Below are 72,089 nucleotides of genomic sequence, written 5' to 3' on the forward strand. Positions count from 1 at the left end.
GTCTAACATGGTATGGACATGTAAAACGGATGCAAGAAAACAGATATCCAAAGGCTATCCTGGAATGGATACCTCCTAGAAGAAGGAGAAGAGGAAGACCTAGGAACAGTAGTAGTAGAAGAAGTAGTAGTGGCATATGATGCAAGAAAGCAAAGGTATGAGCTTATGCAGCATCAGCAAAAAAAAAAAAAAAAAAAATCACACCATTCCCTCCAAATGCCTGTCCAGTTCCTCCTTAAATTTATTCAACCTATCAACTTCCACAACGACAGATGGAAGTTTGTTCCAGCAATTAACCACCCGCTGGCTAAAGGCAAATTTCCGCACATCTGTTCTACATCTGTCCTTTCGTAATTTGAATTTATGCCCCCTTAGGTTCGTAAACTGAACAAGTGGAAGGATCCCATCAGAATTCAGCGTGCTCAACCCATTCAAGGCCTTATATACCTCAATCAGATCACCGCGCAGATGCCTAGTCTCCAGCCACTGCAATTTGCAGAACTTAAGCCTCTCTTGGTAAGGTGTAAGGTATATTGTTGTCATGCGGCAGCAGGGGTTTCCCCCATCTCCGCGTTGCTTTCTTTGTGGGTGTACCAGTTTCCTGGGAATGCCAGAGGTTTAAAAGTGTGTGGGTATTGTACCTGTGTAATGTCGTGTACCGTTGTTCATCTGGTCATTTAGCCGCTGGACCCCTGTTGGAGCCCAGCGTTGCCCCACCTTCGCTCCGTGGAGGCAGACCAGTAAACACCAGTAGACTAAGATTTACTCTGGCAGGTCTTGCCGCTTAATTTCCTGAGATTTCGGCAGCTAGGACTTAAAAAAAAAAAAAAAAAAAAAAACCTATGTACACATACACATATATAATATAAGAACATACACATATATGCACATATACACAACAGTGATACATAACGCATCCATGCAACCGGAATTACTTTGGATGTTTGCATACAGCACGTGTGCATGCATTCATGTTGCCGCATGACAACATGCATTCATATGGCAGGAGTAGGGCAGTGCGGAGGATAATTAGGCCGAGACTGGGCGAAGATTATTTTTGGGATAGATTAAATTTAGTGTGTAGGGCGCTCGCGTCGTGTATAGATAGAGTGGAGGAGGAGCGGAAGGTTGGGGGGAAAAGGCAGAAGTATGGGGGACACAGAAGAGATTCCCCCAGGTTGTCAGTGAGGCATGCCCATGCTTCACCAGAAAGAAAGGTGGGGTAGCAGGGGGGCGAGGCGACTGATCATCTCGTCCTCCTGCCAGGAAGGGGTATTAAAGGAGAGCCGGGCTAGTGCCTGGCTCAGGCCGCCAGAACAGCTGCTATTCGTCCTTCATTCAGATTTTTTGTCTATCTTCATGGTTGCTTGGTAGGTCCTCTTTGGTGTTATGCACATTTTGGCTTCTAGCCATTATGTGGCTAATGTGCATTCAGGTCCCGTCTTCTTCTGTACAAGGCTTCAGCGAACTTTGAGAAGGCAATATATTCCTGCCTTCCGTCCAGTAGGTGTTGTTCTCTATTTCTGGGCAAAAAAGTGATCCAGGTGATGAGCTGACAGCGGAGGTCATCATAAAGCTGGCATTCATGCATGAGGTGGTGCCAGCTCTCCAGCTCTCCACAGCAGCAAGTAGGGTCATCTGTAATGCCCAGGGCTGTAAGTTTAGCCTTAAAGGCACCATGTCCTGTTAGCAGGAAGGTCGCGTGGAGTCCCGGCGTGAACCATGCTGGAGCCATTGGATAGAGTTTTCCAACGTTGGGGAAGAATCGTTTGGTGACTTCTCCCTTCGGGGAATTCTCCCATCTGGTTTGCCAGGTTTGCATGAGATGATTTGTAAGTCTCTTTTTCTCAGTCAAACGGTTTGTGGTAGGATCTGCGTCGAAGCCGGCGAAGGTGCAGGCTCTTCCCTTGGAGAGTTCATATAATACTCCACATTTAGCTACTTCGAGGTCTAAAGGTAGGGTTCCTGCCAGCACCTGCAGCGCGTGGGTGCTAACTGTTCTGCAGGCCCGGGTTATAGCGAGCAGCATGGCTCTATGGATAGAGTCGAGGATTCTGCGATTTACAGCCATGGTGACTTTGGGGTACCATGCTCCGGAAGCATAGGTAGCTATCGGCAGGAAGGCGGCTTTGTAAAACAACTTGAGGGTCTTCTTTTTCAATTCCCAGTCCCTTTTTGCGACTCTGGTAACAAGGGCTGTATAGCCCCGTATCTTGTTACGGATGTATTTCAAGTGTCCCTGGAAGGAGAGAGTGGGGTCCAGTATCACTCCCAGGTATCTAAGTTCCATGGACAGTCGTAATGTGATACCCTCAATCTTAATCTGTGGGGGTCTCCTGTAATCTAGGGAACCCTTGAGGAGAATGGAGTCCGTTTTGGTTGCAGAGATCCTAAGGAAGTGGATATTGGTCCACTCTTGTAGGATTTTAAGGGCATGATTTGCCTTTCTTTCCAGCTGGATTCTGCTGTTTCCCTCTATCATCAGGATGAGGTCGTCTGCAAAGGCTTGTGAAGACGCCTCTCCAATATTTGTATTTAGGAATTCATCCAAGACGATGTTCCATAACGTAGGTCCTAAAAGGGAGCCTTGTGGACAGCCTCTGTAGATTTTTCTGGTGAGTATTTTATATGGAGCATTCACCATGATGAGTCTACTGGAGAGGTAGCTTTCGATTACTCGATAGAGGTTGCCCATCATCCCACTCTCCCGGAGCCGGGCCAGGACGCTTGGCCACCAAACGGTGTCGAACGCCCCAGCAAAGTCGATAGAGATAGCCAGGAAATATTTGTTTTCTGTGGCAGCTGCACGTGCAAGGACGTTCTTCAGGGCATGTACAGTCGACGTTCCCGGTCTAAATCCGTGCTGGTATGGGGACATTAGGTTTGCCTGTAGGTAGTGAGCCTGGATTCTGGTTAACAGGAGTCGTACCAAGAGTTTACTGCAGACTGTTAGTAGGGCTATTTGTCTGTAGGAAGTTGGTTGGTCTGGTGGTTTTGTCGGGTTTTTAATTATGAGTTTAATATTTGCTTTTTTCCAGTCCTTCGGATAGGTCCCAGTTTGGAGACATAGATTGAAGAGGTTCAGTAGCATGTCAGGGGCTATCTCCACCACCTTCCTGATGATTTCCGGCTCCAAGAGGTCCGGACCCAGACATTTCTTACTTTTAATAAGGTGCGCAGCCGCTAGTAATTCCTCTATTGTGAAATCCGGTTCCCTGTCTTCTGTTCGGGTCGTCATTCTCTGTGCACATCTTGATTTGTTGGGGTGTCTGTGGGTATACATGAGGGTGGAAGGTTGCGTCCAAAAATATTGTTAACAGATGCCTCCCAAGAATTGGTAGCATCTCCCTGTGGTGTTATGGTGGTTGAAATTACCTCACCCCTAGGGAGTTTATTAGTGGTTACTTTGTAGACCACCCCCCAGGGGTCAGTGTTGCCAGTGGTTGCGACCAGATTTTCCCACTAGAGTGGTTTACTTCTGCGTATGAGCGAGGTGTACTGGTTTCTGGCCTCTTTGTAGATTTTACGCAGTGCATCCACATCAGGGGCAGGCCAGGAGCATCTGGCTCTCTGGAATGCTTTTCGTTTGTCCTGGACTTCCCTTCGGAGCCTCTGGAGCTCCGGACTCCACCATGGTACAGCGCCTGAGGCAGGTTTTCTTCGTTTTATGGCAGCATTCGCTGCTTTAGTAATAATCGCTGTGACTGTTTTTTGGAGTTGGTCAGGGTCTTGGTTTGTTTGAATTGCAGCTTGCTGTGTATCTTTTTCTGCTATTAGGGTATCTCTGAATTGGTTCCAGTTTGCAGTGTTCAATGCATATCTCTGCAGCATTTTTCTCTCAGGATATTGTCTCTGATGGTCTCTGTTAAGTTGGAAGGTCAGGGACCCTGGACGTTGTCCAGGCAACCTGAACCGTCCAGTCTGTTATATTGCCACAATGTTCCTAGTGGCTAGGGAGACATCGATGGTTGATTCCCATCGTAGGTTGCAGTAAGTCAGTAGTTGATTAGGTTGGTTTAGCACTGTTATCGTTGATGTTGCTAGGAATTCCTCCAGGCGCTGCCCGTTCCTTGTCCCCTGCCTGTCCGGGGTATGGCTGTACCAAGCTGGTGACCTGCAGTTCACGTCCGCTCCTATTATTAGTTTCTGGTCAGGGAGGATATTTGTTGCATGTTCTAGGTACCTTGTAGCCATCGTTATGTCCTCTCCAGGGCGGCAATAAAGGGCTACGACGTAAAAGGCTCCCAGTGCTGAGATAAGATGTGCACAGACTGCCCAGGCCGTGCAGAGGTGAGTGATCCTGGTAACTGTTATATCTGGGTTTCTGACCACAATAGCGGCCCAGGGGATTTCATTTTCAGGCTGTATGATCTTGTATTGTAGGGAGTATCCCCTTACTTGATTGGCGGCTGCGTATGGTTCTTGGAGTATGATGATATCTATATTTTCGTCGTCGGCTTTCATCCTGACCTGGTCGGCAACTGCCCTGGTTCTATGAGCGTTTATCTGGAAGAATTTGATCACTTTAGTGTTGAATTGTTTATGGTGTGGTGCCATAATCTGTTCTGGATTGGGTCAAGCTCTTGTATTTTTGGTATATGGGACACATGCTGTCTCTGAGGGAATGGGAGGCATCCATTTTCTGACTTTTGCAGTTAGCACAAACGGCGTCTGTGCTCTTATTTGGGCAGTCGGTGAAGTTGTGACCCTTGCCAGCGCAGTGGCCGCAGGTTCGCACAGCCTGGGAGCATGTGTGCGATGTGTGTCCGAAGTTTCAGCAGTTGTAGCATTTGATGATAGCCACATGTTCGCGGAATCGATGGCCACCCCAATATATATAAACTCTAATCTGATTTATAAGTATTTGCCAAGCTACCGGGCTCAGTTCTACAGACCAGTTGACTGTGCTTGAGGACTTGGCCTTGATGGTGTGCTTGGGTATCACATGATCATTTAGATTTTGATCTGGCAAATGTTTGGACAGATTTCTATAAAACAATTCTCTTGCGACCTCCTCGGGTTTGATATCCTTATCAAGGTCGTATATAAGGATGGAGGGCCCTTCCTTCTTGGGGGTTCAGCTCTGAGCCCCAGGGTTGCGATCTTGGGGTTGGCTATTATTTCATTTATTTCCTCTGTGGTCTCGGTTTCGATGACCACGCCTGGATTCCTTGTCTTTCGTACCGATTTTATTTTTGTGGTCCTTAGGTCATCGGAGAGTTTATCAATTATTGCCTGCTTAATGCCTTCACTAGAATGTTTGTCCACTTTATTAAGGGGTCTCAACACTACAATGTTAGGTCGCCGAGTGGTGGATTTCTCCTTGGCTTGTATTGGATGGGTGGCTGTGTGGTCACAGTGAGCCGGTGTCCTCAGCGCATCTGCATAGGAGGGAGTGCGCTGTGGCATATTTTTTGCTCCTCCTTCCTTATAAGCCTGCAGTTTAGCTTCTAAGTATGTTTGGAATAAAACGGACTCCATTTTATTCCATAAAGTAGCAATTTGGCCTCTGAGACCTGCTGAGATTCTGTTGCTCTGGTCCCTAAATAGGTCTTCTAGGGCTGTCTTGAGAGTGCGTGCTTGATCCAAGGGGGATCCCTCTGGGAGTGCAGGGTCCAGGGGGGAATCCTTCGGCTTGGTTTCAACTTGTTTTCCTGGTTGTAGGGAGCCAGGATCATCATGAGCGTCCTTTGGTTGATTCTGGCTTCTAGTTGCTCTGTCCGAGTTAGAGACTATTTGATTTTGATTTTTTCTTTTAGCCAAAGGTGTCGGTTTAACTTCTTCAGTATGAAATTGGTGTTCAGGGGTAACTTGTTCACAGTCAGAGTCACAATCTTTTTCGCGTGGTTCTCCCACCATGTTTGTATCCATTTCGGATTTTCGAAGTTATCCGGATTAGTGAGGTCTAGACGCCTTATTTTGTTTGAGGGCTCTGAGAGCTGTTGGAGGATATAAACCACTAGTCCGTGGGTATATTTGTTGCCGTGTGATCTGCAGGCGAAGATTTGGGCTCTCCCCCACTGGCAGTATGGGGGGGGAACAGCCTGGTATATAAGTGGCCCTAGGAAAACGGGGTTAATTTCTCTGGGGGTTTTTCTTGGCGCCGATAACATTGGTGACATCAGTTTTTGCACTACATGTATATTTGCTAAGATCCATTCTGTTCACGGTATGTCTATTTCAGAGGGGGGGGGAGAAGACACAAAATACATGTTTCACTAGCACAGTAACGGTAATTCAGCACAGATGATGGAACGCTCTTGCAGCTCGGGTTTGGCACAAGTTGGGGCACCTCCCCAGTCAAATGCAGGGTATTTACGTGGCCGCCGATTTATATTGGCGCCTCTCTATATCATTGCTGCCAGCCACATGGTGACCACTGCGGTCTCGCAAACAAAGGATACAGATGAAAACACAAATAGCCTGCTAAATTCCCAGTTGTAATTTAAAAATTTCTTACCATGAGAGTCCACTAGTTGACTTCTTTAGGTGAGAACACTTTTTATGGCAATAACTATAATTAAAACGCATATTTAAGCACATTTTTCTTTAGCGTTGATTAGCACGTCCGACTAGTAAGGCAGCCCTCTGGCGGATCAGCCTCTCTTGGTAAGAGGATCCCTTCATTCCCCTCACCAATCTTGTTGCCCTTCTCTGTACACGCTCAAGTAAATCTACATCCTTCCTAAAATGAGGCCGCCAGACCTGTACGCAGTACTCAAGGCGTGGCCTGACCATTGCCTTATACAGAGGGACAATCACCTCCTTTTCCCTGCTAGCAAAATTCCTATATATCATTGACAAAACCACATGACCTGCCCTGGCAGCCTGTCTGCATTGCTCAGAGAACTTTATATCTGACTGCACAATTACTCCCAGGTCTTTTTCATTTTCTACCACCTTAAGTGTAGTACCACACAGTTGGTACGTTTCTCTGGGGTTACTTCTACCCATATGCAGTACTTTGCATTTGTCAAGGTTAAATTTCAGTTGCCACTTCTTAGCCCATCTGCCCAAATTATCTAGATCCTGTTGCAGTAGCAGACTGCCATTACTGTCATTAACAACCTGCCAACCTTTGTATCATCTGCAAACTTCGACATTAAGCCTGATATACCTTCATCAATATCATTGATAAATATACAAAACAACAGTGGACCTAACACCGAACCCTGTGGGACTCCACTAATAACATTAGTCCAAGAAGAGCAGCACCCATTGATTACCACCCTCTGTCTTCTCGCACTTAACCATCCTTTTATCCATTGTAGCAACTTACCCTTAATACCATTCTGCTCCAATTTGTACAATAGTGTTCCATGCACAACAGTGTCAAAAGCTTTCCTGAAATCCAAATATATGATATCAAAATTATTTTTTGCATCCAGTTCCTTTCTAACCACGTCATAATATCCTATCAAATTTGTCAGACAAGACTTTCCCTTAACAAACCCATGCTGTGTCTGAATTATTGCTGAAGTCTTGTCTAGATGATCCTGCAATGCATCTTTAACCAGCGACTCTATTATTTTACCAGGAACTGGAGGACATGGATGGATGGAGTACGGGAGTGCATGACAGCCAGAGGCTTAACCGACCAAGACACCTTGAACCGCACTTTATGGCGGGAAAAAATTCCTAACACGAAATAACTTGTAGGCTGAGGAAACCCATTGTAAATGGAAACACTCCTCTTGAAGAAGAAGAAGTTTTTGTTCTATTAAGGCTATATTTTGCTTCAACAGTCTGGATTATCCTTAATCCAGATGACTTCTCCTTCCAATTAATCCGGATTAACGAGAGTTTACTATGTATGTATATATAAAGAATCACTTCATTCTTTATATATGTTAATCCCAGGGGCTCACATCTGGTGAGTATGGGCTGGCACGCCCAGGATCCTGAGCTGAATATCATCATTCTTCTTTTTCTTGGTGATTCCCTTTTACTTCTCTCTCTCTTGGGGTAACTCAGAAAAAATTTTTTTTGGCTGGTGTAGCATAAGCCTTGGGCTTCCTTCCACTGTATGGCTGATAATAATAATAAGGAATGAAGTGAGAACGAACGTTTATGCCACCTCCATTTATTGAATTTGTTTCATATCCAGGTGGCACTGCAAAATATTGTACAAATGAAAAAACATTTAAATAAAACTTTCGAGAGGAATATGTATTGCGTTTGAATGTTGAGCTCTTTATCTATTTTATGGTATGTTTGACAGTATCAAGAAAATGTTTTAAGAGGCTTTTGTGTTTCGTATGTAAGTATTTTTCATTTTTCTTTAAGTTATTTTTACATATTAAGTAAAATTTAGAATAAAACTTTCTGAGAATTATTTTACGATTAGCATTAGCATTTTAGCATTAGTAGAGACATATGATGCAAGAAAGCAAGCTTATGCAGCATCAGCCAAAAAAAAAAAAAAAAACTTCATCGCTCCGTTCGTTCGAAATACCTGTCTAGCTGAGCCTTAAATTTATTTAGACTATCAACTTCCACAACAAGGGATGGAAGTCTATTCCACCAACCAACTACCCTATGGCTAAAGTTAAATTTCCAAATATCTATCCTATATCTGTCTTTCCTCAATTTGAATTTATGCCCTCTCAGGTGATTATTCTGAGCAAGAGGAAGAATCCCATCAGCATTGAGCATGTTCAAACCATTCAAGGCTTTATACACCTCAATCAGTTCACCTCGCTGGTGCCTAGTCTCCAGACGCTGTAATTTGCATAATTTGCAAAACTTAAGCCTTTCTTCGTAAGAGAACCCTTTGTTCCATTCACTAATCTTGTTGCCCTTCTCTGTACTCATTCCAGCTGCTCTACATCCTTCTTGAAATGAGGCCTCCAGACCTGTATACAGTACTCAACGTGTGGCCTGACCATTGCCTTATACAAGAGAATAATCACCTCCCTATCCCTGCTAGAAAAATTCCTGTATATCATTGATAAGACACCATGAGTTACTCTTGCAGCCTGTCTGCACTGCTCAGAGAACTTCATATCTGCCTGCACAATTACCCCCAGGTCCTTTTCATTCTCTACCACTGTCAGTGTAGTACCACAGAGTTGATACGTTGCTCTGGGGTTGCTGTTTCCCATATGTAGTAGTTTAAATTTGTCAATGTTAAACTTCATTTGCTACCTCTCAACCCATCTGCTCAACCTTTCCGGATCCTGTTGCAGCAGCATAGCGTCAGTAGTGTCCTTAAAAACCCTGCCAACCTTTGTATTGTCTGCAAACTTGGACATTAAGCTTGATATACCATCATCAATATTATTTATAAATACAGAAAACAATGGATCCAACGCTGAACCCTGAGGGACTCCACTAATAACATTAGTCCACGATGAGCAGTGTCCATTGATTACCACTCTGTCTTCTCCCTCTCAACCACCCCTTTATCCATAGCAGCAATTTGCTTCCAATGCCTCACTGCTCCAATTTGTGCAACAGTCTTCCATGTGCAACAGTATCAAAAGTCTTTCTAAGATCCAAATATATAATATCAAAGTTATTCCCTGCATCCAATTCTTTTGTGACTGCATCATAGTATCTAATCAAATTGGTCAGGCAAGACAAGACAAGGCTTCAGTTATAGCTCCCACACAGCATGGTTCCTTAACAAAACCATGCTGTCCGAGCTATAACTGAAGTCTTGTCTAGATGATCCTGCAGTGCTTCTTTAACTAGTGTCTCCATTCATTTTCCTGGAACAGAAGTTAAACTCACAGGTCTACAATTACTTGTGTCAGCCTTTGATCCTCCTTTGTGAATTGGGGTCACATTTGCACATCTCCAGTCTATGGGTACCTCCCCTGAGTCCAAGGAAGCTCTCATAATTATGGCTAAGGGTTTGCTTACTTCCTTTGCTGCCTCCTTTAATATAACTGGATAGATCCCATCCACCCCAGGTGCCTTTCTTGTGTTTATCTTCAACGATTTCTCCTCCACTTTACTCTCAGTTATTACAAGATTATCTAGCTTACTGCCAGAGTTCAATACACCTCTGGCATTCCCCTCGCTGAGTAACTTCTCAAGTGTGAATGCTGATGCAAAATATTCATTTAGTTTGTTAGCTATCGGAGCAGGATCATCAACAGTAGAACCATCAATATCAAGTGGACCAATCTGATTCATCCTCTTCCTTCTAGAGTTTATTTAAGTAAAGAACTCTTTGCTGTTTTTCTTTGCATCCTTTGCCAAAGGTTTCTCGTAATCTGCCTAACCTCCTTTGTAACTTGGTTACAGATCAAATTATATCTATCATAGGCTTCTGTGTCACGTGTTAATTTATATGTATCCCATGCATTTTTCTTCTCTGCCACATGTCTCATTAGTTCATCTGACATCCATTTAGGCCTAAACCTTGAACAATATTTCTTAGTTGGTATGTAAAGCCTAATAGCTTCCAAGATTAATTCTTTGAATGCTTCCCATTTTGAATTTGCTGTTGGTAACATCATCAGTTGGTCCCACCGTATAGAATTTAAACTGTCTCAGACCACCGTAGTCGCCTTTACGAAAGCAAAAACCCTTCTCTTTACCCCTGATGGTAGTTACCTCTTTGAGTAAATCCCACTTCAGCACACTGTGATCACTGCCCCCTAGTGGTTCCTTTATCTGCACATTCTTAATGCATGAAGAATCGCTACTGATAATCAGATCAAGAGTATTACTCCCTCTAGTTGCCTCCCGAACATGCTGCTGTAGAAAACAATCATCCAATAAATCCACAAAAGCCTTGCTAGTGTGTGGGTGACCAACCCACAAATTCCAGTCAATATCTGGGAAATTAAAATCCCCCATTATAAGACTCTCTGATTTACTGGCCCACTCTATTTCCCTGTACAGTTTCTTATTATACTGATCAGAGTCATTAGGCCTATAACACACTTCTACTCTCAATTTTGATCTCCCAATGCTTATGTCACACCAAACTGACTCGACACTGCACTGTCCAGCAATGTCGGCTGGCTTCACTTCCTTGGATTTTATGTGTTTCTTAACTAATAGCATAACCCCTCCTCCCTTTCTATCGTTTCTGTAGACGTACTCCTGGAATTTGGGGAGTACTTTTTGTACTCCCCAAATTCCAGTTCTGCATTCCTTATATCTGTGTGACACCATGTCTCTGATATCCCAACAATATCCACCTTTGATGCTTTGAGCAATAACTCAAATTTATTTACCAAACTTCTAGCATTGTTGTACACGCAAGTATACATGCACCTGTTCCTATTCTTAGCTACCCTAACACAACCCAAGTTTACTTGTACCGCAATGACTCCCAGCAGTCTCTGAAATATCCTGCATCTTTTTTTCCAGGCTACTGCTCATTCCAATAGAAGCAGTGCAAGCATCAATTTCACCTGTGCCAGTGGCTACTATTAATCTATTAGTCCTTGTATCCCCCCCCAAGCTAGCAGTTTTCCGACCCACATAACACTGCCTCGATAACATCAGCAAATATTCTTGCACCCTTTCTATTTAAGTGTATCCCATCCCTGTAGAAGTAGTCTCTCCTGTTAACAAGTACAGACCAGGCTGAAAAAAATTCTACCCCTTGAGCCTTGCACATTCCCTCCAGGGCCGAATTGATCGAGAAGGCTCTCATCATATACTCTCTCCTATCGTGTCTGGGCAGAATTGAAGACACTTTCAAATTCAACCCTAATTCACGGCTTTTTTTCAACAGTGACCTGTACTTGTTAAGTAATTCTGCCAGTCTCCTACTCTTAATATCATTAGTGCCAACATGTACAATTATATCACCTTTTGTGCCCTTAAAAGATGATATCCGCTTAAAAGATGATTACCAGACGCAGGTAAGCTAGCTCCTTCACAGAGTGACCACATATTTAGTGAGATCTCGTTTGTGAATCTACTTTTTTCCACCTTTTAACCGTCATTTTTTTATTAAATTGTTGGTCATTAAATTGTTGGCCCGAAACACAGACACTTCGTTAATTTTCTTCAAGATATTGAATCCGAGTACACAGATATTCCTTATCATAGCCAAATTTGGTGGCTTAGCTTAGGAAAAGTTCTTCGGCGAGTATGGGATCTTAAAGATGACATCGTTCTTTTTTTTAAACCTGAAAAATATTATAGATTTTCCCGAATTAACTGATAATAACTGGATTTGTGCTTTTGCATTTACCCTGGACATCGTGACACACTTAAATACTTTCAACACTGTGTTACAAGGGAAAAATTTATATGCCCATGATATGGTAAAAAGTTTGAATGGATTTCAATTAAAACTCCAGTTGTTCCTTCGACATTTATTGATTAACAAGGTAGACCACTTTCCAACCACGAAGTTGCTGAAGATTCCAGAAAATAAATTTGAAAAATATTGTGAAATTATCAACGCTTTGAATGACGACTTTTCACAAAGATATGGCGACTTCCGAAAAATTGAGCCAAGTTTGGCAATAGTGCACGACCCATTTTCAATAGAAATTGATAGTGCACCGAGTGAACTACAGCTTCAGATTATAGATCTGCAGTGTGATACCGATTTAAGGGAATTGCACCGTCGTGAGGAAATCTGTAAATTTTACAATACTCTTAATTCGGACAAATTCGATGAACTTAAAGATTTTGCCCGAAAAATGTTGGGTATTTTTGGATCAACCTATGTATGTGAACAAACATTTTCCGTCATGAATCTAAATAAAAATTCTTTACAATCGAACATCACTGATGAACATTTTACAAGCAGTTTTAAGAATCTCAACTACAAAATTAACACCCGAAATTAAAAAAAATGTTAAAAGATGTAAAACAGTTCCATTCATCTCATTAAATTCTTGGTTGTTAGAGAATAATTTTTTTATGTTATATTTCTTCTTCATGATAACAAATAATATATATCTAAAAATAGTATTTTATGTGCGACCCGCCTTATTTTTGAATTCCTGTTGTGGCCCTTCAGCCCAAAGGTTTGCCCAGGGCTGACCCAGACGATCATTTCGAAGCTATGCAGCTTTATCATCAGTGGGCGGGCAGGTACCCAGGTAATACAACAAGCCGTCACAGTTGCAAAGTTATATCCATAATATGAGAGATGCCAAAAGGGTGTGGTGGTAATGTATTTTGAAAATGAAATGCACAGGGCATAATCTTTATGGGTTTTGATAATTAACTATATAGTATCGGTGTAAATACGCCATAGTTAACCCATAAACTTGAACTGTAACTGCAGTTTTCTCTAGATGATCCTGCAGTGCTTCTTTGACCAGTGTCTCCATTAATTTCCCTAGAACAGAAAAACTAATAGGTCGGTAATTACTTTTGTCACCCTTTGATCCTCCTTTGTGAATTGGGGTCACATTTGCACATCTCCAGTCCATGGGTACCTCTCCTGAGTCCAAGGAAGCTCTGTTAATTATGGCTAAGGGTTTACTTACTTTCTTTGCTGCCTCCTTTAATATAACTGGCCCATCCACCACAGGTGCCTTATGTTTATCTTCAACAATTTTTCCTCCACATTATTCTCAGTTATTACAAAATCATCTAGCTCACTGCCAGAGTTTAATTCACCTCTGGAATATTCCCCTCCCTGAATAACTCCTCGTGTGAATGTAGATGCGAAATACTCATCCAGTTTTTCAGTTAACTGAGCAGGATCAACGCTTGAACCATCCATATCAAGTGGACCAATCTGATTCATCCCCTTCCTTCCAGAGTCTACATATGTAAAGAAGTCTTTGCTGTTTTTCTTTGTATTCTTTGTCAAAGATTTCTTGTAATCTGCCTTTGCTTGCCTAACTTCTTTTGTGAGTTGATTACAGACTAACTTATATCTACCCTAGGTGTCTGTCAATTGATTATTTATATGCATTCCATTCATTTTTATTTTCTGCCCGAGTCTCATTGGTTCATCTGACATCCATTTAGGCCTAAACCTTGAACAGTATTTCTTAATCGGTATGAAAAGCTAGTATCTTCCAAGATTAATTTTGGAAGATACTACATTTAGAATTTGCTGTTGCTAACATCATCAGTTGGTCCCACTGTATACAATTTAAAAACTGTCTGAGACCATTATAGTCACTTTTACGAAAGCAAAACCCTTCTGTTTACCCTGATGTTAGTACATCTTTAAGTAAATCCCACAGCAGTACACTGATCACTGCCACCAGGTGGTTCCTTTATCTGCAGATTCTTAATGCAGTAATAATCACTGTTGATAATCAGTTCAAGAGTATTACTCTCTCCAGTTACCTCTTGAACATGCTGTTGTAGGAAACAGTCATCCAAGTAATCCACAAAAGTCTAGTCAATATCAGAAGTTTAAATCCCTCATTTTAAGACTTTTAGATTTACTTGCATACGCACTTCTCTGTAGTTGTTTGTTGTATTCATCAGTTATTAGGCCTATAACACACTTCTTCCTTAATTTTTTTCTTTCCCAGTGCTTATGCCACACCAAACTGACTCAACATTACACTGTCCACCCATGTCAACTGGATTCACTGCCTTAGATTTTTTTTTCTTAAGTAACAGCATAACCCATCCTATTCTGTCTGTACATATTGTAATCCCCAAATTCATATTCTGTATTCCTTATATCTCTATGACACCACGTCTCTAATGTTCCAACAATATCCACCTTAGATGTATTGACTAGCACTTCAAATTCATCAAATTTTGCATTATTGCAACATACATAAATAGTGGTTGTCCCTGTATACATGTAATTTCCATAAAATTTTGAAATATATAGTTTTTACTGCATTTTGCTAAATACAGTGGACCCCTGCTTTTCAGTGGGTTCACTAAATCAAATCACTGTACGATGTACAGGCAGTTCTCGCTTTGAGTTCCCGGGTTTACGAGTTTTTTTTTTTTTTCTTCAAGTATCAACAAAATGAAAATATGAACATTAATTTCAAAAAATGAATGTGAAGCATTCATAAATACCGCATTTCAAACCACACGCATAGTTATACAATACAGTGTACCCCGCTTTATAATATTAATCCATTACCATCGTATCACGAAAATATCGTAATGTGAACCCAATAACACATTGTTTTTTTAAAAGGTCGTTTTTATAGTGTAAATTGTATTAGTTAAATCATTAAATGCACTACACTTTCATCGTTATCATATGTTATAAGAACCAATTTTGAATGACTTGTGATATTTTTCTAAAGCACATTTCTGGAAGTTACCACCATAACATAATAAAAACAATTTGCGCTTAGCGGTTTATTGGGCTTTTCTGTTACTGCCAGCAATTATAAACGGGTAGTAAAGTCAGATGTTATTGCATTTGTGAAAATACCGATACTTGGAATTACAGGAGATTTTACTTTATTATAGTGAAATGTGTTTGCCCTTTACTTGAAATCTTTAATCCTTTTAAAATATATAAATAAATTTTCAGAATCTTCTCTTCATTCCTTTTTTTTTTTTTAAGCTTCATAAACTTGTTACTCTGCGCAAATTGTGTTATTTACAATTTGTGCATTCTGTTAAAAAATGCTTACATGCTATTGAAATTTGAAAAGAAAAGAGAATATCCTGGAAATAAACGCCTCTTGAAGCATTTTTGAAGAAGACGACTCCTTGGGCAACAAACCAACCAGTGCTGAGCCAATAATGAGTGATCAACGAGTGTGCATTTAGTTGATGAGGAAGAATAAACATTCTTTAACATTTTTGTAAGTCATAAATATTTTCTCTATTATTATAATTTGCTTGATTTTACAGGCTACGTTTTCATTTCTTTGGATAAATCAATCATTGTTTAAACAAGCTAATTAGCTAACTAATTTCATTGTTGATTACGTAACCCCTATTTTTATCATTGTCTATGGCAAATAAATTCCCACTTTACGAGTTTTCTCTTTACGAGTGCACGCTAGGAACGAATTAACTCATAAGGTCGAGAACTACCTGTACTCTCCATAATAAAATACCTTTCACTGTACGATATGTAGTAAGTGTGAGACATTGTGATCACGTTTGCGAATTCAGTTTTAATTTATTTTAATTATATTAAACGAAGCTTAAAAAATAGGAATGAAGAGAAGATTCTGAAAATTTGTTTTTTATGATTTCAATGAACTGGAAACACATTTCACCATAATAATGTAAAAACCCACAGAATTCCAGTATTGGTATTATTGCAAATGCAGTAAGATCGAGTTTATTACCCATTTATAATAGATAGGCAGGATTGCACTAACAGAAAAGCCCAATAAACCAGAAATTGCAAAATGTTTTTGTTTTATGGTAGTGATGTCCAGAAATGCACTTTAGAAAAATATCATGTGTTCAAATTGATTCTTATAACATAACCAAACATAGCAATAAATGGTGAAAGTTTAGTGCATTTTAATGATTTGAATTGGTTTTTTTGAAATTTGACTATAAAGTTGCTGATTCTACTAACCAGTGATCACTGGCTTCTACTTATTTCACTTTAAGATGGCTTATGACTGTCTCTGATTGGACCATGTGGTCCTTTCTCTCAGCTAAGAGCAGCATTTGCCAAACATGTTGGGTATGTGTTTTGTTTTTGTATCGTTTAGTTGAAGTGATTTTTTTGTTGTGCTTATTTTCCATAAATTTACTGTGTTAAATTCTTGAACATACAAAATTGTGTAAACTGATATGGCCCCTAAAGAGCACATTAAGAAGAAAGTTTCAATTAAAATTAAACAAGAAATAGTGGAAAAACGTGATGATGGTGCTAAAATTAGTTCATTGGTGCATGAATGTGGTTTTTCCCAGTCAACCATTTCTACCATATTGAAACAAAAAGAAAACATAAAAGTTAGTGATGAATCTAACACAGTCCAAAAAAGACAGTACTGATAGTAGAAATGGGAAGGCTTTTGTTGCTGTGGATAAAAGAAAAACAAATGAAAGGTGATACAGTTCCTGGACAATACACTGCAAATGTTCAAAGCAGATTTTTGAGGACTTACAGGCTAAAACACCTTCAGCTAGTGATACGCAATTTGGAGACTTTAAAGCCAGCAAAGATTGGTTTGACCATTTTAGAAAAAGGTCCAATATTAAAAGTGTCATAAGGCATGGAGAGCCTTTCAGCGCTGATCAGGAAGCAGCTGAAAAGTTTGCGGTGGAGTTTCAAGAGCTCGTTGAGAAGGAGGGTTACCCTCCTCAGCAAGTCTTTAATACAGATGAAATGGGCACTTAAGCCAATGTTGGTTTACCACTCAAAAACTCGAGTGTTTAAACAACAAACTGTCATCAAAGGCAGGTTGGGTGTCTTTTGGTGGTGTAAAAGGCCTACGTGACAAGACACCCCTTCAATGAATGGGTATTTGAAGTGTTTTTTTTTATCCTTCTGTCAAAAGTTACTTACAAAAGAAAACTTCCTTTAAAGGCACCGTTAATTTTGGTTATTGTTCCAGGCCATGATCTGGAACTTGCCTGAACTCTGGAGCAATTTGACTTTGTTACTGTCAAATTTCTCCCACCCAATACCACCTTTCTGCTTCAGCCGATGGATCAGCAAGAGATTGCTAACTTTAAAAAAATTTATACGAAGAAGAAGATGCGTGCCAAGTGCTTTGAAGAGACTTCAGGAGAGAGCCATCACCTTAATGGAATTCTGGAAGACCAGGTTTAATATCTTAGACCGTGTAAAAATTGTCAAATCTTGGAATGAAGGTTCAGCTCGATGCCTCAATGCAGCCTAGAAGAACTTGTGGCCTTAAATCATCCATGATTTTGAATGATTTGAAGCTGAAGGTGTTCTAGAGCAGGAAATTATCACTCTTGGTGAGTCCTTGGCTCTTGAGATTAATGCAGAGGATGTGGAGGAGTTAAATGAGGACCATGAAAGGGAGTTGGCTACAGAGGAACTCCAGGAATTAGAGCATATGTGCAGACAGTGGAGATGAAGAACCTGAGGAGGATAACCACATAGCAACAACTCAAGAAATTAAGGACATGTTTGCTGCGTGGGACATTGTGAAGAAGACAGTAAGAAAAATTCCAGATTGATGACTTGCAAATTTGAAGATCAGGTGTTAAGTTATTTCGAGAATCTTCAGAGAAAGCACCAAAAGCAAACCACTTTAGACAGTTTTTATACAATAAGTAGCAAAAGGCAGCAATCAGAAAGAACACCAGATCCTGAAGGTTGTCCTGATATCTTGATGGTAAAAGATTCTCTTTCAACTCCATCACCACAGCACCATTGAAACAGTTTTTCCAGTGTAAGTTAAATGAAAATTACCATTCTTGTTTTTTAATGTTTATAATTATCATTATAAACATTTTGGGAGAAGGGGAATAAGTAAAAATGTAGCACCATCAGCATTTTTTTTATCTTTTTTCTTTTTTTTTAAATTTGTATCATGTTTAATATTTATTCTGGTGTATAAGATGCACCACAATTTTAGGATGACTGGAAAATATGTTGTTCAGTATTCTATATAAAACTAATAAATTCCATTATAAAAATCACCTTTTAGAGAGATAAATAGCTTAGTTACATAGCAAAAATTTCAAATTCTGAGGACTTGGAACAAATTACCAAAAATGTGTGTTATTGGGTTCGCATTATGATATGATGGTGTCTCTGGAATGAATTGCTATCATAAAGCGGGAGTCCACTGTAACTGTTTGTAGAAAGTTATTTTTGTATGTTAAAAAAAAAAGGTTTTTGTAATAAAACTTGGCAAGAATTATTGTAGTGGTGTGTGATATTAACATTTCTTGATCTTGAATCACTAAGAAATTCTGTGTTAGGAATGGATGAATAACATAATTGAACGTGTGGTTCCTTTAAAATAGATTATTTGAAGTTTCTTCACTTCATATGTTTTTTAAATAGATTATAAATATTCTTTTATCTAATTACATAATTTGTTTTTTTAGAAAGTTTACTTCAATTACATTTTAATATAATTTAAATATTTTTTTGTATAATAAGTTAAACTAAAATTATGAAATTAGATGAAAGTGATTTTGAGATATCAGAGTTCTTTTGTGCAGGTTATTGCAAATGTCAATAATAACATTAATTAAAATGTTATGATAATTAATATATCAATAACTGATAACATTTTGAATAATAATAATGCATATGGGATACTGACTGGGAAGTTGAGAATTCGCATTTGGTCCCTGAAACAAGAATTGTGCCTGAAGCACAAATAATTAGTATTAGTATTAGTAATGGCCGCATGGTGCAAGAAAGCCTATGGCTTATGCTGCACCAGCCAAAAAAAAAAAAAAAAAAAAAATATCCGAACAAAACTATGATAAAAAAAAAATAATAAATAAATAAAATCAATAGATAATAATAATTAAAAAAAAAAAAAGGAAATTAAACCTATCATCCTATGCGCTTCTCTTACCCGAAGGTACTATCCAGATGACCTTTGAATTTCCCCAAACTGTCTGCCTCTACCACCCATGAAGGCAACTTATTCCAGTAATTTATAACTTGCTGGCTAAAATAAAACTTCCTGCAGTCCAATCTAAACATTTCCCCCCGTAACTTGAATTTATGTCCCCTAGTTCTAGCATCATTTATAATCTTGAAAATTTCGTCCTCATTCATTTTACTGATGCCTCTCATAGCCTTAAACACCTCAATCAAATCTCCTCTAAGGTGTCTAGTTTCCAAACTCTGCAACCCACATATTCGAAGTCTTTCTTCATAAGGACACCCTTTTGCCGATCTCACCAGGCGAGTTACCCGTCTTTGCACCCTTTCAAGAAGCTCGATGTCTTTCTTTAGGTGCGGTCTCCATACTTGAACACAGTATTCCAAGTGTGGTCTAACATAAGCCTTATATAATGGGATTATCACGTCCCTATCTCTACTTGCAAAAGTTTTATAGATCATCGATAAGACACCATGGGCCTTCCTTGCAACCTGTTTACAATGCTCAGAGAATTTCATGTCTGACCGTATCGTAACACCCAAGTCCCTTTCCTCCAGTACTGGGTTTAGTTGAACTCCACCAAGTGAATAAGTTATTTTGCAATTACTGTTTCCCAGGTGTAATACCTTACACTTTGTTGGATTAAAGCATAGCTGCCATTTTTCTGGCCATTCGTGAAGTCTATCTAGGTCTCTCTGAAGAAGCTCAGCTTGACAGTGATCATTAACTACTCTACCAATTTTAACATCATCTGCAAATTTAGACATCACGCCCTCTATCCCTTCATCAATGTCGTTTATGAAAATTAAAAACAACAGTGGTCCTAATACTGATCCTTGGGGAATCCCACTTCTTACATCAACCCAATCTGAGGAATAGCCATTTATCACAACCCTCTGCCTCCTGCCCTGAAGCCATCCGTCTATCCATCTAAGGATTTTCCCAGTGATTCCAACCTGTTCCGGCTTATAAAGCAACCGCTCATGTGGGACCGAGTCAAAAGCTTTGCTGAAATCTAAATAAACAATGTCGAAATTATTCCCTAAATCCAGCTCGTGAGTGACCCTTTCGAAATAGCGAACCAGATTTGTGAAACATGATTTTCCCTTTACAAAACCAAGCTGAGAATCCTTGAGAATTTCAATTCGTTCCAAATGATCCTGAATTCCACCCTTGATCATTGCCTCCATGATTTTCCCTACTACTGAAGTCAGACTGACAGGTCGATAATTTCCAACTTCACTTTTAGAGCCACCCTTTTGTATGGGAGATACATTGGCACTTTTCCAATCCAAGGGAATCTCTCCAGAGTCTAGTGATTCTCGCATTATTAGTCTCAATGGTTCAATGCACTCGCTTGCTGCCTCCCTTAAGATTATAGGGTATATTCCATCAACTCCAGGAGCCTTACTGGTCTGTAGGCCCGAAAGTTTTTTCATTAAATAATCTTGCGAAATTTCAATATCATTAATTACATATGTTTTAACTTTGCTCCCACAATTTCCCATTGCCACAAAAGGTTTTTCATTTGTAAATATCGATGCAAAATAACTGTTGAGTTCATCTGCAACGGCAGCTGGTGTATTTAATACTATCCCCTTTCCCTTACGTAAAGGTCCGATCTGGTTTGTCCTGCTCTTCTTGGCATTTATATATGTGAAGAATTCTTTATCCCCCCTCTTTGCTCTGTTTGCTAGCGATTTCTCATAAACTGCCTTTGCCTGTCGAACCTTTTCTGTGGCTCTATTACACATCACCTTGTAGCTGTTATAGGCTTCAGTACTTTTTATTGCTCTGTAACTTTTCCATGCTACCTTTTTCTGCTCAAGTTCAAAGTACTGCAAAAACCTTGGGAGGTGCAATATGGCCACAGAAGCCGATGCGCCAACAACTACCAAATCAAATCAATCAAATCTGCTCAAGTAATGTGGCAACTTCACTATTCATCCAACTTGGAACCCTACTCGTGGAGTATTTTTTTATTTTTTTTTTTTTTTTTATGAAAACCCCAAACACGAAAGGTATCAAAACCTATAGTACTTAGTACCGTGCATGGGTTGAAGGAGAAGTATGGGGGAAGGGGGATGCCGGAAACTTTGCTCTAGAGACTAAACATGGGTTTCACCACTTCAAGCCTCCAATAAGCAAAGTGGTGGTATTTCACCGGTTGATGAAAGTCATCTACCACGCATTCAAGGCATCTGTGATAAATGTTTTAAAAGCGTACCACAGTTCAAATGTATTCATTTTCTGCACGATATTTACCCAGTTAATAGAGGCCATGTACTTAAGGCGTTTTAATTTCCTTTTCTGAAATTAAAACCCATTCCTTTGCCTTTTACTTCTGCTACCTCAATCGTCATCATCCACCGTAGAACTCCGTGATCACTTCCTGCTACTGGTTCCTCTACTGTCAACCCTGTTATGTCATCTGATTCATGTGTGATGATGAGGTCTAGGATATTCTATTTATAATGTGATGTATGTAAATCAGTGGGCTGTAAATTGAGCTGGTACTTCATGTTAGGGTAGCTAAGAATAGAAACAGGTGCAGGTATACTTGCGTGTACACCAATGCTAGGAGTTTAGTAAATAAATTTGATGAATTTGAGGTATTGCTCAAAACATCAAAGGCAGATATTGTTGGGATATCAGAGACGTGGCGTCACACAGATATAAGGGATGCAGAACTGCAATTTGGGGAGTACAACGTCTACAGAAAGGATAGACAGGATAGGAAGGGGGGAGGGGTTATGCTATTAGTTAAGAAACACATAAAAACCAAGGAAGTGAAGCCAGTCGACATCGCTGGACAGTGCAGTGTTGAGTCAGTTTGGTGTGACATAAGCATTGGGAGATCAAAATTGAGAGTAGGAGTGTGCTATAGGCCTAATGACTCTGATGAGTATAATAAGGAACTGTACAGGGAAATAGAGTGGGCCAGTAAATCAGAGAGTCTTATAATGGGAGATTTTAATTTCCCAGATATTGACTGGAATTTGGGGGCTGGTTACTCACACACTAGCAGGGCTTTTGTGGATTTATTGGATGATTGTTTTCTACATCAGCATGTTCGGGAGGCAACTAGAGGGAGTAATACTCTTGATTTGATTATCAGCAGTGATTCTTCATGCATTAAGAATCTGCAGATAAATGAACCACTAGGTGGCAGTGATCAGTGTGCTGAAGTGGGATTTACTGAAAGAGGTTACTACCATTAGGGGTAAAGGGAAGGGTTATTGCTTCCGTAAAGGCGACTACGATGGACTGAGACAGTATTTAAATTCTATACAGTGGGACCAACTGATGATGTTACCAACAGCAAATTCAAAATGGGAAGCATTCAAAGAACTTATCTTGGAAGCTACTAGGCTTTACATACCAACTAAGAAATATTGTTCAAGGTTTAGGCCAAAATGGATGTCAGATGAACTAATGAGGCATATGGCAGAGAAGAAAAATGCATGGGATACTTACAAATTAACACATGACACAGAAGCCTATGATAGATACAAGTTGATATGCAACCAAGTTACAAAGGAGGTTAGGCAGGCGAAGGCAGATTACGAGAAATCCTTGGCAAGGGATGCAAAGAAAAACAGCAAAGAGTTCTTTACTTATGTAAACTCTAGAAGGAAGGGGATGAATCAGATTGGTCCACTTGATATTGATGGGTCAACTGTTGATGATCCTGCTCAGGTAGCTAACAAACTAAATGAATATTTTGCATCGACATTCACACATGAGGAGTTATTCAGCAAGGGGAATGCCAGAGGTGTATTCAACTCTAGCAGTAAGCTACAGAATCTTGAAATAACTGGGAGTAAAGTGGAGGAGAAACTGTTGAAGATAAACACAAGAAAGGCACCCGGGGTGGATGGGATCTATCCAGTTATATTAAAGGAGGCAGCAAAGGAAGTAAGCAAACCCTTAGCCATAATTATGAGAGCTTCCTTGGACTCAGGGGAGGTACCCATAGACTGGAAATGTGCAAATGTGACCCCAATTCACAAAGGAGGATCAAAGGCTGACACAAGTAATTATAGACCTGTGAGCTTAACTTCTGTTTCAGGAAAATTAATGGAGGCACTGGTTAAAGAAGCACTGCAGGATCATTTAGACAAGACTTCAGTTATAGCTCAGACACAGCATGGTTTTGTTAAGGGGAAGTCTTGCCTGACCAACTTGATTGGATACTATGATGCAGTCACAAAAGAACTGGATGCAGGGAATAACTTTGATATTATATACTTGGATCTTAGAAAGGCTTTTGATACTGTTGCACATGGAAGACTGCTACACAAATTGGAGCAGTGTGACATTGGAGGCAAATTGCTGCTATGGATAAAGGGGTGGTTGAGGGGGAGAAGACAGAGAGTGGTAATCAATGGACACTGCTCATCGTGGACTAATGTTATTAGTGGAGTCCCTCAGGGCTCAGTGTTGGGTCCATTATTGTTTTCTGTATTTATAAATGATATTGGTGATGGTATATCAAGCTTAATGTCCAAGTTTGCAGATGATACAAAGGTTGGCAGGGTTGTCAAGGACACTACTGACACTATGCTGCTGCAACAGGATCTGGAAAGGTTGAGCAGATGGGCTGAGAGGTGGCAAATTAAGTTTAACATTGACAAATGTAAAGTACTACACATGGGAAACAGCAACCCCAGAGCAAGTTATCAACTCTGTGGTACTACACTGACAGTGGTAGAGAATGAAAGGGACTTGGGGGTGATTGTGCAGGCAGATATGAAGTTCTCTGAACAGTGCAGACGGGCTGCAAGAGTAGCTCATGGAGTATTGTCAATGATATACAGGAATTTTTCAAGCAGGGATAAGGAGGTGATTATTCCATTGTATAAGGCAATGGTCAGGCCACACCTAGAGTACTGTATACAGGTCTGGAGGCCTCATTTCAAGAAGGATGTAGAGCTGCTGGAACGAGTACAGAGAAGGGCAACAAGATTAGTGAATGGAACAAAGGGGTGCTCTTACGAAGAAAGGCTTAAGTTTTGCAAATTACAGTGTCTGGAGACTAGGCACCAGCGAGGTGATCTGATAGAGGTGTATAAAGCCTTGAATGGTTTAAGCATGCTCAATGCTGATGGGATTCTTCCTCTAGCTCAGAAAAATCACCTGAGAGGGCATAAATTCAAATTGAGGAAAGACAGATGTAGGATAGACGTGCGGAAATTTGCCTTTAGCCAGCGGGTGGTTGGTTGGTGGAACAGACTGCCATCCCTTGTGGTGGAGGTTGATAGCCTAAATAAGTTTAAGGCTCAGCTGGACAGGTATTTTGAACGAACAGAGGGGTGAAGTGGAAGTGGGTTTTTTTTTTTTTTTTGGCTGATGCTGCATAAGCTTGCTTTCTTGCATCAAATGCCTCTGCTAATGTTTCTATGCCCTTGGCCAAATGTCAAAAACATGTCCTTTATAAATGGGAAAAATAAAATTATTAAAAGGGAAAAGTAAATCTGAAAGTAATTATGTGTGTAATGTAACACACAGATGATTTGGTATCCTATAGATTGTTGTGCTCATAGCCAGAACCACTTTGGCCATACTTCATTCTTGGCTTGTCTGCCAACATAATGCATGTTAACTTATACTGGAGCCTATATCAGTGTTTAGTTAGTTGCATAATAAATAATAATGAATGATTTCAACAATGTGAGCTCAAAATCACATTAACAAATAAGAAAAGTTGATCCTTCTACCTTCATCATCCTTTTAAACAAATTCTTACATCTTTAGACACATAAAATGGTGTTAACATTTCATTTTAAGTAAACTTATCTTTCTTTTCTCTTTTTTTCTCTCCAGCCAAATAAAAGTTATATAAAAGAACTTGCATCATGGACTTTCAACACCGCCCTGGAGGAAAAACTGGTACTGGTGGTGTAGCATCATGGTCAGAGACAAACAGAGATCGCAGAGAAAGACTTCGACAGCTTGCTCTTGAAACAATTGATTTAAATAAAGATCCATACTTTATGAAAAATCATTTAGGTAATTTTATTTATTTTTTTTAATCTTAAGATGCTTCTTATGTCTTACATTAAAGATATATACACACACCCTTCTAAGTACAAGGTCGAAGTGAGAGGTCCTTTAGGCACTTTAGATCACAACTTGGTGATTGTCTCTTCTCCAATGGAACCTGTATCTCATGGCTATTCCCAACCTTGTATTGTTTGGCATTACAAGATGGTCTTGGCACATTATAGCCTTAGTTGCTAATGCGCCAATAAAATCCAAACCAAGCCAAGCATTACAAGAATGCAAAATGGGATGACCTGCGAGACTTCTTTTCCTTGGTCTGATTACTGTTTCAAAATTTCAAATGTCAACGTTTGCTCAGATCGTGTCAGTGAAATTATTCTTGCAGGAATGGAATCCTTTATCCCATACTCCACTTTAAAATTTCGTCCTTTATCTAAACCTTGGTTTTCCAATAAATGTGCTAAGGCTGTCCAAGAGAAGAATGTTGCATATCGTAATTGGCTTGTTTCTAATTCTTCAGTTTCATTTTCTGCCTACACCAAAGCTCGCAACAATTGTAAAGCAGTTATTAATCAGTCCAAACTAGAGTTTGAACAGGCTAAGAGTAGAAAACTTGCTTCTTGCCCTAATGGTAGCCGAGCATTCTGGTCTCTTGCCAAAGCTATTGGCCGCAACTTTTGCCCATCTCTGCTCCCACCTCTGTACAAACCAGATGGTTATGTTGTCACTTCAGCCAAGGATAAAGCTGACCTGCTAGCATCCCAATTTTCTTCCAGCTCATGTATTAACGATCTTGGTAAAACACCTCCCACCATTCCTAACACGCTCCATTCAATGCCTCTTGTGGTCTTCCGTCAGAAGGATTTTGATGAATCTTGATGCTAAGAAAGCTCCAGGTCCTGATGGTATTTTTCCACTTGTTCTCAAAACCTGTGCTCCTGAACTTACTCCTATTCTTTGCTGCCTTTTTTCACTTTCTTATTCCAAAGGTGTTTTTCCTTCTGCTTGGAAATTTGCTCATATCCAGCCAGTTCCTAAAAAGGGTGACAAATCTCTCCCATCCAATTATCGTCCCATTGCAATTACTTCTACTCTTTCTAAAGTAATGGAGAAATCAATTAACCGCCAACTCTTAAACTACCTAGAAACCTTCCATCTGATCAACGATCGCCAGTATGGATTCTGTCAGTGTCGATCCACTGGTGATATTCTGGCTTATGTTAACCCATTTATGGACTAATTCAATGGAAAGGTTCGGTGAAACACAAGTAGTTGCTCTTGACATCTCAAAGGCTTTTGATCGTGTTTGGCATAAAGGTCTTCTAAACAAGCTTCCATCTTATGGTTTGCCAACTGTTTTTAGTAATTGGTTATCCAGTTTTCTCTCTGATCGCTCACTGAGGGTGATGGTAGATGGCTCTGTCTTCTAACTTCTCCACTAATGTCGGTGTCCCCCAAGGTTCAGTTCTTTCCCCCACTCTTTTCCTCTTGTATATCAATGACCTTCTTCCATTGACTGGAAATCCTATCCATAGTTTTGCCGATGATAGCACATTGCATTCCACTTTCCATTTTGAGAAACCTTGTCCTGCTCAATCAGCTTCAAGTTCTCGAAAATCTGCTGCCAATTCCTTAACTGCCGATCTTCAGGTAATTCTCCAGTGGGGCAAAGACATCTTAGTTGATTTCAACCCTTCTAAAACTCAGTCTTGTCTTATATCTCGCAAAAAGGATTCTTCTGCTCCTATGCTTATCTTTAGTGACACTCCGATTTCTAGGCAAAATGATATCTCTTTTGGGGATTACCCTGACTTCTAATCTCTCTTGGCACAAGCACATTACAAGTATTGCTTCCTCTGCATCTAAAAAACTTGGTTTTCTCTTTCGCTCTCGGCGTTACTTTTCTTCCAAACAGCTGCTCGCTCTGTATAAATCGCAAATCTGCCCTGCCATGGAATATTGTTCCCACATCTGGGGTGGTGCCCCCAAAACCTCTCTCAGGCTTCTTGATTCTATTCAGAAGAGGGCAGTTAGGTTAATTAATGATTCATCTCTAACAGAGTCTCTCCACTCGCTTTCTCATAGACGCACTGTTTCTGCTGCATGCCTCTTCTACAGATACTTCCATGGGCACTGTTCTTCTGAATCGGCTTCTATAATTCCCGCTCTCTCTTTCAAAACAGTCCAAACACGTGCCGCCACCTGCCAACATCCATTTACTGTCCAACTTCAAACCCACAGAACCAACTTTTCCTCTTCCTCATTTATTCATTCAACTGCCGTTTTCTGGAACAACCTTCCTTCATACGTATTTCCTGAAAATTACAATCTAGAGAAGTTCAAGTCCAATGTCAACAAATATCTTCTTTTGTCTTCTCAACCTCCAACCCAAGCACGGTACTAAGTACTATAGGTTCTAATACCTCTCGTGTTTGGGGTTCACATAAAAAAAAAAAATGTGAACCTTTAAGAAATGCAAATTTATGCAAGAAAACTATGAAATGGGGTAATGATGTGTTGTCTCTTTGAGTATAAAGCCTGTACAGGCTGTTTGACTGCCGTAATCTGAAGCCAGAATGGAAAAAATGCATGATCTATTAGACTTTGGATTTTCAGTTTATATGGACTACTATTTCTATATTTTACAAATCTTGGCCTTATCATGTGTGCACATTTAGCAGGAGCCACGATTCAAGAAACAAAAGACATGGCTGGTTTTTCAAAAGCATTCATCTCAAAGGTTTTTAATGACTGAGAAGTAAGTGGTTCTTCCACATCTTGAAGGCATAAATGTGTCAGAAAAATGATTCTTCAAGAGCAAAGCCATCATGCTCTGAGAGGATGATGGCTTTGCTCTTGAAGAACATCTTCTAGAAAATCATGAATTCTTCTAGAAAAATAGGACATCCAGTGTGCAGCAAATAAAATCTGAATTCAACCAAGCCCTCTTCCTTCAACAGTTATATGATATTTTTCTGGAATAATGGTTACAATTAGAATAACACTCACTAAAATATGTTGTAGAATTCATGCCACGCTGCACACTTACTGTTATTTGAAACAAAGGTAGCTGAATAAAGACCAGCATGTGTCTTATATGCCTCTTATCCCACTAGCAGACCAGTTGCAGTTTTGTTTCATAACATTGGCAGAGTAGGACCTAGACATTTTGAGATGAATGAAGTAGTGTCCTATTTTAAATGCTAAAGAATATTATAAAATAGCCATAGTTCATTTACTTCACTTCCTGAACTTAAACAGAATGATTATAATGACAATAAATTATATCATTAATTCTTAATTAAGATGTTCTCTGCCTTTTGAAAGTGGTACTCTGAGGCAGTCATCTCCTTGCTTTACTTATTTTTCTAATCCATCTAAGTATGTGATCTGTATTTTATCTCCAATTTATCCCTTCTGTTAGAACTGCAATATATGATGGCAGTAGTTATATTTTGAAAAATAATTTTACTAACCTTAGTAGTTGTACGGAGCTTATAATATGGCTCCAAGTACACCAATTCTTTTGTGCCTCCACCATCAATAATATTGTACTCACTCCAAAACTAATCCAAAACTAAAATATTTTATTCATAGCTGTAGTAATTAACTTCCATCTCCTTTCTCAATGTCACTCAATCACTCTCAGCAGAAATGATATATTTGAGTCTTTTAAAGAGATTTGAACCATTCCAAACAGTTAATGATGTCTTTGATTCCTATGGCAAACAGGATATTTGTTTACAAGGAGAAAGGAACCTAAATCAGGTTATAATATTTTTGATAGTCCTAGACAGTAATTAAACTACAAATTTTTCCTCTCCCAAATTTGCTCATGCTCTTTAGCAACGATACCAAATCAACTATCATCAATTCTGGAAAGACATTTTAATCATTTCTACCTTGGTTTCTACTTTTGGATCATGAAATTAATTTCATAATCCAAAGTTAAGCTCAGCACAACTATTAAGTTTAGGAATCTTAACATACATAGAACATATTTCAATTGTAATGAAAGTAGCATATATTTCTGTTAACAACCAAAAATATAAAATATTGTGAGAATGCAATTTTAAAATGCATACTTAGATATTTGTATGGAAAATGCCAGCATTTTTCTGGGTATGAATCAAAAGTGTTTTTATACTGAATGAGACAGCATTAATCCAGTTAAACTTTGTTATATCATTGAGAGAACCTTGGTATACTTGATGTTATAACTGTTAACCCCCAACATTGTATATCTCTATCAGTGAGATTATTTTTCATCGAAAAGAGAATTTACAGTGTAATGACATTGTATTCTTACTGAAAAACATGCAGAGAAAGTAGGTATGTCAATTAAAGAAGGTTATAATGAATGTTTACGGAAAATTAGTAGAGCTCCATCCTGAGAGGCAAGTTCATAAAATTGTTAAATTAACAGCTGAATTCAAGAGGTGAATTAAGCTTACCAAGGACGCTGCCAATATGAATTGGCATTACAATTGGCTAACAAGGTACTATATGATGATTTGATAAAATTGATGATACATAAAAAAAAAAGTGTTTCTGCTTTTTTTTTTTTTTCATAATAAGTATCCTATCATAAATCACTTGCTGACGACGATGAGTTACCTGCATGTCATTTGCTGGTATATTCTGTACAAAAGCCAAGGCTACAAAGTAACCTTTGTTTTGTAGAGTATACTGATAGTTATCAGGTTTGGGATTATAATAAAAATAAATGCAGTCCCTTCTCAGATGTGGTATACAGCAGATTATTATTCAAAATATTCACTGAGAGACACTGAATGGATATTTTTCACATTCAAAAATGTATACATTTTTGGTAAGTTTGACAGAAATCTGATATCACAGCAGAGGGATGTAGTTTTGTAATATTAATAATGATGTTGTAATCAAGGTAAATTGACACAGTTTATATGAAAATTTTTTAACTGACTTAATTATTATACTACTGTAGAGTTTTGTTTGTTCTCCCAGGTGTCTGTAACTGAGCTAGACTATATACTGCATGAAGACATATATGAGAGAGAGGTTGCAGAACTTTTTGTAAAACAATACACAAAATGCACTCATGTAAATGTTATGCTTAATAGTGGGATGAAACCATATAGAATTGCTCACAAAGACAAGATTTAGTCTTGAAAAGGAAGTTCAAAGATCTGCATGTATGCAAATACAGCTTAACCTGCTATAACATGCTGTTTTACAGCGTGTTTAAAGTTCCATTCATATTTATTTGATGCTTTATCCGCCATTATGTGCATGAAAATTCAAAGTTACGTTCATGAAACCTGCGAGCCATCTGTTACATTCTCACTAGTGTTATTTCAGTTTATGGTTTTGTGAATGCTTGTATATTTTTATTTGTTACATATTTTGTGTACAAATTTACATACAGTTCTCACATACGTATTTTTATTACCCTTACTATAAACAGAGAGTGCAAAAATACAGTAATGTTTCAATAAAACAGAAAGCATGACATATTGAAATTTAGAGGTTTTGGTAAAAATTTTCTGGTATGGATCTAGACATCAAAAGAAGCTGTGCATTCAAAAGAAAATTGCTTGATCAGTTATATATATTTTAAAACATTTGGGTGGGGAAAAAAATACTATACATTCTTGAGAAAACTGGTCCAGTATGAGAAGATCCACTTCCTTTGACTGAAAAATTAGCCATCAAAAATGACACTATTACTCATGTTTTATTTCAATAAATTTTTATTTAATAACCTTTGAATTTCAATATGTTGTTTGCCATTCATAGGATAGGCTGAAAATAGGATAAGTATTGGCAATTTATAGCCATTGTGAGACCTAACCTTTACTGTTATGTGAAAATGTGCATTATAGCATGCACATTTTTACTGTGCTGAATGATTACATGTTGCAACTAGAATCCCTTTGGAATTCTAGTTGTAACATGTAATTATTCGGTACTGAAAGATTTTTTTTATTTTTTATTAGTATCATTTTGACTTGTTCATTTTTACCATTTTAATTTTAGGATCTTATGAATGCAAGCTGTGTCTGACTCTGCACAATAATGAAGGAAGTTATCTGGCCCATACACAGGGAAAAAAGCACCAGGCAAATTTGGCAAGAAGAGCTGCAAAGGAAGCAAAAGAATCTCCTGCCCAGCCAGCTCCAGCAAAACCACGAGTTGACATCAAAAAATTTGTAAAAATTGGAAGACCTGGTTACAGAGTGACCAAGCAGAGAGAACAGGAAAATGGACAACAGTCTCTTTTATTTCAGATTGACTATCCTGAAATTAATGACATAATAACTCCAAGACACCGCTTCATGTCTGCTTATGAACAAAAGGTGGAACCTCCAGACAGAAGGTGGCAATATCTTTTATTTGCTGCTGAGCCTTATGAAACCATTGCATTTAAAGTGCCTAGCAGAGAGGTTGATAAGAGTGATGGTAAATTTTGGTCAATGTGGAATAGAGAAACAAAGCAGTTTTTTCTGCAGTTTAGCTTTAAAGCAGATCCCAAAATAAAGCCATTGGTACCACCTCCCCCAGCTAGTTTACCTCCACCACCACCACCTCCTCCTCCTCCACGTCCACAGGGACCACCACCGCCTCCACCTCCTTCTCTCCCTCCACCTGTTCCTCCCTTATTGCCACCTCAATTACCTCGTCCTATTGGACCACCCCTTCCTCCACAGCCACCACCTGCCCATCCACCTCCACCTCCTGGTTTTCTTCCTCGGCCACCTCCATTACCTTAGTGTGGTATTAGTTGTGTTTTTTAATTGTGCATATTATTCAATGAAGTAATAAAATGTAAAAATATTATTGGTACTACTTCTTTCATCAAACATGTCAGATTTGCTGTTTATTAGAATAAAGAATTCTAAAATCAGTAAGGTCAAATTTATTGGTTACATTCAAAAATATGGTGTATTTCAAGTTTTGTAAAAACTAAAACTGAGAGGTTTAGGCAAGGTTCTAAGTTCTCTGGTAATCTGTATTGAATCCACTGTAAATAAACAGTGATCTGTGTATTGATTATCCTCGTATGTTTTTTTTTTTTTTCAAGTAAAGAAAAATTTAATGGAGGGTTTTAAAACAGAATGTTCTCTGTAAACAAATAAGCATTTAGCTGTGCTTACTGCAGTCTGTTTCATGTTCTTTACAAATAAAAGAAGGTAAAAGGATAATCGATGCATATTTCTCTCCCTCCCCCCCTAAATTGATAGAACTGTGCAGTTTTATAAGTGGGCAGCTGAGAGATCTGGAATATCTCTCTTCTGCCCTTCCCATTTACACCAGTGTAGTATAATGCCTTCCAAAGAAGAAGTTACATTCTGCTATCTTGTCAGAAAACAGCAAAGATTTTATTTTGACTCAAATTACAGTATATGATAAGCACAAGAATGCTATATAATTGATTTAAGCATTCCATTTAGCATGGAAATAAGTTGTAGGGTTTGAGGTGCATCAGTGACTTATATCATATTGTGCTGTGTGTATTATGTTAGTAAATTGTGTATATAATTGATTTATCTGTTTGCTGAGATAAAAAAAAAAACCGTGCAGCCTTTCCCAGAGATTGACTAACTTAGCCACATTAGGAGAAAATTTCATAATTTCTCATAAAATTGATGGAATCTGAACCTCCGCCTTTTCCACGTGCTGTGGAGAAGGTGGTGCTTATGTGCGCTCTGCTACCATGAGAGCATGATAAAATATGTGAAAAATGTCAAAGAAACATTTGTTTATTTTTGTCCCTTTCTTTTATCAAATGGAAATGGATCCTGGTTTCAGGCACAACCACTGATGATGGAGTCCTAAACAGACCCATATTTATTAGATGAACTTCACCAAACATTAGTTGTGACAATATACTCTGTTAGGAAGCATTGTCTTTGAAATCTCCATACCTAAACACATCCACTATATAAACAAAAGTTAAGACAGCAAAAAGGAATACACGAAAAAACCTAATAAATACACTGCCCGACAAGATTAACAGAAGATGTAAAAAATATGGTGTAACTTGTGCAGCTTGTGATGAAGTGGGAAAAATTTGGTATGATGGTGTACCACAGAATAAAGATGAAATGAGGAGGCAACTAGAAACTTCGGACAGGTATAACGGGCATATATATGGATTGTATAAGAATTGCTAAAGAGGTCACATTGAAGTTGATACAAGATGCTCAAAAATATAGTCACATGATATCAGTATAGCATATGATCCCTCCAACACCTAAATGGGCTTGACAGCAGTGAACCATTCTCAATATAAGGGTGTCAATAAGATTCTGTTGGCAGCGAATCCCATTCTTCCACCAGTGCAGAACTTAGCTTACCAAGTGACTGAGAGGGTGGCTGTTGGCATGTAATGTGATGCTCAACGGTGTCCCATACATGTTCCTTCAGATTTAAGTCTGGTGATAGTCTTGGCCATTGCAGTCATTGGATATCTTCAGTTTCAGGATATTTCTCCACCACTTGAGCTCTATGTGCAGTGGTGCTGTGCATGAAAAGAAAATCTGGGCCAGCCATCCCCTAAAACGTTGCACGTAGAGTTTGAAGATCTGTTCTTGGTACCTTTGCACAGTTATGGTACCCCAATTTAAAACATGGAGGGGTTGAGGCCATTGATCATTATTCTTTCCCACACGAGAACACTGCCTTCTCTGCAAGTGCCCCTATCTCTGATGCTGGAGGGATGCACCCCATTCCTCATCTCCAGGTGAGATAACATCTAGAATCTGTAAGCCAAAATGGAAATGGAATTCATCAGAGAACAGAACTGTACTCCATTTGTCAGGGAATCCAAATCACATGTTCGCAGCACCAGTTTCGACAAGCTCTCTGGTGGTTTGGAGCTAATGAGATACAAATCACTGGCTTCCTTGCATAGAGTCCACTTGAATTGAGCCTTCTTAACACAATCTGCTTGGGAATGTTTTTGCCTGTTAACTCAGCAACCTCAAGAGACAGTTGGTGAAAGAACATCATGTTGTTCCATCGTGCTGTTAGAGCCAGATAGCAGTCTGTTCTGGTTGATGTAGTCCTCAGGCAACCTTGACCAACTTCATGTAATGGTTCCCATCTCTTGAAACTGCTTCCATAGTACAGAGACAATACTGCGTGATACATTAAGCCAACAGCCTGTCATCTCAAAGAATATAAATGACGACTTGCCATCATCCCACTGAGCAAGCCAAAAAAACAGGAATGAAGTGGAGCGGTTGCAATCTGTTTTTATAGGTATGCATAATTTGCAACTCTGTAAGGTGGTAGATCGATTTCTATTGGACACTTCGAATTTGCATGCTGGGATGCCTATTATATCAAGTATTCTCTTTTGGTGACATTGTTCACAATAAAATATTCATGAAAAACATTTTGTTCTGTTAATTTTGTTGAGCATTGTAGTAGGGCCACCTTTGGCCTGTAGACAGCTTCAGTATTCCTGAGAATATTTTCTACTAACTTCCATTTTTGCATATCTGGCAACCCATTTCTTCCTGCAGAGCTTCAATGTAGTTGAACTTCAATCTCTGAGTCAACCAGTTCAGGTTAAGGATCATTATCCACAAATTAGTCCTACATAACATGGAACATCCATTGTCATTACTGGTAGGGCTTGTTTCCGTGCACACGCTTCTTGATTAGACCGGGGTTCGAGCCCGTCACCACCAAATACGGAGAAAGCAGAAAGGTCAGGGAATGACCACCGCATAACCCGGAGCAATATGGCCTTAGTTGCTAATGCTCCTAAAAATCAAATAACAAACAGCTGGTTTCCGAAGTGCCCATAATGTCAAAAGTCATGGACTTCATGCTTTCAAGGTGCCACAACCACCAATGAACAGAGACCAAACCAGTACTGTACTCTCAGATGACCTCCATCAAACTTTATGGTTCAGACAATGCACTCTGACAGGAAGCATTCTCTGGGCAATCTCCACTCCTAAAGCAATCCATTGGAACAAATCATTGTGGCAAGATATGTAAGTCCATTGCAACTTTTGACACTGTTTTCAAGTCCAAATGAATGTCAGGCTTTTGCAAAGCTGTTTTGCCATTGTAACCACAAACTATGCAACTCCTTATGGGTTGGTGATTACTGATGGATATTATATACAAGCTATTCTTTTTTGTGGCTCATTGAACAGATTCCACGAGTTTGTGAGGCATCCTGAAACTTTTGTTGAGATATCACCTCCATTGTTGAATAACATCTGCTGTGGTGTATTTTTTATCAGAGGTTCAGAGTTGCAGTTTTGTGCATAGATGCCACACCAGTAAACAAAAGTTTACTGGTGTAGTGTCTATGCACTCTATCCACTCCAGATTTTATTCTATACTGTGTACGTACATAACTACTTATGTAAGTGCACAGTATAGAATAAAAGCACTCACCGATTTCAGTTTTCCTATTAAAATAATGATTGCAAGGTATGAATATCAAATAAGCATAAACTTAATAAAACAATACCAAAGGCCTACTAAAAGACTGTTAATTGATAGTTTTGTCAATTAATGGTGACTCATTCTAAGTTGATTTTAGCACTGTGCACCAGCATATCCACTTAAGGATTAACACTATGATCACTCAGAAATAAATTTTATTCATTTTATTGTACCTTTCTTTAAAATGTTCACAGAAGTTTAAATAATAGAACTGACTTTCACTTTTTGTCAATGGAGTCCGAATTGAAACCATATCTTACACTTCCTTATGGTCTACTCATGACATTAGGGTCATGTCGTGCACACACGAGTGATGTTCCATGAAAAAAACTCAGTTTTCACAGCTTTTTGAAATTGGGGTAAGGGATTGCGAACCTGTATTAAAAAAAAATAAATACCTAAAAGTAAGCAATTTTTTGTGCTGTTTTACAATCTTTATCAGAGGGGCTCTGATTTAGAAAATAAAATTTTAATAGTTTGTTTATAGAAATTGAAAAATAAGTCCAAAAACATCAACAAATCTTTAAGGCCATAAAATTAATCAGAATAGTAAAATTGTGTGTACGCGCCGAACATGCAAAGCAGAAGTTAAGTGAAACTTCTTTAGAAACGTTTATTTCAGTGGTTTTTCAATTGTTTCGCAAGTTTATTACAAAGCTTTTACAGATTTAATATGGTAATGTCGATACAGTTTATGATAGCTAAAATATAATGCATAAATTTCAAATTTTGTCACTGAAATACTCCAATGGTTGTTGGTTGTTCCAGATCTAGTTGTTGAATCATTGTTCATGGTTAGACCAAACTTTTGTTGCAGGAATTCAAAAACAAGCAGCTAGATTTGTTGTTTTGAAAATTTACATTGAAATCTCTGCTCATAATCATCGGTAGCTTATGATACTTTTCCTCGAGAAGTGCTTCACCGGCAATAATATGAGGCAGCAGAATGAGGTGTACGAATTTTATAATTTCATGTCTTTGGCATGTTGAATTATAAGTTTTTTTCCATTGAAATTTTTTATGAAATACAGTAGAGAATGACAAAAGAAATATTTTGGCTTTTAAATTTTTGGACTGCTAGCTGAGATATAGTGATTTAAAACTTAAATGTGACATGCGTGTGAGTTATGCTGTGGCCACGCCGTAGGGATACTGATTGTGTCATGCGTTGCTTGTGCCTGGTACGGAGTGGTACAATAGTGGGGCATTAAAGAATTTTTGTGGTGATTTTTTTTTTTCAATCCATGAATGCAAGTTACTCCCATGTGAAAACTGTATGGCGCACACTTAAAGAAGGTTCACTTCAAAAGTGACTCTCACATAAGTCATCTGAGTATAAATGATATGTCAGTTGAAATGGATAACAGCATTTTGTCATTGTATTATGGGAAATTTAATAATTTACTGACAGCACCCTTATATTAATGTTCAAAAACAATCAGTTGCTGAGAGCAGGACCTAATTTAAATATTTATCCCAGAGAAATATGGAACTACCCTCCCGAGTAAGGTAGTTCCCACAAGGTTCCTTGAAAATTCAATACACCAAAAAAACAGGTGTATTGAACTTTCAAGAAATTGTCTTTGGGTCTGTTTCTGTGTGTTCTATGGTCATTTTTCAGTCTGAGGGGAAACCAGAGTACCCGGAGAAAACCCTCATGTCCATGGCTTGAGACCGACTAACTCAGCACCGAGTGAGGAAGGCAGGATAAACTTCCTTAATGCCTTCAGCAGGATTTGAACTCAGCTCCCTTCACTCAGCAAACAAGCACATAACTGCTACCGTGGACTGCACAGCCATAGTGTTGCTATAAATAGCTTTCGTTTTTGTAAAAGTGAAATCTCTCTTTCTGCCTCATGATATTTCCTCTAAGACTCACTTTTGTTAATATTTAATTAACTGGATGGAAAATACTGTACTACTTGCAATCTGATTTAAGCATTACCATGTGTCTTAATATTGGTACAATGAACTGATTTCCATTAGTTAATCAGATTATTTTTGATCATGATTGGTGCCGTGCACCATTGCACTGACTGTCCTTATATCAATGAGATGATTGTAAACAGTCATTGCAATATTAAGTTTTAATATGAAAATGGCAAATAATGGAAACATTAAAATGATCAGAATATGATTCAATTAATAATTTTTATCAGTGGAATGTAAATTTACAGTGTGCTGATAACAATGAAAGCGCTTTCTGGAATAGTGTAAAAATTAATTGCCGGAGAAAATTAGATCAAACTGAATGGAATTATGTAGCCTTATGCCATGGGAATAAAGCAAAATCAATGATTAAATTAGTAATTAATCATTTCTTCAGAAAGCTTGGTACTAAGGCAACATTCCAAATAGGAGTTGATGAGCAACTTAAGACATGACTTAGACTTTACTATGAAAGTTAAAATATTGAAGGTTTTTTTTTTTTTTTTTTCAGGGTCACAAAGGTATTGTTTTTCTTTTGCTTAAGATGCAATATGTGGGGAAAAATTCACAGTTATCTACTAGAATCATTTATTATTATTATTATGTTTATTTGTTTTTTTACATGAAAAGAAAGCTAATGTATCAGCTTTTTGATTTATTATTATTTGATCAAAACAGCATAATTATAGCTGTTGTGTTTGCAGCCACCCATCTTATGTTAAAAGCAAAATATCATAAAAATTCAATTCACAAATAAAAAAAGCCTGAGGCAGCTAAAGTTATGAGGCATTAGTATATCAAAAAAAGAAAGGAAGCCAACTACACCTAGTATTCCCAAGTACTAACCGCGCCTAATGCTGCTTAACTTTGGTGGTCAGACGAGAACCGTTGCATTCAGTCTAGTATGCTAGTTGGCTGTTCAGACTGCCTGTAATGCATTTACTTATGGCAGTGGTTTTCAACCTTTTTTTAATAATGGCACCCTTAAGTAATTTATTTTTTGTGGCACCCCTACTCAATTTTCTGCCTGTTAGATCCGTCTCTCTCTGCATAGATATGGGTTTTCAATGTAACTCTTTAAAAGAAAAGTTTAAAGAGTCACATAGAAAAGAGGTAAACAGTAGATGAAATGGTTTCGGTGAAAGCATGATTAATAAATTAGGTGTGACAAATGCACCTAAAAGTGCAAAGCAGCATTAAAGGATGCAAGAGTATATGTAATTTGTATTAGGTATAAATATAGTGCAAACGCATCAGAAATGTAATTTGTATTAATATTAAATTAAGTAAGTATAAATGGATATGAAAGTTACATAAGGGCGAGGAAAGTAGAAAAAGAAGAGTAGTAGATTAGTGAAAGAATGTTAACATTCTTTTACCTTTCACTAATCTACTGCTCGTCTTATCCTTGTAGTTAATGGCACCTTGTGTAAATTTCACATCCATTTATACTTACTTAATTTAATATTAATACAAATTATATATATACACACAAAAGGTAACCGTTAAAAGTAATATATGTAATGAAACTTGTGTTTTTTTGTATAATGTGAGGTTTTTTTGTATTTTTTCTTTTTTTTTATTTTGGAATTGTAAATAGAATGATCAGTTGACATGTAAATACTATCACTGTGGTTTATGGAACACAATAATAAGGATATGCCTTTTAAAATGAAATAAATGTATAAATTTAAAAAATATATGTTCAAGTAACTTAAACCCAAATTACATGGCACCCTGCAATGTTGTTGTGGCACCTTAAGGTGCCATGACACCCCGGTTGAAAACTACTGACTTTTGGCTTATTTTGCTGTGTTGCATTTTTGTTGCGATTTCAACGAATGCAAATTACTCCCATGTGAAAACTGTGGAGTGTGCCTAAAGAAGTTTCACTTCAAAAACTGCAAACAGCACTTTCTGAAAAAGGTTACATCCTTGGTTGCACAGAATTCCTGATATGTCCACATGCTTTCAATACTTGCTTTTTGAGTGGTCCTCATTAGGTAGGATTTTAAAGTACAGTATATAAACAATTGTCACATCTCGGGAACCAGCATTGCAGATTCTTTATATTAAATACAAGTTTTGCTGAAATTGCTTGCACAGTACTGAGAGAGACAAACCAAAATTATAGGAGTGTGTTCTTAAATGAAAAATAAATACAGGATAGTTATAATTAAAGTGCATCACTTCAACTTGCTATAGGTGAAGACCATTAATGGTAGAAAGATAGTGCATATGGAAAGTGCAAAAAAGTCCCAAAATCTACCATCGGGGAAATTTGCACATATGCACCAGAATGCAAATCTAACCTCATCACACAACCATTACTGATGCAATGCGGCGCCTCTGTAGCCAGGAGCAGTAGTGCGTAGCACACGCTTCTTGATTAGACCAGGATTCGAGCCCGTGCCCACCAAATACAGATGATGCGGAAAGGTCAGGGAATGACCGCCGCATATCCCCGGAGCAATATGGCCTTAGTTGCTAATGCTCCTAAAAAAAAACCAAATAACTGATGCAATGCAGTCAATAGATCTAAAAATGGTGTGTCATAATTCCATGGCTGCTCTTATAGAATACTGGCATTTAAAAGGATTAAGACAGGAACGTTTTCCCACAGCATGCTGTGAAATTTCTAAGAAATGGGGACACAGCTGTTGAAGAAATCACTTGCTGTGGCCATAGTGCTAATGGACAAATGGTGCAAAACATTTGTCCATTAGCACTAGGGCAGTATTATGATAGCTAACATTCCATTACCAACCAACCATCCATAAAGTTCTTTGATCCATAATTTGTTGATCCACATAAACAAATTGAATGAACATTTTGCATCTACATTTGCGAATGAGAAATTCGTAAGGAAGGGGAGAACAGATGTTTACTAAACTCTAACAGGAAGCTAAATTATTTTGTAATAAAGCCGAGCAAAGAAGAGGGGAAATTATTGAAGTTAAAAATAAGAAAGGAATGGGTACCATGCAACCTCCTGCAGGCAAATTTTCCAGATTCTCCTCCCTCACAGGACTGGTTACCTAGGGCACAGATGAATGATATAGAAATATCTAGGGAGACCCTGTTTGATGTCATCAACAAATTACATAACAAAGCTACAGTAGGGCCAGACGGTTTCCCATTATTCATAGTAAAAATATGCAGCACGTACATTGTTGACCCTCTACTCCACATTTTCAGCCAAATCTTACAATCTGGAAGAGTTCCATCAATTTGGAGATCTTACCATGTCAAGCCCATTCCAAAGATTAGGAAACCTAAATGTCCGGAAGACCTGCGACCAATTTCCATCAGTTGCTCTTTACTTAGAATCTTTGAAAAAGCTATTCAGCCAGCAATTGCTTGTGACCAAAGCAGTGCTTTGGTCACAGACCCAAGTACCTTCATACCGTTCTGCACAAGAGATCAACAACTACAAATCTTCTAGATACCCTCTTCAGAATCCAACAGGCCATCAATAAATCCCAGATTGACATCATCTTCCTGGACATTAAATCGGCATATGATAGAATATGCATACCAGCTCTCTTTACTATTCTGAAGCACTACTACTTCAAGATTTGTAGCCTTGCTACAAATCTTGAATTCCATCCTACTCCTCAGACATCTGTCTGTTACTGTTAACAATTTCCTGGTAACTTTCGATGTCACAAGAGGCATCCCGCAAGGGAGTGTGCTTTCAACAATTCTCTTCGCAGCAGTTTTGGAACCTTTCCTAGCATGTAATCCTAACTTTGTTTCCTATGCCGATGATCTGAAGTTCTACGTGAGTTCAAACCATCCTGATCAGATTCTGGATATTAACCAACAGGCCTCTACGCAGATAATGAAATTGGAAAACTATCTAGCCATAATTGGGTTGCATCTGAACCCTTCCAAATCTGCTCAACTACTGATAACCAAAAAAAGAGTTACAAATGATGTTCAAATCTTCGTTGGCAGGGAAAGAGTGCAATGGGTAACTTCCCACACAGACCTAGGCCTCACTTTGTCAGGATAAGACAGAAGACGTATGCAGCACTTTGGGCAGTGCATCAGCCAGCGCTGCTTTGTCGGTACATCCCGAGGTGCATTACCCCTGTCCCTATGTGCGTCTGAAATTTAGTCATCTGCTCCTGCCTCCCACCTAAAAAAGTACCTCAGTCTGAAACATTGGTTGCTCAGATGGATGAACAGAGTGGTGGGTCACCATTTTACTATCTCTAGATCCATCCTCCAAGCTAATCTAGGGACCACTCCCTGGAGGCTTCTGATTACCACAAGAAACATACTCATGCTAGCTCGGCTTATCACAGGCCAAATAGATGCTCCATCTGTATCCACATTAATCTCTTGCACAAAGAAGACAAGAGGTGAAGGCCGCGACTCCTGCCACATTTTCTGGTTTACACTTACAAAGATTGATTCCCTTAGGGGCATGTTTCCGGCCAACTGCCCCCAAATCTACAGGCAGGGTGTCTCAAAAATATTGGTACAAACATTTAGGGGAGGTAGGTAACATCTAAATGAATGTGAATCGCATAGGAATCCATAACTGGAAACGTCACGGGAAAGTAGTAGCAGAGGCACAAGAAGCAGAAATGACATAAGACTAATTAGTGGCAAACATTTATTTGACATAATATTAATAATGGGGTATGAGATGGATGCATTTCATGATGTTACAACATGCTCGAAGGTTCCACCATGAGATACGATGCATGCGTGACACCGACGCAGCATGGATTGGCAGACAGGGTCGAACACACCTGGAGTTTCTTTGACAGTAGCAGCAGCACAGATGAGTGACGCCACAACATCCATTTCCATCTCCATAGGCGATTCATACACGATAGATGTGAGGGCCCCCACAGAAAGAAATCAAGGCTCGATAAATCAGGTGAGCATGGGGGCCAGGCAACGGGTCCACCATGGCCAATCCATCGATGCCCAAAATGCCTGTTCAGATGGTCACATAAACACACCTTCCATAATGGGCAGGTGCCCCATCATGTTGAAACCAAATGTTGCATCTCACATTTGCTGGAACATCGTCAAGTAACCTTGGTAGAACTGGTTCAAGAAAGATCTGATATTTAGCAGAGTTCATGTGGGATGGTAACAGGTATGGGCCGACTAAGCAGTCAGCAACCATACCAGTCCACACATTTATTGTGAAGCTATGTTGTGTCGCATGGGGGGTGTGCACACCGTGTGGGTTGTCATGAGCCCCCACATGCGCATTGTGCTGATTGAATAAGCCTTCCCGAGTGAAATAAGCCTCATCCGTGAACAAAACATAGGCTGGAAAATTCAAGTCTTGAACACTTTCTTGGAGAAACCACTGCGCAAAAGCCACACGTGAAGGATGATCTTGGGGGAGCAGTAACTGAACACTTTGGAGATGAAAGGGGTGTAAGGAATCGTCGTGCCAGACATGCTGTACACTGCAACGAGACTCCTAAGACAATGCACGTGTGCTGGTAGTAGGATTATTGTGGATGGCATTCAACACACTTTCTTCAATGGCGGGAGTTTGCGTAGAACGTGGTCTGCCCGCACTACTCCTGTTACCTCTAAATGACCCATAATCGCACAAATTTTGATGCACGCACAAACAAATAGTGGTCCTGTACATGTCTGTCTGGGAAGCGTTCTCCATAAATTCGTTGAGCAGCCCGTGCGTTGCCCTCTGCTAATCCATACAGGTGGATGTCTGCCAGCTCACAGTTCGTATATCGATGCATGCTCTTCATGCGGCGACTACTGCTTGAATGAGTAAACCAGAAATTTTCCCTCTCGTGAACTGATGTACAGCGCCGACTACCGACTTACGGTGACGTTTCCGGTTATGGGTTCCTATGCGATTCACATTCCTTTAGATGTTACCTACCTTCCCTAAACATTTGTACCAATATTTTTGAGATACCGTGTATAATAAACTAGGCATCAACCCTGATAAGTTCGGTGAGGACAAGCTCTACAGAAAGGAATGCCTCAAGAACTGTTACTAACTATGGAACCTGTGACGACCACCTACACCTGGACTCTTTTTCTGCTGCATTTTTATTTTTATTTTTTTCTATTTATTTATTTATCTTTTATATATTTTTAAAATTCAGATGTTTATTGCTATAAACTTTGTTTTATTTGAAGCATATGTAAGTTCAATTATGTAAATATCTCGGGTCGAGCACGCATGTACTCTTGTACACTGTACATGTGGGTCCTCACACCTCAGTATGTAAATCTCACCTCCACGGGGTGACCCACAGTTTCGTGTGGTTAATAAACGGATAATAATAATAATATAGTACATTACGTAGAGCGGCTCCGGAACGCTAGTTCAACTGCACCTAGTTCAAGCACCACACTACCTGTGGTTTCCCACATCTGTGCCATATGTATGACGTAAAGAAATACGGTACAACTGTAAATTTCAGAAAGGTTTTTTGGGTTATATTATGTGTAATATTGTTTGAGTTTCTGTTGTGTTCTAGAATGTGGATGCAGAACCCCTTGGTGGGACTCCATGTTGCCTGCACACACCGCTAGGAGGTAGCAAGGCCTGCCCATTGATCTCTGGCTGGTCTCCGTCAGGGTCGTCTGAGGTTCCTGAACGGACGCCAAATAAAAAAAAAAGGGGGTGGTAGAGTGCGGTAGTTAATACAGAGTGTGCAGAAGAAGGGAGGATGAAAGTAAGGCTAAGGGAATGTAGGTGGAAAGCATCCCCTAGCTGGGATGCTTTCCACCTACATTCTATTCTATTTTCCTCCCCTCCCTGGGATAATCCCAGGGAGGAGAGGAAAAGCCACACAGTGCGAGTGCTGAGTGTGACCGAGGTTTGCGGTTGAGTGGTGATGCAAAAAAAAAAACTATTCTTTAGGCCACCCGAATATTTAAATTCATATGTCGAGCTGGGTGTCTTTTGTCTGTTTTGCTGGACGAAAAACCCAGTTTCTTGGGGGAGGGGAGACCTTGCTATCTACTCCTGAGACCGAATAACTCAGTCACGAAGTGATAAAGCCCATTAAAGTTCCTCGCGTCATCGACGGAATTCGAACCCGGGCCTTTTCCACCAGGTTTGGAGAGGACGGCGACGATAGTGTGCTACCGTGCAGACCAAGTGGTAAAGTCGTGGTATTGCTGAGAAACCATCTCGCAGTGAGTGTGTGTTCAATAGAGATGAGGAGACCCAATGATATCCATACCACCGCAGCCGGCCTGTTTTCATCCGACCATCCAGTCTGATTGCAGCTTTTCACCTCGAAGTAGATTAGGTCCATCGGCATTATGGAGCTGGACCCTTGATTCGTCAAATCAGGAGAATCTTTTCCAGATGTCCAATGTTCAGAATTGGTAAAATAGTGCTTTCGTGTCCACTACAGGCGGAGATGTCGATGATGGTCGGTTGACACAGATACATGAAACAGGTCTATCTGCAAGAGCGTCCGCTGGATGATATAATAGGGAACTTTTCTCTATGCGTCTTGGTTATAGCCTGCTATTTACTGAGGGACTGTGAGCCTTGCTCCGGATAGCAGGTGCCAACCTCCGTTCATCTCCACGTGTCAACCAATATTGGTCTTCATCCCAACATGTTTGGTGGTTGCGTATCCCTGTTTGGACCATTCCCACCACACCTTCACTACAGGAACAATGCCTGGGGTGGCTGAGATGCTGGTGCTCGCCTTTCTTGGGCTGCAAATCACTTCGTTCGCATTCCCTTTCCCCATTGCACGGACTTCGAACTCACGGATTGAGAGGGCAGTATTCGTGCCGTCACCATATATGCTGCGCTTCTCGCTGATACCACTTCTAGATGCTGTGGGATACGTGGAGTCACGGGTGGTCATAAGGTTTTCGCTCGTGAGTATACTGCAATTTTTTGTCCTTGTATAGTTTAAATACTGTGTATATCTTTTTATTTGACTTCATTTATGTTTAATAGCTTAAGTTCCCAGAAGGAAAGAAATTGGTGATAATATAGCGTTCTCTTTACATTACAGTACATTGTATGAGGTTCATACTTGTCTTTTCTGTTTTGTAAAAACTTATGAATACCTTTCTGTGCTGTTTTGGTGAACGGTATTGCATAGTAATAATGAGGGATCGGCAAATCCGGTTGCCTGGTCATCACTGGAAATTAAAAAATACAACCTGAAGACTGGTATTCTAGAAGTTAATGTACTCTCTATGACAAACGGAAGGTTTTTTTTTCCTTCTGGAATTGCCGATACTTTCGATAACCGTATAGTACGATAGACTCATTACGGACGCTAAATTATCGACAGTATTTATCTATTTAGATTTTATTAGGATAAAAATAAATAAATATTGGAATCTTTCTCGCATGCATGGTCGTAGACCGGTTTTGAGAGACAAAAAAGAGAGAAATCTTTAAAGAGTGAAGAAAGGATTAAAAATCAATAATTCTCTGAGTGATTATTTTATTAAATACAATAGCTAGTGGTTCCCTTTTAGACATCAGAACAGTCTGGAACCGTCGTAGCATGGGTTGGTTCAACGAGGTGTAAAAAGCGTTCCACAGTGATGATGATGATGACCCACGTTGACTCAACTGCTTCCTACAATTGCTACAAATTAGATGATTGAGGCTCTCTACAGAGAAGGGTTCGATCCGTCTCATCCCACAATATTCAATTGGACTGAGATCTTTAAATTGGAGAAGCCACCCAGTAGGCTAAATTCACTCTCAATCTCCTGAGACTAGTTCTGCGCAATTCTTGCCTTATGATATGGCAGTTAGTTGTCCTGCTGGAAGAGCCCATTCGCAGATGGATACACCGCAGCCATGAACGGATGCGCCTGATCGAAAACGATTTCCAAATTGCTCCTCTGATATCAGAGAGGTCCAAAGTGTACCACAAAAACTCTAACCACACTATTAACACTGCCTGTGGCAGTGTTATGGCATACAAAGCGTTTTTGTTTCGTCACATTCCATCAGTCCTGCCATCATTGTGATCCACATTGGTCCTGTTATCAGCGTGAACTGATATTCATCATAACATTTTTTTCAATGCTTCACTGTACAGTGATCGTATTCCTAAATCCTAACAGAAGCTGAACCCGGCTCGATCGTAGGCTGCGATATCTCATCCATGACAAGGTATGAAAAGTTGAGTTCTGAAATTGCTCTTTGGTTACTACTGTTGTATTGGGTTGTTATTTGACTGATTGTAGCTTTTGTGTTACCCCGCACAAGTTAGCCTCCGTTGACCTCTCGCATCAAAGAGCTGTTCCGACTACAGGATTTTCGTTCGCTGGACATAATTACATTAATTGGCCAAGCTCGATGCACTTCGGTCAGTGCCGTAAGATAAAATCCAGCATGGTTTGCAGTTTTCGTGATACTCAAACCAACGCGTCTGACGAAAACCACTATGCAAATGTTCAAGTCACTTAAATATTTCGTTTTGTCCATTCTCGAACTGAAATACACACATACAACTTCCCTACGTATCTACCTACGTGATTTATATCGAGTGGTACGAACCCGTGGTGCTCTTACTGAAAGGTTCCATTTCATGAAAAGGTTAAATATAACTAACAAAGCGTAGATTTAAGTTTAGAAAATGGCTCTCATTAATGATAGCTGTCCTCGATTGGACGACAATATCATTAGAATTGAATGAAATACAGTTGTGGATGGACAAAGTTGTTTTAGATTTGTGCCAAAGCAACTAAAGCTATGAGACGTCGGCGTATTTTTGTCTGTAAGTTGCGTGTATTAATGGTCGGTTTGTCATTTTTGCTGAATGACACTAAATTACTGGCATCAATGACGCGAGGAACTTTTTATGTGCAATTGAAACTTAGGCGTTTTCCACAAGGTGTGGGAAGATGCTGGTCATAACTACTGTGTGACTCGCGAGGGAAGGATGTGCACTGAACCACGGTAATGAAATTGAAGCTTTAGACATGCTCGATGCACTCAACCTATGTGTACTGTAACAGAGTACCCCGCATGAAGTGTCACATTCATGATTCTCATTTTAGGCATCTTTTATCTAATAAGATATTTAATATTTAACGTAGTGGTCAGTGCCATAGCATCATTATTATACGTAAGTGAATCACTGAAATGGTGAAAATGGCACCGGTTTATCATATCTCATATTGTGAATGACTTCACGAATTGCTTGATATTGCACTACCTCGAATAAGCAACGTTTCACCAGTGGAGAAGACTGTTGTTACAACAAATGTAATTCCTTAATTTGAATTTATGCCCCCTCAGGTGAGTAATATGAGCAAGAAGAAGAATCCCATCAGCATTGGGCCTGCTCAACAATAGGGCTGAGTTAGATAGTCTCAGATGTAGGTAACGTGGTGTTTTTTCCTGGAAACTCGAGGTTTTCGTACAATAAATTGACCACAGAACACATGTAATTTATAGACCTACATGACGGGAAATAGCTTAAGTTGCTCATTCGTCAAACCCTTACAAGTACAACAGCAATGACTGTGATATCGAGACTTATGGAGAAGTAAATTCTCACTTCAAGAAGTCAAGCTCGTACGTTTCCTCAAAAAAAGAGCACAATTCTTGGATAACTGTATTGCCTATCGAAAACAATGACAATGAGGCCTTAAATTTCTTTGACAACTCGAGACTGTACCATAGCATAAAAAATAAAAAAATTTAAACAAAACAAAACAAAAAAGATAAATATTTGTAGAGCAAATAATTTTATTATGGCTTGAAATGCTTATCACACACAAACAAAATGCATTTTATGGCTTGCATATACTGTTGTTGGATGGCTCGTACAAGCGTTTGTTTTTCAAGTGCAGCCATCTGTTAGACGATATTAGAAACCTTAATCACTGAGAACTAAGAAATCTGTATTAAAAAAACGTATAAATGGAATTAAAAATCTTTTAATACAGATTTCTTAGTTCTTTGAGAACGAAGAAACCTGTATTAAAACTGTATAAATGGAATTCGTTATTTCAGTACAATTCAACACATTTTGAATACATTGTAAAAATTTTATATATGCACATCCGATTTTAAACTTGATTTTCTTTTGTTGGAGAAGCGTTCCCCTTTCACTCGAAGTGGGAGGAAACCCTATTTCAACTAAAGAAAATCAAATTAAATTAAAATCGGTACAGCTTGGTTAAATTATTCAAAAAAAAAAAATGTAGATGCAAAATACTCAATCAGGTTGTTAGCAACCTGACCAGTATTATCAACAGTTGAACGCCAACATCCAGTGGACCACTCTGATTCATCCCTTCCTTCTAGAGTTTACAGTCCAGAGTAAAGAACTCTTTGCATCCTTTGCCAAAGATTTCTCTTAATCTGCCTTTTCCTGCCTAACCTCCTTTATGATTTGATTACAGACCTGCTTATATATTCCATAGGCTTCAGTGTCACCTGTTAATTTATGTGTATCCCATGCATTTTTTTTCTCAGCCATGTGTCTAATTAGTTCATCTGATAGGCCTAAATCTTGTACAATATTTCTTAGTTTGTATGAAAAGCCCAGTAGTTTCTAAGATTTAATTCTTTGAATGCTTCCCATTTAGAATTTGCTGTTGGTAACATTATTAGTTCGGATATAGACTTTAAAAATTGTCAGGGACCTCCGTAGTCACCTTTACGAAAGCAAAAACCCTTCCCTTTACCCGGTAGTTCCCTCTTTGAGTAAATCAAACATCAGCACACTGTGATCACTGCCACCTAGTGTGGTTCCTTTATCTGCGGATTCTTAATGCATGAAGAATCACTGCTGATAATCAGATCAAGATTACTCCCTCTGGTTGCCTCCCAAACATGCTGATGTAGAAAAGAATCATCCAATAAATCCACAAAAGTCTGACTAGTGTGTGAGTGACCAACCTACAAATTCCAGTCAATATCTGAGAAATTAAAATCCCCCATTATAAGACAATCTGATTTAATGGCCCACTCTATTTCTCTGTACAACTGTTCATTATATTCATTAGAGTCATTAGGCCTATAACACACTCCTACCTTCAATTTTTCTTTCCCGGGACTTATGTCACACCAAACTGACTCAACACTGCACTGGCCACCCCATGTCAACTGGATGCACTTCCTTAGATTTTTTTTATTAATTAACAGCATAATCCCTCTTCCTCCCTTCCTGTCCTGTCTATCCTTCCCGTACACATTGTACTCCCCAAATTCCAGTTCTTCATTCCTTATATCTCTGTGACACCAGGTCTCTGATATTCCAATAATATCTGCCTTTGATGTTTTGACCAACATCACAAATTCATCAAATTTATTTACTACACTCCTATCATTGGTGTATATGCAAGTATACATGCACCGGTTCTTATTCTTAGTTACTCTATAATACAGCCCATGTATTTATTATTATTATTATTTTATTTCCACATCAGTGGGCACCCCTGGAACAGCCTGGTTCGATTTACTTGTTACTCAATGAGTCCCAGCAGCTCTGAAATCCCCGAAACTTTGTTTTCCAGGCTGCTGCTCATTGCAATAGAAGCGGTGCAAGAATCACTTTCACTTCTGCCAGTGGATACTGTTAATCTATTAATCCGTGTATCCCCCAAGCTAGCAGTTTTCCGATCCATTAACACTGTCTCGATAGCATCAGAGTTAAGTGTATCCCATCCCTGAAGAAACAAGATGTTTCCCTCCTGTTAACAAGCACAAAAAATTCTACCCCATTAGCCTTGCACAATGTCTCCAGGGTCGTATTTATTGACAAGGCTCTCATCATATGCTCCCTCCTATCGTGTCAAATTCAACCATAATTCGCGGCTTTTTTTTTTTCAACGTTGATCTGTACTTACTAAGTAATTCTGCCGTTCTCTTACTCTTAATATCATTGGTGCCAACGTGTACAACAATATCACCTTTTGTGTCCTTAAAAGATGATTTCTGCTCTGCAACGTCATCAACTTTTATGCCTGGCAGACATAATCTGGTCCTGTTCCATCTATCCTTTTTGCACAATATATTCCTCCATTTCCCTGATAACAGAGTCACGGACAAAAACTAGTTCCTGTACATGCTACGCATTCTACCTTGGGTATTGCTGCTGTGTTGCCTGCTGTTCAAGTGCAAGCTCTGGCGATGATGTTGGCAGCTGAGAGCTTGTATAGTGTGCTCATGTCTAAAGGCACCAGGGGCTTCCCCTGTCCCCGCATAATAAACGTTATGTGACATTGTTGAGGCCAGAGATTTAAAGTGTGTGGGCTTTGGGAGGTGAGAGCTTGATGGGCCCCTCAATTTAAGTCCTTCGAGGGCATCTATCCTATTCTTCAAGCTCTCATAAAGGCCCATAACAGCGCTGAGTTGCTGCCTCATTTTCTCACACTCCTTACATCGAGCACAGAAAGGTATTCTGTCTGTGTTGCGAGGGTACGTTATGTATTGTGACTAGTTTAGTAGTGTCGGCACGGATTTAAGGGAAAATATAACCTGAGCAGACTTCTATAGGTTGATTTTTAGATTGAAGCTTGCCAGCTACAATTCAAGAACCTTAACTTGGGAATTGATCCTGTTGCTGAGCTGAATGGGGTTGTCGCCAGGGTTAGCTTGAGTCAGCAATTTGAGGTCATCAGCATAGCATAAGACACCGTTCATGGAGGCAATAATGGGCACGATGATAGCCGTGAACAGGACATCCCCCTGCTGTACTCCAGCAGTAATGTCACAGGATAAGGTGTGTTGTTCCCGACGGAGAATAAGTGTTCTCCATCGGGAACAATACTACGGAAAAACAAAACAAAACAATATTCATTTATTGCAAATACAGCAAGCCCATCACAGCACATGGCTAGGGGCAGGTAAAAATACAACGGGAATGAATAAAATAATCGAGTATATGTACATAGCAGATTTTATATAGATATTAACAATGCCTAGGAATTTTAGTTATGAATTTAAAAATTGCAGAACAGTTATGAATTTAAAAAAAATTGCAGAACAGGACATTTGGCTTTCAGTTGCAATTACTGGGTTGGATTATTTTTCTTCATTTTATCGGAGATCTGACTCCTGTAGGCTTCAGAGTTGATTAACCTGTTGCAATCAATGTTGTGATGATTTATGAGGTGAAGAGATGCATTGGGGAACATTCTGTCCATTTGTTTGAGCCTGGAGAGGTTGGATTTGAATTGCTGGTTTCTTGAATTTTCCCTGTTGGAGATAGCTATTATATTGGCTATGTTTTGTGAATCGCATGCAGAGGTGATTAACTTTGCAAGAAGCATGACTCGAGACTCGTTGATCATCTGTTGCAGAGGCTTTGTTTTTAGGTTTTTATAAAGCTGTTTCCTGGATATTGTATGGGGAAAACGAAGCTTACTATTGAGCCATCTAAGAACCCAATATTCTAGGGCAAGGAATTTCTTGACGGTTGGAGCACCAGACCAGATTTCGGAAGCATAGGACAGAATGGGAAAGATGCATCTTTGAACATGCTTAATGACTGTTTTTCTGTCTTGAATCGCTGCTGTTTCTTGTTTGATTAACCATTTTGCTTTTTGAATTTTTTGAGCAACATATAAATAGTGGGCATTAAAGGAGAGATTTTTATCAAAAACAACTCCAAGGTTTTTGTGAGCGTAAACATTTGGGATTGGGACATCTGCAATTTTTATTTCAATGTGGTTGGGTTGTTTCTGAAGGGAATACGTAATTTGAGCAGATTTGCTTGCATTTATATTCAGATTGAGATCTTTCAGGTACTCGATGATTTCACAAATCTGTGAATTCGCATCATTGATAACTTTGAGAATATCATCACTGGCTTTGGAGATTATAAATAACTTGAAATCATCGGCATATGCCAGTAGATTTGGATTTTCTTGTAGAAGTGGTTGAAGAGATGCTGAAAATATGGTACTGGAGAGAACGGCTCCTTGGGGAATGCCTGTTGAGGTTGTGACGAGAATATTGTCAGTACTAGTGGGGAAGAGGAGAAGTCTGCGATTTAGGCTGTATTGAAGATAGGAAATAATCATTGTGTCAACGAGCGAGAAAATGATTTTTTAGTATTTGAAAAGCTTTTTTGAGATCTATGTTGTCGAAAGCACCTTTGATGTCAAAATAAAATACATCGCATTGTGCCTTATCTTGAAACGCAGTTTGGATGCGTACAATGGTGTCAGCTAGGCTTGTTGTTGTGGAGCGCCCTCTAGGACCAAAATGCATATTGACAGGCGCATTAGCGAAGATTGCATGTTGAAGATATGGGAGCATGATTTTTTCAATAATTTTAGTAATTATTGACGAAACAGCAATTGGTCGATGGCCGGGATGGTTATTTCTGCAAGCTTTTTTAGGAATCAGCGTAATCCTGAAAGTTTTCCACTTGGAAGGAATGGCTGGCAGATGCACCTGGAAATTATATGCACTAACGAATCAATAATGTATACGCTGGACAATCTAATAATAAAACCAGGGATGCCGTCAGAATCTTCACTACTATCAGGGCGTATTTGGTTAACTGCACGCTGAACTGTATTCTTGTTCACAAGTTGGTTAATTAGCAGGGCTTGATCCGGAGACACATCATGTTGCACTTTGTCTGCTTGTTCATAGGAATTAAATGCTATAAATCTGTTTTGTATACCTTCAGTGAAAATGTCAGATCTGCTTGTTTCCATATTGCATCTTATCCATTCAGAAACTAGATCGTGCTGTAAGGTAGCTGTTGTTTTTGTAGAAAGTGCTCTTTTATTGTGCTTTAGTGTGGACATAACATAATTTTTGTATGACTGAATTTTTTTTAGTTGAAACAGTGGTCTGCTCTTTTTATATTTTATGTGTGCTGATGAAGTGCCGTATTTCTTCCACTGTCTGTGGTATTTTTGCTTACTTTTAAAGTAAGGTTTCAGGTGGGATTTGAACCAAGGTTTCGAGTGAGAAGACATTCTAACAAGTTTGGATGCCGACTCTGTTTTCAGTTGATTCAGCCATTTTATAAGAAGAAAGGTGGCGTCCTGTATAGGAATATTTTTGAGAGAATCCCATGGATAGTATTTTAGGAGCTGCAAAAGCCTTTCTTTCTGAAGGAATTTAATTGATGATATTCTTTTAGTGATTTCCAGAGGGGGGCGAGGATTCCCACAGCAAATTGTTGCTTGCAGTTCTATACTTTTGTGGTCAGATTTAAATGTAATGTTCGTACTAAGTTTTTCATGCAGTGGAAAGTTAAGAGTATACAAGATCAAGCGCTTGATTACCTCTTGTAACAGGGACGTTGATTTTTTTAGCTCCTAGAACTAAAAATGAGTCGGACAGCAGCTTCATTTGTAGATTATATTTGGGCAGGGGAAGGTTAAAGTCGCCCATTATAATGATGTTAGTTTGAGGCTTAAGAACAGTAGTGATCCAAGTTATTACTTCATTAATGATGTCATCAGTAGGTCCAGGCGGAATATAAATATTATAAATTTGAAGCAGAGAATCCTGAACTTGGATTAGTAGGGAAATTCCTTCAAAGTTGAAAGTATTAGAGTTGTACGTGTTCAAAACTTTAAAATTGGATTTTACAATTATTGCTGTCCCACCACCTCTACGATTAATTCTTGATGTCATGAATGGCGTGTAGCTGAGATTCTTCGGCAGTAGGAAAACATCTTGTAAAGATTCCTGCATCCACGTTTCAACTAAACATATCATGTCATGCGATTCTTCAACCATTAATGAAATAAGCGTAGACAGTTTATTTTTTATGCTTCTTACATTTTGAAGAAAAATGCTGAGATGGACATTTGTGTTAGAAGGATGTTTGCAAACAGATGTGTTAGGTGGCAAGTTAAATGATGGATTAGGATGAGAATTAGGAATATTATTCTCTAGCTATGCAGAGAATTCAGCAGATTGAGAATTAGTTGGTACCTTTTCACTAGAGTTGTTGACCGATCCTCCAATAGCTCCATAAAATGGCATGACGAGTAGACCATTTGGCCAGATATCAGGATTTAGATATTGTTGTAGGTCACAATTCTTTAGCTCAATTCTAAATGATGAATATGTGGGATATTTCGTTCTTATTTTGAACGCTCTACCTGGAATTTCTAGTTCTAATAGTAGCTGGTCCATCTGCTGGGAAGTAGTATTGGGGTCTAGCCTGATAACAAAAATGTTACTACTTCTAGGCGTCGAACTATTTCTGTTTCTAATTTTAATACAGGACTGCATATTTCTTGTTCCTATTATGCTTGCATATCTGTTGTTTCTGTGGGGAAACTTAAAACCTGGGGAGTTTGTAGGCAAGCCATTATGGGAAGGCACTTCAGGATACTGCTCAGAGCGATCATTTTGACAGTGCACATACAGATTGCTCGGTTTTTGTTGATGGCTAATAGTGGTAGATATCGGTTGTCTGCCTGTGTCAACGCGTTGCGAGGAAGCACGATTGTGTTCTCGGACAGAAAGAGAGCTAGAGCTTGATTTTTGGGGTCGCGCAGCTGTTTTTTCTGGAACAAATTCTTCAGCATCTGGACTGAGGACTGGAACTGCAGAAGCCTGATGAAAAGAAGGGTGAGGCACTGGATGGCTTTCGACCATAGCCTTTAGTTCGAGAAGCAGGTGGTAGAATTTACATTGCTGATCTTCAATTCGAAAAAGATGCTGTTTAATATCTTCATTTTCTCTAAATTGTTTCCTCAGCATTTGTTCCAGGGAAGCAAATGGGCGATCATTGTTTGGGGCTGTTGAAGGCAGGGGGGACAGAGAGGAAGCGTCATCCGTTTGGGCGGAGGCATCTTTAGTTGACTTCCTTGTATGGTCTGAGGGCTTAGGAAATTGAACTATATTGACGGGGGGAGACGAGGGATGGTCAACGTTGCACAGCATATCACTTCAAATATGAAATTTCTACTTAAGTAGCAGGAGCAAGGTCGGGATCGACACATCATCAAAGGCTGCACTTACGTCGAGATATATACTTACAAGCTCAGCTCTTTGTTCTAATGCTGAGAGGATGCATTCTGTGGTAGCTGCCAAGTTAGTAATTTATTTTACTGTGAATTTCAGGTGGTTTCGTCTGGAGGATTTGGTGAGTAATTTTGTTCTATTCAATTATATTGAGGGAAGCAGCGAAGGAAGTAAACAAACGCTTAACTATAATTTGAGATCATCCTTTGATTCAAGGGAGGTATTTGAGATCATCCTTTGATTCAAGGGAGGTATTTGAGATCATCCTTTGATTCAAGGGAGGTCCCCATGGACTGGAGATGGGAGAATGTATTTCCAATTCACAAAGGAGGATCAAAGGGTGACTCCAGTAATTACAGACTTCTTAGTTAGTTATTGTCGGTAACTCTATTGTCAGAGAGACGGGTAATATATTGTGTAAAAAAGATAGTTCGAATAGGACCAGAGTATGTCTGCCAGGGCAAACGTTGATGATGTTGTAGAACAGATATTGGCGCCTTCCTAGCCAGGTGGGCAGGAGCAGCAGTGCGTAGCACACGCTTCTTGATTAGACCGGGGTTTGAGCCCGTGACCACCAAATACGGAGGATGCAGGAGATCAGGGAATGACCACCGCATATCCTCGGAGCAGTATGGTCTTAGTTGCTAATGCTCCTAAAAACCAAATAACAAACAACAGAACAGATATCATCTTTTTTGGCACAGAGTGTGATACTGTTGTACACGTTGGCACTAATGACATTAAGAGCAGTAGATCTGCAGATTTACTTAACAGTGTAGATCAATGCTGAAAAAAGTCGTGAAGTAGGGTAAAATTTGAAAGTGTCTGCAATTCTGCCCAGACACGATAGGAAGGAGTATATGATGAGCGTATTGTCAATCAATTCAGCCCTGGAGGAACTGTGCGAGGCTATGGGGTACAATTTTTCTCAGCGTGGTCTGTGCTTGTTAACAGGAGAGACTGCTTCTACATGGATGAGATACACTTCAAGTAGGTGTGCAAGAGTGTTTGCCGATGCTATCGAGACAGCGCTTGAGATTCACAGACTAAAAGGTTGATAGTAACCGCAGGCAGAGGTGACAGTGATTCTTGCACTGCTTCTATTAGAATGAGCAGCAGCCTGAAGGGCGAAGTGCTGGGAGGTTTCAGGGACTGTTGAGAGTCAGGTGGGAGAAAGACTTAAATCCTGCAAGTTGCAACATGTGGAGCCCAGGCACTGGCGAGGTGATCTGATTGAAGTGTATAAGGCCTTGTGTGGTTTCAGCAGGCTCAATGCTGACGGGATACTTCCGCTTGCTCATATTAAGAACCTGAGGGACATAGATTCAAATTGAGGAAAGATAGTTCTGGAATAGATGTGCGGAAGTTTGCCTTCAGCCAGCGAGTAATTGATTGCTGGAACAGACTTCTATCTGTTGTTCTGAAAGTTTATATATATCTTTATTGCAGGCAGTGATTGGTTACATGATTGCCTGATGCAATAATACCCACAACAGCGACAATGCTAGGGGTTTAACATTAAATAACTTATACAGGAAAAAATTACTTAAAACATATATTAGGACATAAAACGTATAATTACATATTTTACATATAAAATTAATATTAACATGTGAAATGAAGACACATGAAAAGCGATGAAAAGAGGATGGCAGTCACTCGGTTGAAGACGAAAGCTGGTCCCTGATGATGCGTCTTCTGTACGATTTGTCCTCTGTGAACATTTTGTAGTCCACATCCATCTCCTGGACATTGTGGAGCATCTCCATGGGCAGGAATCTATCCCCTATTCTGAGCCTCCACGCCACAGACTGCAGAGAGGGGAGGGCTCTTAAGGGTTTTGGGGGGATCCTCCAATTGCACATCTGCCAAAAATTTGGCGTATTGACTTCACCCGCTATCATTTTAATTGACACAAGCAAGCGGAGGGCAAATATCCGTTTGGAGACTTTTCTGTAATTTAGACGTTGGGTGATATCTGAAGTATGTATGAGTGGTGGCAGTTTATGCTTGAAGAGGATCCACCGAAGAAGCCAGTACTCATCAGATGCAATGGTTTTTAGCGTGGTTTTCGTTGCCGACGCCCAGATTTCTGACCCGTAGGTGATGACTGGCTGCAGAAACCGGTATACGTATTGGAGCGTGTACTCAGGCTCTGTGACATGAAGGAGGTGTTGTTTAGCAAGCCATCTTGCTCTGCAGACCTTGTTGTGAACGTCTGCAACATGGTGTTTGAAACTGAGTTTAGGGCTGAATATAACGCCGAGATCTTTGTGCTTGATGACTGGGGTGATGGGGTTTCCGTGATGAGAGCTGAAATAAATTTAAGGCTGAACTAGACAAACATTTGGAGAAACTGCTTTTCTGAAAGGTCAGTTATGGTCAAAACAAAGCATCAGTACCTCACGAGACCAATCTTTCGGGAGTGCCCACAAGGATCTGTTCTAGGACACCTGATCTGGAATCTTCCAGAGCAAACTTGAGTGTCTCAGGACACTCAAGACTTGCTCTGGAAGATACTGCTAACCTAGTACTAACTAGCCATACCAACTGGGCTTAGCCATACCAACAAACTCCAGATCAATCCTCACAAGACAAATGTGATCTTAAAACTAAATTAGATCTTCAGCGGCCCCCTCAGGTCAAGACACACAGAATACGACTCCCCCTGGCGACAGGCCAGGGTCCTTGGGATCGTCATTCATCACCAGTTATCCTTCTTACCACACTTGCAACATTTATATGCGAAAATCAGAAAATTCTCTGCCTCAATTGTCAGAATCTCCAGAAGTGAATGGGGTCTCTCTAAGCGTACCTTACAGTTATACTATAAAGCTGTTTTCTTACCTATCACCACCTATGTGTTGTAGGTGTGTGGTTCACCGACTGACCAATTGCAAAATCAAACAGAAGCTTAACGCCATCCAAAGAAGCATTGTTCTTGCTACCCATCGCGCTTGTAGAACTGTGTCAACTGCAGCATTGCAAGTAATATCTGGAAACATCGCTCTGGATCTATTCCTTATCTATAGAGGACTTGCCTACCGCCTGAAGAAAAGAATCCCAACTGAAATACTGGATATTGAACTCAACCTTTTCTTAATTATATTATATTATATTATTTATAATATAATTAATTAGATAAAGAATAATTTGTATAATTTAGACAATATATAATTTGTATAATTTATAAAGACGATGACGATGATTTGTATAAATTATAATGGATAATTATGTATATAACTTATATTCGTATATATGAATGCGCACCCCCTGGTTAATAGCTGTGAGCGTGTGTCTCTTAGGAGAAAATAATAATAATCAAAATAATAATAATAATAATAATATAATGAAATCAATATACGCCACCAATGGTGCTAACAATAAAGCCCGTCCCGCCCGCCAACACAAGAAAATAATCATAAGCGACTATCCATTTCCCACTGGAAACTGAGCAGTAGGAAATGAAACTGTAATTTTCCTCATGATAATAACAACCAACCAGAAGTGAGGTTTTATCGAGTTCGATAAACCGATATCGAGTTCACCGTTGATCACCAAATGAATGGCGACCATAGCAAGTCCGATTATAGCCATACTACGAATCAAACTGCTGGTTCCCAACCGCCTGCCCCAGCCGCTGATAAAACTCTCGGACTTCGTACAGTCTCCTTACTCCTGATTCTGATCTGGCTCTTGATATCTTCAGAAAATGCTTTGAATGGATGATCCAACCACAGCAACGGTGATCCAAGCCAAGATGAAGTTTGGTACCACCAAGGATGCCCATCAAAGTCCAAACACTCCCAACGTGAATGTCAATCTCATCTGGGTGCATACCCATCTCCAGCATCACCAACGCTTTCAGCTGTAACAAACCAGCAGAGCAATTGTAGCAGTAATAGCCACTCAATCACTATGACTGGTCCAGAAGCCACGATACAACATCGTCATTTGGATCACAGTCCACTCTAAGTAGAAAGACCACCACCCTTAGCTGTCACCTACTATTTCGCTAATTATTTCGCGAATTATTTCGCGAATTAGCTAGCAAGAATTATTTATATAGCAGGACAACAATTGATCGACAATAAACGCAACAGGAATCTTTCAACACCAGCTCCAATTGCTTTAAACAATGAGTGATGTATTAAGTTCTTAAGCATGATAAAATCATTGTCGGCCTATTTATTGCGAGGATTCATATTATTCCCATACTGTTATTTGTCAAATCATGACTCTACTGTACGGAGGATTGCAGTGAGTTAAGGTTGTCAAAAGCAGCTTCAATATTAGTGTACACAATAGCTAATTCAGATTTCATTACGAAGGACTGCCTTTTATATTAAGGAATGTATTGGTGATGGGTTAGGAAAATCTCGAAACATTTGAAATAATCCTATGAGGCGTATTATTTGTTGTTTCTGCATAAATTCGAAAGGTATCAAGAAGTTGTGCTGCCTCAGCTCCTGCTGTGCCTCCACGATGATTGTGCTCCTTCCATGTTTTAACGATGGTGTTATCTAACCGTAGTAACTCAAGCGGCACATTTGGTTTTCCAGTAATTTTGACACTTCCAACGAATTTATGTCTTTATAAAACAAATGTCCACTAAAGCACAATTTCTGTTTTCCTTTTTATGATTTCAAAAATTCCACCGACATGATGCGTTCACAAACTGAAAAGGATGACAAATAACTCAAAATAAAGAAATGTTGTGTTTGTAAGAGAATATAAACATATAAGTAACTCCCTAACCGGCACGCCCAACCCGCACTACCCTAAAACATGCTACTTAAGTTAAAAATAAATTTATATAAATTATATGTATTGCCTGGCGATATTTGTAGGCTGTAAATTGTTTATGCGATAAACTGATGCGGCGGTAAACTGCTAACGATTAATTGCTGGTGGTGAATTGCGGTCGATAAACTTTCTTAGACTCGGTTGACTGCAATCATTTCACTTTGGGGCTGTATGTTATGGTACACCCCTAATACGTAATGTGCCGTTATGTATTAGGTAATATGTTAGCTTGTACTAATCCATTAGCATGTATTAGGGATATTCATTGGCACTGACTTTCATCCATATTTGTTCTCAAATGGACATCTTGTGTGGTGGATGCAGTGTGTCCGTTGAGATGTCCAAAGAGGTATACAGAGGAGAGGAGTGGTGAGGGACCTCTTATTTCGCCCTTAAATAAAATATACTGGATACATAAAAAATGAATGTGCTCAGTGTATTATTAATAGAATTTAGATAATTTTAACAGTGGCTCAATAGAGGTTTTTTTTACCATAACCTTCACGTCAAGGATGCTGATTGGCCGATTTATTTTTCTCTTCTGTCGAGGCATTCTGTTTATTTGGAAACTTATTATTGGAATGTCCGCCACGATAACGTGTTTTAATCTGCAAGAATAATTTTAGAATGTAAAGAGTAATAAGTGAAAATGAAAAGAAATAAGTGATGAGCTTCAATTATAAGAACATTGCGCTGCAATAAATATTGCCACACTAAGTGAAACCAGATATTTCAGTATGACCCATTCCAGTAAGAATCAGACCTTTCTTGTATAGCGATTACAGTCACTACGCCAATAGCTTGGATTCAGGTCCGCCCCCGTTTGTCTCGAACAATCGGTGTCCTACGGTTGAGGTATGGTCATTTTAGATCACTTGGGCACTGCTCGAAATTCTCGCAGGGGAACAAGAATTAATAGTTTCGCCAGTCAAGTACAACAGATTACATTACGATTACTAATACTCAAATAGAATTACGCGAGTGTTAATCAGTGAAAAGAAATCTTCATCTGAGCCAGTTTACAAATTAAGGATATTTATGAGATTTAATAATGACTCGCGAATCTTTCCTGAAGTGAAGTGGGTTACGTCATGTGAATAATCTACTGTATCTGATTATTAGCACGTTTTTATTATGATCTGATGTGAAATCGAATAACGTCTAAACCCTGGTTGAGAGTACCAGTTAGTAAAATGCCCATTTGTAAGAACCATTCTTACACTCATCCTAGGGAAATAAAATTTATAACGTAACAAGAAAAAATATATATTAAATAATATTATTTAGATAGGACGATTTTCAGCTTAGACTTCGCTCGCTCTGTACCGTACAGTTAAGTAGAGGGAAGATTATCGTAACAACGGGGGTAGCTGGACAGAGCACTAAAGTACAATGGGAGCTCCATAAGGGGTAGCTTAAGTCACCATAAACAGAAAGTGGGCAACTCTTTGGAAGAAAAGAACAAGGGCACCGAACCCCCTTGCGAAGAGGAAGAATTTTAAAGTCTAAGAGGGAATAGGAGACTCTTGATGTAGCATACACCACGCGGAAATGGCTAGCCACTGGATGAAACACACCGACTCCTTGAGCACTAATAATTTCAAGGAGTGGTAAAAAACACAGAGTGGACTAAAAGGGGTAAGTGCATCGGAATGATCATATAAAAATATCTAGAAATTTCTAGGCGTCGGGAAGTTCTTCGCTGTTACTAGAAATTTCGAGAAGCCGGAAGTTCCCTTAGGAAAGGAAGGGCCACGAAAATGGAGGAAGTGGGTGAGAGCGAATGAGGATGAATCGGATGATGAAGAACGAACTATGATTGAACCAGAATAGAAGGGGTGGCAAAGAACAAAAAGGAGATGCAACAGGAAAGAGAGGGAGTTTTTTTTGAGGAGTTGTGGGAAAGTTTTGGCAGGAGATGGGAGTTCTTGAATGAGAGAGAGTTGGGCGAATCGCTGGAATGTGGTAGTGGGGGGTTTTTTCTTGGAGAGTTCTGGGAAAGTTTTCGTAGGAGATGGGATTTCTTGAATATGAGAGAGTTGGGTGAATCGCTGGAATGTGGTATTGGAAATGGAAGCAGTTGTCACAAGGACAATTCATTTAGGCAAGTCATGATAGAGGTCAGCCGCAACAAGAAAGAGGGAAGGAGATACCCAAATAAAAAGATGGAAATATATATGCTGGAGCTGAGTGAAAAGGATCGAAAAGTTTTCGCTTAGAGAAATAATGAAGAGTTATCCCTGGAGAAATAGATGTAGGGAGAGAAAGAGACGGAGGAGCACCCTGTGTAGTCTGGTTTCTTGATAAATGCTGTAAGGAGAGACTTGATAGTTCTGTTATGCACCCCAGTATCGCCGAGCTGATCAGATGCCTAAAGCGGGCCGGAGCAACTCATTAATACGCCGACTAGGAATCGCAGTGCCGTGTGGAGAGATGAGTGAGTTCCTGAAGGAAGGCGAATTCCTGTAGATGAGCAGCAGTTTCCTAGCTGATGACTAATTCCAGTAGGTGCCTGACGATGCCCTATGCTGATGATGATGGCCGCCCCCGAGCTGAGAAAAGGTTCGTGTAGAGAATGATCCCCTTAATCTGTTATGTAAGTACTAGAAAATTGCTTTAAGCTAGATTAGAAGGAAAGGACTCTAGAGAATGTTTTAATTAGTTGATAGATGGTTTGATATTGTTTTAGCATTAAGGAGAGGAGAAAGCCCGTAAGATAAATTGAACTCATTATAAAGATAAGTTTAATAAGCAAGGTAGACATAGATATATGTACTCGTGAATGGTATGTTCTATTTTGAGATTAAAGAGAGTTCTGTGCACATGTAATTTTTGGAAGGGGTAATTAAAGAAAGAATTTAGCGGGGACTTATAAACCTAGGAAATATACCTATAGGTGTTATTCTCACTATTGTAATCCCACTTAGGAAGTTTAATTGTTAGAAGGCAAGAGAATGTTGTGAGATGTAAACCTGAACCAGAAGGAGTAAAGGCCAAAAGACACGAGTTTTGATTGTCTTTACATCTTAACACACATATAATGCTAGTAGTTAACATTAATCCCAATTAATAATGTTTACTGTGAATAAACAATATTGTATATGTTTAACAAGTGCAATATGAGTCATTCTGAATACCCAGCTAGTCCAGAGGAGACATACACAAGCCACTAACCCCCCCCCCCCCCCAGAATCTGTAATCTTCTGTGCGGTACACCACTCAGGTGCTGATGTGGAAGGGGTGAATTGGGGAGAGATAAATTGAATAAAACAAAGTCAAGAGAAAGGGGTCAGAAAGTGAAAGAGTTTTATTAATTAATCAATCACCAAAGAATATAATAAAAGTAAAATAACAGAATAAACACAGTTAACCCCCCCCCACACACATTTACTATCAAATCTACACGAACGTCCAAGCATTCGACGTAGTTCTTTCCCCCACTCTTTTCCTCTTGTATATTAATGACCTTCTTCCATTGACTGGAAATCCTATCCATAGTTTTGCCGATGATAGCACATTGCATTCAACTTTCCATTTTGAGAAACCTTGCCCTGTTCAATCAGCCTCAACTTCTCAAAAATCTGCTACCAATTCCTTAAATGCCGACCTTCAGGTAATTCTCCAGTGGGGAAAAGACAATTTAGTTGATTTCAACCCTTCTAAAACTCAGCCTTGTCTTATATCTCGCAAAAAGGATTCTTCTGCTCCTATGCTTATCTTTGGCGACACTCCGATTTCTAGGCAAAATGATATATCTCTTTTGGGGATTACCCTGACTTCTAATCTCTCTTGGCACAAGCACATTACAAATATTGCTTCCTCTGCATCTAAAAAACTTGGTTTTCTCTTTTACTCTCGGCATTACTTTTCTTCCAAACCCTGTGTAAATCGCAAATCCGCCCTGCCATGGAATATTGTTCCCACATCTGGGGGTGGTGCCCCCAAATCCTCTCTCAGGCTTCTTGATTCCATTCAGAAGAGAGCAGTTAGGTTAATTAATGATTCACCTCTAACAGTCTCTCCACTCGCTGTCTCATAGACGTACTGTTTCTGCTGCATGGCTCTTCTACAGATACTTCCACGGGCACTGTTCTTCTGAATTGGCTTCTATAATTCCCGCTCTCTCTCTTTCAAAACAGTCCGAACACGTGCCGCCACCAGCCAAAATCCATTTACTGTCCAACTCCAAACTCACAGATCCAACTTTTCATCTTCCTGGTTTATTCATTCAAATGCCGTTTTCTGGAACAACTTTCCTTCATACGTATTTCCTGAAAATTACAATCTACAGAAGTTCGAGTCCAATGTCAACAAATATCTTCTTTTGTCTTCTCAACCTCCAACCCCAAGCACGGTACTAAGTACTATAGGTTCTAATACTTCTCGTGTTTGGGGTTTACATAAAAAAAAAATATATATCTTGATTACCTCAGCTTAGATTATTGTTAAAACAAATGCTGCTAGGGAAAAATATAATCTAGTCGGTGTGGAAAGCTCTAGGCTCAATTTCCATCGATTCATTTTGAAAGGTTTAGCCTGACAATAAGCAGGCTCAGGTGGCCAATAGGTCAGAAACCCCAACCCTTAACACACACACGTAGTTTACTGGAATTGTTTATTGATATATCAATGAGTATATCCTTACCCTGACTCCTTGTTAGAATACATATCCGCCTAGATTGGTAGCGGAGATGACAACAGTGTGATTATCGTGCTCCGTATTTTTACTATTTTCAGTTTAATTATGAGTCATGTACTAGCAATATTTAGTATTAACCGAAAGTTCAGAAGTGCCTCAATCTAAATATACCAACTAAGAAAGAAATGCACAGTCAGGTAAATTGTGATTATTGTTTTTTGGTCTCATGCATGAACTTTGCTATATGTGATACAGCCATAGATAAGCTTTCTTGTCCGCAGAAAGTTCAACTACTCAGCTTTCCCCACAACTAATCCTCCCTCAAGGTCGCTCCCTACATTAAAAGCTCCAATTTAACCGTAACTTGGTGTGGAGTGTATAGCGCTCCCCACTACCGCACCTTTCATCGAGACATAAGTGAAATATCTGGCCAACGCTCCAGATTTAAGTGAAACATATACGTAACCCTTCTACGGTCTCAATCGTTCCAAATATGGAAAAGAAACCATCTGATGTGACGGAACAAGTAGGCAGGATTTGTAACGTTGTAAATAAATACGCCATTAAATGCTCGCGATGTGGAAGCGTCATTGGGAGCTGCTGTTCCTAAGTTGACACCGTGCGCTTAAATCAAAGCAGACGAAAGAAGTTCCTTTGCTCAAAATGCAGATCCCACAACGAGAACAAGAGCGCAGAAAACGGGAAGAAATAAATGCAGCAGAATGTCACGTCATAGACAGCGGCGACTCAGAAACTGAGGGACCTTCGCCACATGTTTCCGACAACTTCACAGTAACGGAGCTGAACGGGAAGCTTAGTGGCTCATTAATTGATATCTGTTGTGACGCATGCCCAGACGATTGTGAACACAAGAAAATATATGAAGATGGAAATGATACTCTTGACTACATGAGAGAAATAGGCTGTAGTGGGGCTCGGAATGATCAAGAAAGAAAATCAGATCAGGATTACTTTAAGCATGAGTCACAAATTTTAAAAGAGTTACTCGAGGAACTCCTTCTTCCGATCCACAAAACTCTGCAAGGAATCCAAGAACTGCATGAACATAATAGAACTTTGATAGCTAAACAGAAACTAATTGATGATAAATTAGACACAGTCCTAACTCAACTACGTGCAATTGACGGAACAATCGGAAGAAATATCCCGATACTCGAAAACCCACAGGCTTGCCTAGCTGGCATTTCAAAAGTTGCAAGAGGGAAACCGATGGAGAACCCGCACATTAAATCACAACGGACGACTACCCTCAAAGAGCAGTCATCCCCTCAAATTTTTGATAATTCAAATAACCAATCCTCCAATAAAAGGTATGCACAAATGCACAAGTCGGAAAACGATGAAGCGACCGCTATCCCCAGCTCTACTTCTGCAAACCAAGATCGCAATAAAAAGAAATCAACCCTCCATCAGAGGCAAACATGAATCAGAGAGCTCCTTTTGCTCAGGTTGTTTCTCTCCCGACAAAAACGGCCCCTCAAAATTCCGCCAAAAAGGACCACCCTCACCTAAATGCCCATCAGCAACAACATGCCATACGGACAAATGGCGATTCTACTGATCATCTGCCAACATCGCAGCCACATTATTATCAGCCTTGTCTTGCAGAAAGGTACAGCATCACCTCAGTTAAACAAGAGGAAAGCTATTTGTCTCGCGGATTGAACCGAGTATCACTCCGAGCGTCATTAAAGAAATGTGCGTAGAGGGGATGGGTATCGACGTAGAAGTACAAGTACGAACAAGACATCCAGCATATTCCTCCCTCACTATCTCATGCCCTATCAATTGCGAAGCACGATTACTTGACAAAATCATTTGGCCCAGTGGCGCCCTGGTTAAACGCTTCAGGGAACGTACTTCGAGGCCCTCAACTAGGGCAGCGCAGTAGCAATTAAGGAATTCATCATCAGACTCGAAAAAAAATATCAAGTCTCTTTTTACATTCAAAATGTGCGCAGCATAGCTAATAAACTTCACACTTTGCAGAACCCTCTATTAAGCTCGGAATATGAATTGATCTGGCTGACAGGAACCTGGCTTCAAAATAATAGACAGCTAGATGCTCTGGCTGACAATTTTGGTTTTAAATGCGTTACAAGAGGAAGAGAAAACAAAAGTGGGGGAGGTGTAATGATACTCTATAATAATAATTTCTCTGTAATTAAAAACCAAGAGTCACACTCGGATAATTTTGAAGCCGCCTCAGCAACCTTCAGAGACGGTACAAAGAATGTACAAATTTGTATTCAATACCTTCCACCCAACCACGACTGCGAAGCCAGAAATGAACTCCTTACTTGGCTTGTCGCAAACTTCAACCCAAATGTAGAATCTATCGTGATGGGAGATTTGAACATGCCCCTTCCTAAGCACAAAGAGCGAATTGGATGATACTATGAAACCCTTTCGATGAAACAACTTGAAACGCCCCTCACAAGAGGCACACAGCGCCTTGACCTGGTATACTGTAATGCTCTAGACATCACATTAACAGACAGTATCACTCGTTTTGCTTCTGATCACATCCCTCTCTCAATCCAAACAAACTTGAGAAGTTAAGCTTGTAGACAAAAAGAGAACTGGAGGTGGCAAAACAACGCTGTTATCTTCTCAACCAAGTATATAAAACCAGAGGTAGTTTTGAAACAGCTCGTGAATTTTAACTGGCAAAATCTCTTCCAACTCTCCGTAGACGATGCCTTAGAAGCACTTTCGGATACACTTGACTTTATTGCTCTTCAGGGTGCATCAAAACGCATTAAAATTTCCGATCGAGCAAATTCCTGGTTTAGTCCACAAGTAAAATATGCTTCTAAGAGCGAGCAAAACTCCTCAGAAAATGGAAAAAAGCTGAACGCCCAACTAATTATATTTAATATAAAGAAGCTATATTGAATGTTTTGAGTTCTGGTGTGCAGTTTTGTTTCTGTAAAAGAAAGAAAAGGAATTCATTAGGTGATGTCATGGCGTCGAAGCAGAATAGAGAAGGAAAATGCTGTCTCACATCGGGTGAAAATTGCTTGGGTTCTGTTTGTTTTGCAAATTGAAAGATAGAAGGGGAGTTTCCTTATAGAAGGGGAGAAGGTATTATGCTATTTTTACTAGTGAGAGTTAGTCGGTCTCTGCTAAGATGTAGCATGGTTTTTCTTCAAGCACAACAGGCAAACCAACCATGACACACACATCCACATGGACGAATACAAGAAAACACGGCATTGCCATGATTTAGGGTAATGGGTGTATAAATATAGTCTGTTTTCTCAATATTCCCTGCCTGACGAAACTCTGACTATGGGAACAGGTTGCTGGTCCCGAATATTGTGCGATGTAGAAACTAACCTTTTGGAAATTTTGAGGAAGCAAATTCCTTACAGGCTGAAGATAGATAATATGCAGTGATGATATGCAGCTCGAATCACCTGTTCCAGATGATTCGAGGAAGATACATTTTACCCTTCTAAAATTTATTCATTTTACACCGGTGTGCAAAATTTAAGGAACAGTCAGATTTTCACCTGTAACTTCTCATAGGAGTGTCAATGATGAGTGAATAGCATACCAAAGGAACCTCTTGAGGTAAACAAATGACGAAGGAAACAACACCGACACAACAAAGAAAACAAAACGGTACAAAGGGACTTTATTCAAAAATGGCAACATAACCCTGGCTGCCATGATACAGATGCATCACTGCCAAAGATGGAACAAAGGGAAGAGGTGGTCCTCAGTAGAAGATATGGCCACCACTAATGTCGACGCAGGTTTTGTACCGCCTGTCCATACTTAGAACAATGTTGTTGATAAGTTCTTGCGGTAACATCGTCCATTCCTCTGTTAGCATCATCTTCAGCTGGTGAACATTTTCTGGTGGGTGTGAACATGCCGCTAGGTGTCTCCCCAGAGCGTCCCATATGTGTTCAATGGGATTTAGATCGGTCGAAGAAATGGGCAGGCCAATCCATATTAACAATGTCCTCACTTTCCAAAAGCATATCAACAGCTGCAGTGCGAAGGAGTGTGGCTTTATCATCCATAAACACGAACTCGGGGCCAATGGCACCTCGAAACAGAGGCACATGGGAAAGGACTATCTCAGTACAGTAGCATGCACCGGTTACAGTACAGCCTTGCAGTATCTAGAGTTGTGTACGTCCATCCAAGATAACGCCACCCCAGGCAAGAACACGTCGACCGCCATATCGATCCATTTCAGTGATTTTTGCGGGGTTATACCGTGTGCCAACCTCTCGCCAGATTAGTTGACGTCCAGAATCGCTGCTGAGACCGAATCTACTCTCATCAGTAAAGAGTACCTTAAATAAAGATTTTGTGGTTGTAACCTTAAGAAATCGTGGTGGTCCTTAGGTTTTGCACACCTGTGTATTAATGATTAATGGCCCTCGTGTGTAGCACAGTTGGTAGAATTGCTGTCCTCCCTACACCGGGTGGAAAAGACCCTCCCGTCATCGACAGGATTCGCGTCGATGACGGGAAGAATTCTCATGGGCCATTATCACACTGTGGCTGAGTTAGTCGGTGTCAGGCAGTGTTTTTACTCCCAGAAACTTGGGTTTTTCTTCCTACAAATAGAAAATAGACCTCAGAACACACGCCATTTACAGATAGTATAAACGGACTAACGTAGCCTTAGTCACCGATGCTCCTAAAACGCAATTAATAAAGCTCTAGGGATTTTCTCATTAAACATAGATTAATAATTTTTTTTCATAGAGTATTTAACATGTTATGTATCGGAAATTTTGTAAAAACAGTAGACAGAATTTTACTCTATCTTCATTCCAGTGGGTTGTGCCAGGAAACCAAAATCAAATGAATTATATGAGGATATAAAAATACACTAAATTTTCTTCATTATTGACCGGGAATTCTTTTGAGAAAATAATAATCAAAATTAAGCTTGATATTGGTTAACGGAGTGTTTGTATTAGTTTATTGCGACAAACTTACCAAAATATGGATAATTCCAATTAAACGGGTAACATTTTTGGTAACTGGAATTTATTAGAATGATGTAAGAGTTTTTGTTGATTGTTTGTGCAATATTGCGAAGGAACATTTTCTTCTATTTATTATGCGTATAAATTGTTTTAAAAGGTAAAGAATATATAACATTTTGTATACTATTATTGATGTGTACACAACACATGGGACAGTTCTCTGATAGTCAATCTATTCTACTATTCTTCATCTTCACAGCAAAAAAAAAGGGTTTGCCTACATTGCCAGTTGCACTGGTATTGAACTACTTTCAAACGAATCTCCATCAAATTTGTGACTATTCCGGGTGGAGGATGCTTTCAAAAAAGATTTTTTTCAGCCAGAAGCAGTTGTGATAGAAATTTGAAACAGATCATCTGTATTAGACTTTTTCGAAATCAACTCGTTATCGGTAGCAAATTGTTTTTCATGAAGCGAGGACTTCAGTGCAAAAAGAGAAAGAAATCCGAAGGTTCAAGGTCAGCAGAATATCGCCAATATTTTAGTTTTTCTGGCAGATCGACATTTCAGGTGCACGTTGTGCATTTGACATGCGATGAAAAGTCTTGGTACCATCAAGCAGACACTTTCCTCATATGCAACTGTTGATGGGTGATGTTCTCCAAACCCTGCACTAAGTTAGAGCTCTGCAGCAAGTTTATTAACACCAATACGGCGATCTTCCAGAATTAATGCCTCAATTTTTGTTACACGGTCTTCTCTTGCACAGTTGCTGGGAATCCCGGGATTTCATCATCATTCACAAGGTATTTTTCATTCGAAAGGTTAATATCCGTGGTCCTCAAAAGGGGATACATGTACTTCGGGCGTTGCATCCAGAATGCCAGATTTTCTTGTGCTTATCTAATTTTTCCTGTATTGCGTTATTAATCATTGCTTCTAAGATTTTTCGGTGATGCTGTTAGAAATCCCCATGTAGCTTTGGTTATGGTTAATTAAATTCATCGCTCTGTAACTGCATCCCGTGCTATCTTTTTCTGCTCTAATTGGCCCGAGCGCTCTGCATTCATCTATTCCTACATCCTCCTCCTGCTATAACTTCTTGATTGCACGTATGCGTTGATTACTTCTGTGATTTTTGCCTTTGATGGTATTCCATAATTACAGTGTATTCGGCCACATTCTGCAATCCGCCTGAAGCCTGAGGCTTATGCTGCAACAGCCAAAAACAAAAATCCTGAGAGAGAGAGAGAGTGAGAGTGAAAAGTAGAAGGGAATCACCAAGAGATAGAAGAATGATGATATCCAGTTGAGGACTCTGGGTGTTGACATTCTTGTTGAAAGTGAATCGACATCTGATTCAGTATCAATTTTGGGAAGCATTCCAGCAGTCTAGTGTAAGTTGTTACGACTCCCTGGTACTGTATGTGCCCTTTCTTTACCAAAAAGGGGTTGTTTTAGTGGTGCACGGTGTTGCTAAAATGATGCAATTCGAAATTTCATTAAAATTAGACGAAATAGAGATGTGGAGCTATTTATATTTTTTGTACATTATTCATATTCCGTGTATTGTCGTTGGATATTTCTGTTTGTTGCCACGCGCTGCTTAGAGAGAAAAAAAAAGGCAAGGTGGCGGATGCGCTGAAACGAAATTTTCTTGTTCTTCCTTTCTTTTTTTTTTTTTTTTAATCATCAATTGTTACTATTTGCTAGAGCTACTGAAATGTAATGCACTGCACACATTAAAAATATTTTTTTCCCCTCTCATAGTATTTGAGGAAAATACTATGAAAACGTGTGAATAATATTGAAAGTAGGAGAATTGTCACAAAACAAGTACGTGAAGCAATGAGAATATTTGTAAAAAGCCCGTCAAGGTGCACATTGAAATCGTTAAGTATGAAGAATGTAAAATATCTGTGTGAATTATCCGAAATGTATTACCTTACACTGT

The 72,089-nt window shown here is 39.4% G+C and overlaps 1 protein-coding gene across 1 annotated transcript; it reads left to right on the forward strand.

Moving 5' to 3' along the window:
* Positions 1 to 8,158: 8,158 nt before the first annotated feature.
* On the forward strand, positions 8,159 to 32,176 carry LOC150075431 (splicing factor 3A subunit 2-like). Its single transcript, XM_090389277.1, has 3 exons — positions 8,159 to 8,260; positions 25,221 to 25,406; positions 31,419 to 32,176. The coding sequence occupies exons 2-3, from the start codon at positions 25,253 to 25,255 to the stop codon at positions 32,150 to 32,152; spliced, it is 888 nt and encodes a 295-aa protein (XP_090245403.1). The 5' UTR covers positions 8,159 to 8,260; positions 25,221 to 25,252; the 3' UTR covers positions 32,153 to 32,176.
* Positions 32,177 to 72,089: the final 39,913 nt, after the last annotated feature.

Source organism: Mastigoproctus giganteus, chromosome 14 (genome assembly GCF_048544385.1).
Source record: "Mastigoproctus giganteus isolate SK-2022 chromosome 14, ASM4854438v1, whole genome shotgun sequence".
Taxonomy (NCBI): domain Eukaryota; kingdom Metazoa; phylum Arthropoda; class Arachnida; order Uropygi; family Thelyphonidae; genus Mastigoproctus; species Mastigoproctus giganteus.

Bases quoted from the DNA above. Each gene is read 5' to 3' on its own strand.
- LOC150075431 (XM_090389277.1), top strand. From the start codon at position 25,253: ATGGACTTTCAACACCGCCCTGGAGGAAAAACTGGTACTGGTGGTGTA. The intron at 25,407-31,418 runs GTAATTTTATTT...TTTTAATTTTAG, and splicing joins CTTTATGAAAAATCATTTAG to GATCTTATGAATGCAAGCTG.